Source organism: Onychomys torridus, chromosome 8 (assembly GCF_903995425.1).
Source record: "Onychomys torridus chromosome 8, mOncTor1.1, whole genome shotgun sequence".
Lineage (NCBI taxonomy): Eukaryota > Metazoa > Chordata > Mammalia > Rodentia > Cricetidae > Onychomys > Onychomys torridus.
The window spans coordinates 90,393,811-90,463,002 of record NC_050450.1 but is presented as its reverse complement, the minus strand read 5'-3'; the positions used below and the strand labels follow the sequence as shown (position 1 = coordinate 90,463,002).

At 50.0% G+C, this 69,192-nt stretch overlaps 4 protein-coding genes across 9 annotated transcripts in view; 3 read left to right on the top strand and 1 right to left on the bottom strand.

Moving 5' to 3' along the window:
• Gpatch8 (G-patch domain containing 8) overlaps positions 1–20,710 on the top strand; it is a 71,150-nt gene extending 50,440 nt beyond the window's left edge. For 4 of the 5 annotated variants that reach the window (XM_036194901.1, XM_036194900.1, XM_036194899.1 and 1 more), the window contains 2 exons: positions 9,438–9,568; positions 14,530–20,709. In XM_036194901.1, the coding sequence (XP_036050794.1) occupies positions 9,438–9,568; positions 14,530–18,430 (4,032 nt within the window). In that variant the 3' untranslated portion in view covers positions 18,431–20,709. Of the gene's footprint in view, positions 1–9,437; positions 9,569–14,529 lie in introns of all 5 variants that reach the window. The other variant, XM_036194898.1, reaches the window with a different exon arrangement.
• A 7,197-nt stretch (positions 20,711–27,907) lies between these two features.
• On the top strand, positions 27,908–44,685 carry Itga2b (integrin subunit alpha 2b). Its single transcript, XM_036198242.1, has 30 exons — positions 27,908–28,252; positions 30,090–30,211; positions 30,299–30,396; positions 30,501–30,663; positions 30,897–30,946; positions 31,435–31,480; positions 31,576–31,704; positions 32,011–32,058; positions 32,192–32,235; positions 32,394–32,447; positions 32,592–32,644; positions 32,797–33,008; positions 36,137–36,319; positions 36,547–36,592; positions 36,681–36,785; positions 36,869–36,924; positions 37,018–37,169; positions 37,300–37,425; positions 37,714–37,781; positions 37,903–38,050; positions 40,029–40,121; positions 40,333–40,412; positions 40,688–40,768; positions 40,971–41,070; positions 41,172–41,324; positions 41,439–41,561; positions 42,092–42,208; positions 42,429–42,530; positions 42,732–42,848; positions 44,458–44,685. Exons 1-30 carry the CDS (start codon positions 28,065–28,067, stop codon positions 44,509–44,511), a joined length of 3,111 nt encoding a protein of 1,036 aa, XP_036054135.1. The 5' UTR covers positions 27,908–28,064; the 3' UTR covers positions 44,512–44,685.
• A 3,816-nt stretch (positions 44,686–48,501) lies between these two features.
• On the top strand, positions 48,502–58,572 carry Fam171a2 (family with sequence similarity 171 member A2). Of its 2 annotated transcripts, none has more exons than XM_036196829.1 (8): positions 48,502–48,781; positions 51,991–52,218; positions 52,442–52,534; positions 55,243–55,401; positions 55,485–55,664; positions 55,773–55,889; positions 56,007–56,133; positions 56,648–58,572. In XM_036196829.1, the coding sequence occupies exons 1-8, from the start codon at positions 48,664–48,666 to the stop codon at positions 58,095–58,097; spliced, it is 2,472 nt and encodes an 823-aa protein (XP_036052722.1). In that variant the 5' UTR covers positions 48,502–48,663; the 3' UTR covers positions 58,098–58,572. The 2 variants fall into 2 exon arrangements, with proteins under 2 accessions (XP_036052722.1, XP_036052723.1); XM_036196830.1 differs by having other exon boundaries at positions 56,028–56,133; positions 56,648–58,173.
• A 73-nt stretch (positions 58,573–58,645) lies between these two features.
• On the bottom strand, positions 58,646–65,000 carry Grn (granulin precursor). The gene is given in 14 exon segments (XM_036198113.1): positions 58,646–59,106; positions 59,194–59,418; positions 59,499–59,732; positions 59,935–60,180; positions 60,270–60,367; positions 60,511–60,634; positions 60,823–60,858; positions 60,860–60,933; positions 61,055–61,190; positions 61,291–61,400; positions 61,801–61,885; positions 62,003–62,128; positions 62,240–62,384; positions 64,849–65,000. Coding segments are annotated over 14 exon segments (1,812 nt in total). The 5' UTR covers positions 64,881–65,000; the 3' UTR covers positions 58,646–58,965.
• Between the last annotated feature and the right edge of the window lie 4,192 nt (positions 65,001–69,192).

Genomic DNA, 69,192 nt, shown 5'->3' with positions numbered 1-69,192 from the left:
GGTGGTACTTCTTGGGATCAAGTTGAGTGGAATTCAAAGATACTGTTAAATATCCTACAGTGCACAACACCTTAAAATAAAGACTTACCTGGCCCACAATTGCAATCACTGGTGCTGAGGTTAGTTATTGAAAACCTTCAAATATATGATTATTATTTCACACTCGCTTAGCACAAATTATAATCATTTTACATTTCTGGTTATCATACACATTTACAAAGAGCTCATCTCAATCCAAAGTGTTTACTTATAATTGTTTTTAGATCAAAATAAAAATATCAAATTAAGAATTTGGGGATCTGGGGGGAGATGGTTCAGATGGTAAGGCACTTGCTGTGCAAGCATGAGGGCTGGATTGGATCTCTTACATCCATGTAAAAGGCAGGTGGGTGTAGTAGCACATGTGTAATCCCAGGAGACAGGGAGTCCCATGAGCAAGTTGACTAGCCAGACTAGCCAAAATGGTGAGACCCCTGCCTAAGCATGTAAGATGGGGAGTGACTAAAGAAGACATCCTCCATCAACCTGGAGTCTCCACATGTGTACATACACCATAGACACATAACACTCCTCCCAATTTTTTTATCCTGAGGATTGGCAGATTGTTCATCGTAAGTGCTGATAGCACAAGCATGATACTATGGATTCCGATCCTTAGCACCCATGTACAAAGTAGGCATGGCAGCCTGCACCTATAATTTCTGTGCTGAAGAGGCAGACAAGTTTGTTTTGCTTTTTCCTTTTTTTTTTGTTTTTTTGTTTTTGTTTTGTTTTTTGAGACAGGGTTTCTCTGTGTAGCTTTGTGCCTTTCCTGGAGCTCACTTGGTAGCCCAGGCTGGCCTCGAACTCACAGAGATCCACCTGCCTCTGCCTCCTGAGTGCTGGGATTAAAGGCATGCGCCACTACCACCCGGCTTGTTTTGTTTTTTAATAAGATGTATTTATTTATTATGTATACAATGTTCTGTTTCCATGTATCCTCGCAGGCCAGGAGAGGGAGCCAGATCTCATTACAGATGGTTGTGAGCCACCATGTGGGTGCTGGGAATTGAACTCAGGACCTCTGGAAGAACAGCCAGTGTTCTTAACTTCTGAGCCATCTCTCTAGCCCAGAGGCAGACAGTTTTATCCCAGGGTTCCAACCAGCCTCACTAATTAGCAGGTTCAATGGGAGATCATGTCTCAAAAAATAAGGTAGGAGGTGATAAAGACAACTTATATTAACCTCTAGTATCCATATGTGCTTACATATACATACATGTATAATACATAAGATTATGAATTTCTTACAGAGAATTCATTAATACTGTCCACTAATATATAATATGTTTGAGAGCCCTGATTTGGAAAGATCTTTAGCTGTGTGACTCACAAATGCATATTAGTTCATTCCTTCACCTAAATTAGAAGTACACTTTACATATTAAAAGTACCTAGGCATCATGCCATGGGCCTGAGACCTCAGTTTTCAGTAGGTGAAGGCAGGAACATTTTTAATTTGAAGCCAGCCTGGGCTACATAGGAAGAAATTTCTGTCTCTAAATATAAAGCAAAACAAAAGAACAGTTGTAGTATATATGACTTTGATTTTTTTTGTTGTTTTATTTTTATTAGAATGTTACTCATTTTGCTGAAAAGTAGACCATGTCATCTTTCTTCATATTCTTGTCTTTCTACAAATTGTAAAATCTCAAAAGAGCATATTATATAACAACAAAAAAGTCTTAAATTTTTGTTTTATAATTCTGGCTGTTCTCTACTCAAATCCTTCCTTCCTTCTATCCATCCACCCATCCATCCATCCATTCTATCTATTTTCTCTTTTTGAGAGAGGGTGTTAACTGTGTAAAACAATGCTGGCCTTGAACTTGTGATCCTCTTGTTTCAGCCTCTAGAGTGCTATGGTTAAAGGCTTATCTTGCCTTTCCTGACCTGCATTTAAAGTTTGTAAAGAATTATTAGTTGACTTTGGTACAGCCCAGCTAAATAACACCTGATAGGAAGGAGATAGGATCATGTATTCTGTTCCTCCTCAGTGGGCATAAGCTTACAACTGGGCCTGTGTTTTTCCAAATTGGTGCTCTAAAATTATAAAGGCACGCCGTGCTGCCTTCCAGCAAGACACAGGATTATTATAACTGAGGTCAAAGGTAAGTACTTTACTCCATATTAATTATTCCTAGCTTGTATCTCCCATCAAATTTTCACCATTAAAACTTTGGAGAAAAGCTTTATTAGTGGTAAACTAAAATAGGAAGGTCCTGGGAAATACTTTTACCTTTCTTAAGGTCCAATTTTTAAAAGAAGAAACAGCATGATTACTCTCATTTGTGAACCTTTTTAAGGAATGGGAGAGGAAGGTGTTAAATGCCTCTGTTGTTGGCTAGCTCTTCTCAAATTTTCTAAGATTTTGTGATGTACATAAATGTTGAGACTCTGCTTGAAATTTCTACATGTAAAAGTTAGGCATTGTGATTCTAATTCTTGTGCTCTGTTTTATCACCTTTGAAATCTTCAGTGATGAAGCCAGCCATCCTTGAAGAAATAACCCAATGTATGATTACTTATTAAGTTATGACATGTGGGGCTGGAGAGATGGCTCAGAGATTAAGAGCACTGGCTGCTCTTCCAGAGGTCCTGAGTTCAATTCCCAGAAACCACGTGATGGCTCACAACCATCTGTAATGAGATCTGGCACTCTCTGTGTCGTGCAGGCATACATGCAGAACACTGTATATATAATAAATAAGTCGTCTTTAAAAAATACAACAACAACAACAAAAACGGCCGGGCAGTGGTGGCGCACGCCTGTAATCCCAGCACTCGGGAGGCAGAGGCAGGTGGATCTCTGTCAGTTCAAGGCCAGCCTGGTCTACAGAGCTAGTCCAGGACAGGCTCCAAAGCTACAGAGAAACCCTGTCTCGAAAAACAAAAACAAAATCAAAAAAGAGGAGGAGGAGAAGAAAAGAAAAAAAAAAGTTCTGACATGCCTGAGTGCTCAATAAACATCCACACTGATCATGTCTGAGCCTCTATGGTTTGGTTGCAAGCTACAGTTAAATTCAAAATAGAGGTTTTTCTAGCCCCCCTTCCTTGCCATTTTAATTATTTTATATATCTTTTAAAAATCTTTGTCTGCTATAGATATGAACCTCAGATTCAGACTGCAAGGGATCTTCTTCCCAGAGTGAGTCTGTAGCAGCGCCTTACTAGTGATCAATGGGGTGGAGGGGCAGCCCAGTGTTGTGTCCAGAACCCTCTCTTTGCTCTTCGGTACTGCCAACAAACAACAAAAGTAAAGTCTTTCACTGTGACACGTTTATCCTTAACCTGCTTGGGACTCCCCCCCCCCCCCATCTTACCCTTTGTTTGTGTCACCAGGGTGCCTTATAATACAGTGAACTTATCTCAACAGATCTGTGTGGTTTAGTCTTCCTGGTGTAGGTTTTTCTCAACTAAAGAAAGTCTGAGTCATGTGCACACCCATGTAGTTACTGATGCATAAACTTGGGGCCAGCTGGCAGTGAGGCCTCTTCCAGGTTTCTGTTTGACTTGTTGATAATTAGTTGTTCTGTTGTTGGTGTTATTTAATTAGACAGAGTTCTGGCTATATAGTTGAACTTCTGATCCATCTGCTGGGATTACAGATGTGAACCCACCATGCTTTAAAAGCCCACCTTTAAACAAAATACCTAGAACTGCTCAGTCAGTCAACCTTTGGCTTGTCTTGGACTATCTGATGACATTGGGTTTATATTTCAACAAACCTTGATTACAGCCAAGTAGCTGTAGTTGGTGTCTCTTGCTCACTCTCCAGTAGCTGAGGGCTCCACATCATCTTTTACAGTCTGTGAGTCATGTTACTCAGACTCCTTGAAACACTTGAGATTGTGACTCAGGCCTCTTCGCTTCCTTCCTATGTTCCCAGTTCTGACTGACACCAGGCACACTGAAGCAGCAGCCTCCATACCTTCAGACAGAATAGGGTTTTCTCTGAAGCTTCTTTGTAAGGACTATAATTGCTTTTTCATTAGAAAAAAATCTTTTATCCAGAGAACTACAGTTAATTTAGTTGGTCTTCAGCTACTAGCTCATCATTGAGGGCTTCCCTGCACAGATGTTTTGGGAAGTTTAAGGGAAAGGCCAGCCATGTAATAGTCAACAGAAAATGTCTCTTATGTTCTGTACTATGCTGCTAATGCACACCTTGAAAAATTACTACCAGTGTTTTAGGAAAACAAGGTCTTCAAATCATCCTTCCCTCCCTCCCTTCTTCCTTCTTCCTGTCTCCTTCCCCTTCCCTACTTTCTTTCCCTCATTTTGTTCATTTTCTTACTCTTGCTGAATTCTAAAGATCTGGGGCTGTAGACACATACCACTCATTGTACATGAACCTTTAGTTTTAAGAACTAATGTAACATTCAGTTGTTGGGGTTTTTTTCCCCTTTCATTCAATTAAAATATTTTTCACTAAATAAGGAATGGGGCTTGAATTTCTATGAATATTAGTAGTTCAGCAAAATAAGCTACCTTATTTTCAGTTCTTCAGAAGATATACTTTGTAATTTTGAGAGGTAAATCATGTTTTTGAGTCAGTTTAAATGATCCAGTATATCCATGTGGGTTACACTGTATTTCCCAGCTGGGAGTTTATATTGGATTTCTGTAAAGCGTAGACTTTGAACAGTCCTTGACAGAGTTTTGCAGTGAAGGCCTATCTGCAGTTTCTTGGTTTTCTCACAAAACCTCTTGGTTGTGGTTTTTCCCCTGAGTTTCTGGTGTGTTGCTCCTTTATTTTTTTGTAAAATTGTGCTCCTCCTAGAATTTAAGGGAAAGGAACAAATACAGTTCACAAAGAGAATTTCATATGAGCAAGCAGTGGCAAGTGAGCCAAGCCTGAGCATCTATTGCGTAATACCTGAGTTTTGGAAAACCTGACTGATGAAGGCCTGCATCTTTATCAAAATTACTATTTTGCCAGACTTGGTAGCATGGTAGAAGCAGTAGATCTCTGTAAGTACAAGGCCAGCCTGTTCTTCGTAGTGTGTTCCAGGCTGGCCAAAACTACATAGTGAGACCCTGTTTTGAGGGGGTGCGGGGGTGGGGAATGAAGCTGGAGAGATGATGGTTCAGTTGAGAGCACTGGCTGCTCTCCCAGAGGACCCAGGTTCAATTCCCTGTCCCCACATGACAGCTCACAACCATCTGTAACTCCAGTTTCAGGGGACTCAACACCCTCATATAGACATTCATGCAGGAAAGAAAAAAAGAAAGAAAATTACTGCCTTGTTTGAGACAGTATCTTATTTTATAGCCCAGACTGGCCTCAAACTCAGAACAACCTTGCCTTGATCTCCCAAATGCTGAGATTATAGGTGCTAGCTACCATGACTGGCTCTAAAAAAATTACCCTTTCAGGAGCTGAAGAGGTGGCTCGGTGGTTAAGAATGCTTGCTGCTCACAACCGCGTGTGTTTGTTTTTCCCAGAGCTGAGGACTGAACCTAGGGCCTTAAGCACTGTACACTGAGCTAAATCCCCAGCCCCCAAAAGACCCAATACTAACCCACATTATTCAGCAGACCCTTTCTACAGTACACTGCCAAATTTACTATGACAGTAAACAAGGAGCTCCAGACAGCCCAGTGCCTAAAAGCACCTGCTGCTTTTACATAGGACCCAGGTTTGCTTTCTAGCACCTGCATCAGGCAGTTTACAACCACACATAACTCCAATTTTAGGGGACCCTGAGTCCTCATCTGGCCTCCAAGTTTCCACTGCACATACACAGGCAAAAACACATACATATAAAATAGAAGAATAAATAATTGTTTTTTTTTTTAAAGGTAAGCAGAAGAGAAGCAGTACAAACAGTTGTGTCCTACTAGATGCTTCTTTGTGACTGACAAAGTAGTGAGTAAATTCAAAGCCAGCCTGGTTTTGATCCTCTCTCAAAAAGCAAAAAGAAGGCTGCAGACACAACTCAGTTGTAGAGCACTTACCCATCATGAGTGAAGCCTTAAGGTTCAAATACTGAAAGGGAAAAGGTTATTTTGGCATTTAATTTCATAAATCTGTTGATACATCATTCTCATTTTATAATGAGGACAGCTGAGGCTGTGAGATAGAAACTCAGTCGACTAGTGATAAGTGGATTGACCTAGGTTCTCCTGACTGGAGTTTTACACTGGCACCTTTCTGAAAGACAGGAACAGCTGTATTGAGAACAGCATCAGACAGTCGTAGACGAGAACTAGGGCAAGGTGCTGACAGTGGAGAGTGCTATTCTGGGTTCTCAGGAGGAGGGGGTGCCAGCAGAGACTTTGGGAAAGGAATTCTTTGACTTCAAGTGGGGAAGAGAGTCTTTGAATCAGGTAAGGAAAATATGAGTTTTAGCCTACGTCTTGGAGCCAGTGAGGTGACTCAGAGCAGATAAGGGGCCACTGCCCAACCTTATGACACAGTCAGTCCCTGGGACCCCATAGGAGGAAGGGAAGAGGCAAGTCATGCCAAGGTATATTAAATAAATACATAAATAAATGTTTGTTTCAAAGAAAAAAAGGCCATGCTTTTCCGTTTCCATCAGAATGTCACCATCTGAAAGGTAGCTCTGTGTTCTAGGTTTGGGGTGGTTATACAGTGTCTCTCAGGTGTGTCTAGACTTGTGAAGGTCTAATTTCTACCCCGAGACTCCAGGCTTGACTGAAGTTTGTAAGAGTATGAAGGAATGTTTGCTGGACTTTATAAGAGTACCCAGGTAGGTGTTACGTAGAAGGAAGCTTGCAATTTAGATTTGTTTCCTTGACATTTTGTTTTGTCTCTCTCTGTCTTTATACCTGTGGCGAGACTTTTGAGTAGACTGTGTTGAGAATGCTGTAGGCTTGGTTCTGTTCCTCATCTTCCAAAAATGAACAGAGCCAAGCGTATTGGCCCACTCCTTTAATCCCAGTGCTCAAGAGGCAGAGGCAGAGGCAGTGGATCTCTTAGTTCTAGGCCAGCCAAGGCTACATAATGATACTTTGTTTCAAAAAACAACAAAAGAAAGAGGAGGGGGAAGAAAACCTAATCCTTATTTGAGGCAGTGTGAAGGTCCAGGCTTTGATTAAAAATGATCCTTTTGAACAGTGTTCTGTAGTTCAACAGATGTCTTCTAAAAGTGATGAAATGTTTATAAGAAGTAGAGAGATGATTGTGTATAGAAGAACTTAATGAGGTATATAGGGAAAAGATGGCAGATTTGGGGGAAAAATCACATTCTTTTTAGATTTGGCAAGAAACCCTATTTAGAAAGAAACAAGACTTATCCATTAAAAATGGTGTAATAGTCATAGTGGATCCTTTCTGCCCACTTCCTCTCAAAAGGAAAAAGTTGGAATTTATATTTGCTTAAAATAGTTGATCCTCACTGAGCCTGGTGGTGCAGGCATGTAATACTATTTGGAAGGCTGCAGCAGGAGTTCAAGGCTTGCTTGGGCCACAGACTAAGGTGAGTCCAGGCAGGTTACTGAAAATAGAAGAGGGTTGGGATATACAGATAGCTTAGTGGTATAGCACCAATTTGCCTTTTGTGAGACCCTAAGTTCAAGCTATAAAGAAAAGTTTAATACCAAAGAGAGAATTTATAAAAATCTTTTTTTTTTTTAAGGTTTTGTCTTATAGAGCCAGGCTTTTTTTTTTTTTTTTAAGATTTTTATTTATTATGTATACAGCATGTATGACTGCAGGACAGAAGAGGACACCAGATCTCATTACAGATGGTTGTGAGTCACCATGTGGTTGCTGGGAATTGAACTCAGGACCTCTGGAAGAGCAGTCAGTGCTCTTAACCTCTGAGCCATCTCTCCAGCCCCCCTATAAAAATCTTAATGTGTGAAGGACCTACACCAGTAATAGCGTCGTTAGCTGCTGATTAATTGAAGTTCTCCAAAGTAAAGATAACTGAGCACGAACCCTACTTTTAGGCCGTGCAGTCGTCCCGAAGTTCTGCGATCATTTCTCTTGAGGAAATGGAAATGATTACAGAAAAACAGAAGGATGACTTCATTTATCGAGAAGTGATTACTATGTTTGTCTGTGTGTGTACACACGTGTGTTTTCAGGCTCTTTGCTTCTCCCCAGCCCTTGTAGAGTGTATGGTTTTGTCCCTGATTGTTCAGTATAACCGTTTGTAGATTCACTGAGAGCTTATGTAGTAATGCTTGCCTTATTTTTTTTTCTCTTCCACTCTTGTTTATTTTTTACTTTTTTTTTCCTCTTTGTGATGTGACATTTTCAGCTGATGTTTTGAAAGCAAATCCTTCTAATTTGGGAGCCCAGATCACAAGAGTGAGTTTTTCTATAGTGTCTTTAGCTGTCTATCTTTTTTGTGTGTATGTCTTTCTTCCCTTCCCCTCCCAATTCTAAAAGTTTTGAAATACATTTCATAAATATTAGGTAAAAAAAATTCCTGTCTGTTGAACACCATGCCTTTCTAAAGCAATGTCCACTTTATATTGGGTCAACTCCCTTTTCCTAAACTGTTGGAAAAGCATAGGCTAATGGGTAGGCCTTGCTTCACTTTTTATATTATTATATTGCACTGTCTTCATTGCAGATGGGTATGTCTGGACTCTGTCACCAGCCTGTCTCATGACAAGCCTTTCTTTAGCGTTCCTTTCTTTTGTTTTGAGGAAAATTACACAGTAGCATCTGGAAACAAAAGACCTATTCTGTTACTTGAAGTTTAAGTAACAAAATCTTTCTTCCTGTATTCTCCTTCTTCATCCCTGGTGTTTCTCTCAGGGCTGTGAAGGAATGAAATTCATTTGAGCAGACTGGCTGGGTGAAAGTGGTCAGGCTGAGTTCTGAGCATGCTGTGGTCGGAAACCTCCCTTGGCTTTAAGAGTTACAGGAAACCTCTGTTAGTGCTGAAACCAAACAAAACCCACACCTTTTATTTTATGGTGGGGGGAAAAAGCATTTATTTTGTTCTGATTTTTATTTACTCCCCTCCCCCCATGTAAGCTGTACATTGCTTTTTAAAATCTTACACCTTGGGTGATTTTCTGTATCAGCCTAACCCCTTTCTGGTCTCTTCGGCCTGTGTTGCTACAATGTATCTCACATTTGTTTGTCTGGTTTTGCATCCTGGAAGAGCAGGTGATCGGTCTCTCTTCTTTCTTCCCAATACTCTAAAATTTGCCTGTTGCTTTTGAAATCATTTTGTTTTGTACAATAAGACAAATGCCATGCTATATATCCTAATTACAAATGCCCATGTCCAAGTGTCATACTCAAAGTAATTAGCCATTGTGTTTCTGGGTACCATATAAATATAATAGTGTATTCCACGCTAGCATTATAACATTAGTTGAGGGTAAATATTTTAAAGGCATTGCCTTCACATCTGTATGCCATTTAAAATTACTCACCCTCTGTTTCTTCCTTTCTGTTAACTCAGAGATTAAAAGATCTCAAGCAGAGAGAGTTTGCTCGAAATGTCTCTTCAAGATCCCGCAAAGATGAAAAGAAGCAAGAAAAAGCCCTTCGGAGGCTCCACGAGTTGGCAGAGCAAAGAAAACAAGCTGAATGGTAGGGGAAGTTTCATATTGAGTATTTTGTGGCTAAATAGAATCCGTAGGCCAGGTGGTGGTGGTGGTGGCGGCGGCGCACGCCTTTGATCCCAGTATCCGGGAAGCAGAGGCAGGCGGATCTCTGTGAGTTTGAGGCCAGCCTGGTCTACAGAGTGAGATCCAGGACAGCCAGGACTGTTACACAGAAACCCTACCTGGAAAATCCAGAAAAACAACAATAATAAAATATCCTTAAGATTTAAATTTATAGATTTAAAATTATAATTCAAACACTGGATGTGGTAGCTCATGCCTGTAATCCTAGCACCTGGGAGCCCGAGGCAAGAGAATTGCTGTAAGATGGAAACCAACTTGAACTACAGTGTGAGACTCTATCTAAGAAATGTTTAAGTTGGGGGCACTTGCTGCTCTTGCAGAGGTCTCAAGTTCAGTTCCCAGGACTCATGTCAGGTGGCTCACAACCATCTGTAACTCCAGGGGACCCAGTGTCCTTATCAGGCCTCCAGGGGCACTGGCACTCACATGGCATACACACAGAGACACACAGATTAAAAAAAATCTTTAAAACAGTTTTTAGATTGGACTTGGTATGTACCTCAATGCTTACCTAAGGATGTATAAAGCTCTAGGTTTGATTCCCCAATACCATATAAGCATGTTAATACATAGCTATAATCCTAGCACTCAGGAAATACAGGGCTAATACAGGGCTATCCTTGGTTGAGTAATGAGTCTGAAGTCAGCCTGGTACAACTGAGAACTTGTCTAAAAAGAAAAAGGAGGAGGTTGGGGATTTAGCTCAGTGGTAGAGCGCTTGCTAGGCCCTGGGTTCTGTCCTCAGCTCTGGCAAAAGAAAAGAAAAAGGAGAACCAGGCAGTGGTGGCACATACCTATAATCTCCGTGAATTCAAAGACAGCCAGTACTATAGAGAAACCCTTTCCCAAAACATCAGAAAAGAAAAGAAAGTGAGAGAGGACAGAGCCTTGGCTTCTGAATGTCCACTCTTCCCTTCAGAGGTGTGCCAGCCCTGGCAGAGGAGATATGTGTGCACCTGAGTGGTCACTCCCCAGAGGAGAGGACAGTTGCTTTTGCCATCCGGCCCCCATACACCCTCGCTTTGCTGTTATCCTAGACTTGAAATTTCTACTTTGTGTTTATTTTGTTTGGCTTTTGTTTTTATGTACTGAAAAGGAGCTAAAAATAAGTGGGAATTGGGAAAGAAAAAAGCACTTAACCCATGAGCTCTAATGTTGAATTCAACTACCTATAAAATGATTGAAATTCCTTATCTGACAGAGTTTTAAATTTTATTTGCTGTGTGAATGCACATGCTGTGATATGGAAGACGGGGGACAGTTCTGTAGGGTCTGTTCTCTTAATCCTCCTTTACATGGGTTCCAGGAATTAAACTCAGATCATTAGGCTTGCAAGGCAAACCTTTACCCACTGAACCATCTCACCAACCCAGTTTGCAACTCTTCATGTAGTAAACATCTCTCTCTTGGGCATGTTCCAAGAATATCTCCCTAGAAGATATACATCAGGCTACTTTCTGTTTCAGGACATATTATAATAACATCTTTTTCTTCAGAAGCATCTTTTAGTTATCTTTTTTTTTTTTTTTTTTTTTTTTGAGCTGAGTATCAAACCCAGGGCCTTGCGCTTGGTAGGCAAGCGCTGTACCACTGGTTATCATTTTATAAATTACCAGTTAAAAGATGACCAAGTAGGGATGATCGTCGTGTAGGGAACTGGTTTGGCACTCACCCTGACAAGCACCATCATTTGTTGTTAGTGTGAGGTAGACTGACACAATAGAGATATGTTTTACTCTCCATATCTGTTTGGATTCTGTCTTTGAACAGCAACAGCATGCACAGCAAAATCTAGATACCATGGTATCTGGGTTTTTTGACTCCAAGTTCATAACAGCTTATAGCTAGTGAATATCTAATTGTCTTTAGGTATTGAGTTCAGAATTTAAGAAGTGCCATACACTGAAAAATGCTGGCAAAGCTATGTAGTAAACACTGGCTTCAAAGCTCTGCTGTAGTCCTGTTGTGGGAGCTGGAAGTTTGCTTGTCACAGGTATTGTTCTGGGTACCCAGAAAGTACAATAGTTCCTGTGTGTTTATTTTCTGTGCCTTCACTTACCCAGTTATCTGTGATATGAAATATTAAAAGGGGACCAGAGGGTGCCTCAGCAGAGTCCCCAGAACCTACACAGTAGAAGGAGAGAACCAACTTCTACAGTTGTTCTCTGACTACCACACATGTACCTTGGCTTGTAAGTATACACACACACAGTAAAATGTAACAAGAAATACATTAAAAAGACAATTATAGTTGGGTGTGGTGGCGCATGCCTTTAATCCAGTCACTTGAGAGGCAGAAGCAGGTGGATCTCTGTGAGTTCGAGGCCGGCATGGTCTACAGAAAGAATTCTAGGATAGCCAGGCTACACAGAGAAACCCTCTCTTGAAAAAGAAAACAAACAAACAAAAAATTATAGGAGTAATTGGGGAGTTTTAAGTTGTGTGCTAGATGTGTGTTATAATGCCCGAAACATGAACCATCCCTTTATTTAGTATGTCCACACTCCCCATCCATTTTTAAGGGAAGAAGGAATAATACATTTTCCCATAACTTGCATTATAGTACATTGTCATAACTCCTCAGTTCTTGTGGTTAATCTCTTGGTGTGTCAGTTTATAAATTAAACTATCATAATGTGCCTGAGTGGGGGTGGTTCAGTACAGTCTACGATATCATGTATCCGCTTGTGGTCTACAAATATCTACCATGTGAATAAAGAAACAAAGCATGAATTTATTTAATTTCTAAGACAAATATACCCACAGAGTAATCTGAAGGGTATAAACGGTGGCGCTAGTGGCTGGTGCTAGAGGCTGGTGCTAGATGTTGCAGTGGCGGAAGAATCACAAGCCATGGTTACCTTTTAGAGCTTTATTAGGAGAAGGGGGGGGGGCGCCAAAGAGATGCAGAGAGAGGGAGAGCGCACGAGTGAGCATGTGTGAGAGGGCATGTCACAAGCTGATGACATAATAAGGACAGACAGGATCCTTATATAATCCAATATAGATTTCTGGCTGTGTTTAATTTAGAATATATACTGCTGCATATATTTGTAATACCAGCCTTCTGGAGGCCAAGGAAATAGGATTGTGATATAAGTTCAAGGCCAGCCTGGGCTATATAACTAGATTCTCAAAACAAACAAACCAATACATACATTTTTTTTTAAATGAAATTTGAGCTGAATATGGTAGTACACACCTTTAATCCTAACATTCAGGCAGATCTCTAAGTGGAAGGCCAGCCTGGTATGCATAATGAGTTCTAGGCCAGTGATGCTACATAGTGAGACCCTGCCTCAAAAAATAAAGTAAAAATAAATTTGGGACACTTGCCACCAACTCTACAGGGAAGGAAATAACCCACTCTCTCAGGTTCTAACTCCTACATACAATGAATACACGGCACAAGTAAACACACACATACATGGGTGCAGAAGAGAATTTTTTCCTGTAAATTTGAAAGTACAGAGGAAATGAAAGCTTTTTCCTTCTTTTTCTAAATTCACTTATTTTTTTATGTGCATTGGTGTTTTGTCTGCATGTATGTCTCTGTGAAGGTGTCAGATATTGCAGTTACAGACAGTTGTGAGCCACCATGTGAGTGCTGGGAATTGAACTCAGGTCCTCTGGAAGAACAGCTAGTGCTCTTAACTGATGAGCCATCTCTCCAGCCCTAAAGCTTTTTCTACAGCTAAATGAAATATAGTCCTTTTTTTTTCCTGTGGTGAGAGGTGAAACAAGGTCTTACTTCGTTTCCTCTTGTGGCCTTGAACTCCTTGAATAACTCAGGCCAACCTTGAATTCAGTAGTTAATTCTCCTGTCTCTGTCCCCTAAGTACTGTGCTTACAGGCTTAAGCCACCATGCCCTGTGGAATAACCTTTGGAATAGTTGTACATTCATATATTTGATTGTATGTCAGTTGGTAGGACGATACATTAAGAAATATACTTATAGTGATCCCAGCACTTGGGAGGCAGAGGCAGGCAGATCTCTGAGTTCCAAGACAGCCAGTGATAGACAGATCCTATCTAGGAGAAAGAAAGGGGCGGGGGGGTGTCCGGAAGGACCAGTGAGATGGCTCAATGGGTAGTTTGTTCAAGTTCAAACCCCAGAATCCACATGGTAGATAGAACCAGCTCTAACCTCTATTTACAGGCCATTGGCATGCACCCCCCCACACACACACACACAGTAAATAAATAATGGTAATCTTAAAAGTAGAGGGGTTAGAAAGGTTACTCAGTGGTTAAAAGCACTAGATGCTCTTCCATAGGACCTGGATTCAGTTTCCAGCTCCCATGTAATGGCTCATAATCTTCTATAACTCTAATCCCAGGACATTCTGATGCCCTCTTTTGACCTTCAAAGGCAATGTACACATATAGTTCACAGGCATACACATACATGCAAAGTATACACATAAAATAAAGTGAAAATTATAATTTAAAAAAAGGTTGGTGGCTTCAGTTCCCAGCACCCACATGGCAGTTCACAACTACCTATATCTCCAGTTCCAGAGGATGGAGCATCCTCACACAGACATACATGTAGGCAAAACACGAATGCACATGAAATTAAATTGTTTTAAAAAGCATTTGAGTTGAGATAAGCCTTTTTGTAGGGCAGATAGCTTAAGAGATGAAAACAACTAACTGGCCTTGGTAATTGAGTGTGATACTCGAATCAAATGAACTCTGCCTAGCTCTGCTCAACAAGTTCCATCCATCAGCACATTGGTAGGGACCAGCTACTCTGTATCTTTGAGACCTACCTATAATGAATGGAAGGACAAAGAAGATGAATATTTTGTAAGATATATCGTAACTCTTATTTTTTCACTTTCTGAACCACTGTATAGTGCACCAGGAAGCGGCCCCATGTTCAGACCGACCACAGTGGCCGTAGATGAAGATGGGGGAGATGAGGATAAAGATGAGTCATCAGCAAACACTGGTGCAAGTGCTGCCTCTTCCTGCGGCCCTGGGTCTGACTTCTCCACAGATAAAGGGGGCTCCTTCACTGCAGTACAGATCACCAATACCATTGGACTGGCACAGGCTCCTGGGTTAGCTTCCCAAGGCATCAGCTTTGGCATTAAGAATAATCTGGGCCCCCCCCTGCAGAAATTGGGAGTTTCGTTTTCCTTTGCCAAAAAGGCTCCCGTCAAACTTGAATCAATAGCGTCGGTTTTCAAGGACCATGCAGAGGAAGGGACCTCTGAAGATGGGGCAAAATCTGACGAGAAGAGTTCTGACCAAGGGGTGCAGAAGGTGGGAGACACTGATGGGAGTGGAAATCTTGATGGAAAGAAAGAAGATGAAGATCCTCCAGATGGAGGGTCTCTTGCCTCAACACTGTCCAAGTTAAAAAGGATGAAGCGGGAAGAAGGAACCGGAGCTACAGAGCCAGAATATTACCACTACATCCCCCCAGCACACTGCAAAGTCAAACCTAATTTTCCCTTCTTACTCTTTATGAGAGCCAGTGAACAAATGGAAGGTGATCATGGTATACACTCAAAGAATGTCGCAGACAACAAAAAAAGCAATTCTCCCAAGCCTAAAGGTTGCATTAAGGCCGCAGCAAGCCATGGAGCAGAAAAGACAGTTAGTGAAGTCTCTGAGCCACAGAAGGAAACCACTGTGGCTGAGCCTTCAGAACTTGGAGACAAGACTGAGACAAAGAAGGGCACAGGAGGGGGTACAGGTGAGCAAAGTGTGGAGAGTCAGGAGACTTCGGAGAGCCAGATGCATGAGTCCAATCCTAAAGAAGTTTCTCAGGCCACCTCTGCAGCAATAGCAGGCCAAGGACCCAAACATCCCACAGGTCCGTTCTTTCCTGTGTTGAGCAAGGATGAGAGTACTGCCCTCCAGTGGCCATCGGAACTATTGATTTTCACCAAAGCAGAACCCTCCATTTCCTACAGTTGTAACCCCTTATACTTTGACTTTAAACTTTCAAGAAACAGAGATGCCAGAGCTAAAGGGGCAGAAAAACCAAAAGATGATGTAGGCTCCTCAAAGGATCATCTCCAGGGCCTTGATCCTAGAGAGCCGAGTAAAAGCAAGGAGGGAGACCAGAATGTAGTGCACTCCTCAGAAAGCAGAGTGGATGAACCTGCTTCAGGGGCTGCCTGTAGCAGCCTGAACATGCAAGAGCCTAGTGGTAGCCATGGGTCAGAGGCTGAAGACACAGGAAGAAGCCGCCATCCTAGCAAGAAAGAACCGTCAGGCAAGTCCCACAGACACAAAAAGAAAAAGAAACACAAAAAATCCAGTAAACACAAACGGAAACACAAGGCCGACTTGGAAGAGAAAAGCTCTAAGGCAGAGTCTGGAGAGAAATCTAAGAAGCGCAAAAAACGAAAACGAAAGAAGAACAAGTCCTCAGCCCCGCCTGATTCTGAACGAGGACCCAAACCAGAACCCCCTGGGAGTGGTAGCCCTGCACCACCAAGAAGACGTCGCCGAGCCCAGGATGATTCCCAGCGAAGGTCCCTTCCTGCTGAAGAAGGAAGCAGTGGCAGGAAGGATGATGGGGGAGGTGGGAGCAGTTCCCAAGATCACAGTGGAAGGAAACACAAAAGTGAACCTCCAGCTTCGTCCTGCCATCGGAGAGCTGGCGCCAGACATAGCAGCCGCTCCAGCCGCCGGAGCCAGCCCAGTAGTGGGGACGAGGATAGTGATGACGCCTCTTCTCACAGGCTGCGCCAGCAGTCTCCATCCCAGTACAGTGAGGAGGAGGACGAGGAGGAGGAGGACGAGGAGGAGGAGGAGGACGACGACGAAGAGGACGAAGACGAAGACTCGGGCAGTGAGCGCTCTCGTAGCCGCTCCCGGTCTGGCCGTCGCCATTCCTCCCGGCGTTCCTCCCGGCGTTCATACTCGAGCAGCTCCGACGCTTCTTCCGAGCGGAGCTGCTCCAGTAGACCGCACAGTTCCTCCGACGCCAGCTACAGCGACTACAGTGACCGGCCACGAAGGCGCTCGAAGCGTTCTCACGACTCGGATGATTCCCACTACGCCAGCCCCAAACACAGGTCCAAACGACACAAATACTCGTCCTCCGATGACGACTACAGCCTCAGCTGCAGCCAGTCCCGAAGCCGATCTCGGAGTCACAGTAGGGAGCGCTCAAGATCCCGGGGCCGAAGCCGCAGCAGCAGCTGTAGCCGCAGTCGGAGCAAGAGGAGAAGTCGCAGCACCACAGCCCACAGCTGGCAGCGAAGCCGGAGCTATAGCCGGGACCGCAGCCGCAGCACCAGAAGTCCTTCCCAGAGGTCAGGCTCCAGAAAGGGGTCGTGGGGCCACGAGAGCCCAGAGGAGAGGCACTCTGGCCGACGGGATTTCATTCGCTCCAAGATCTACCGCTCTCAGTCTCCCCACTATTTCCGATCAGGTCGGGGAGAAGGTCCTGGGAAGAAAGCAGATGACAGCAAAGGAGCAGGCCTGCCCTCCCAGAATAGCAGTGCCGGCACAGGAAGTGACTGCAGTCCTGAAGATAAGAATTCTGTCACCGCCCGACTGCTGCTAGAGAAGATCCAGTCCAGGAAAGTGGAGAGGAAACCCAATATGTGTGAGGAGGTGCTGGCCACCCCTAATAAGGCTGGGCTCAAATACAAGAACCCCCCACAAGGCTACTTCGGGCCTAAGCTCCCCCCTTCTCTTGGTAATAAGCCTGTCCTTCCACTGATAGGGAAGCTTCCAGCTACCCGAAAGCCCAGTAAGAAATGTGAAGAGTCTGGCTTGGAAAGGGGTGAAGAACAGGAGCAGTCTGAGCCAGAAGAAGAGTCCCCAGGGAGTAGTGATGCTCCATTTGGACATCAGTTCTCCTCAGAGGCAACAGCTGGTCCCTTATCAGACCCTCCTCCAGAAGAGCCAAAGTCTGAAGAAGCTACTGCTGATCACACTGCGGCTCCACTAGGCACCCCAGCACACACTGACTGCTACCCTGGGGATCCAGCCATCTCCCACAGCTACCTCCCTGACCCCAGTGATGGGGATACCCTGGAGTCTCTGGATAGTGGCAGTCAACCAGGCCCTGTGGAATCCAGCTTGCTACCTATAGCCCCAGACCTTGAGCACTTCCCCAGTTACGCACCTCCCAGTGGAGAACCTAGTGTTGAGTCGACAGATGGGACTGAGGATGCTTCCTTGGCTCCTCTAGAGAGCCAGCCCATCACCTTCACCCCTGAGGAGATGGAGAAGTACAGCAAGCTCCAGCAGGCTGCCCAGCAGCACATCCAGCAGCAGCTTCTGGCCAAGCAAGTAAAGGCCTTTCCAACCTCAGCAGCCCTGGCCCCAGCCACACCAGCCCTGCAACCTATTCACATTCAGCAGCCAGCCACAGCCTCTGCCACCTCCATCACAACTGTTCAACATGCCATCCTACAGCATCATGCTGCGGCTGCTGCCGCTGCCATTGGCATTCACCCTCATCCTCACCCCCAGCCACTTGCCCAAGTGCATCATATTCCCCAGCCCCATCTGACCCCTATTTCCTTGTCCCATCTCACTCACTCAATCATCCCTGGCCACCCTGCCACCTTTCTTGCTAGCCACCCTATCCATATAATCCCTGCTTCAGCCATCCACCCCGGGCCCTTCACTTTCCACCCTGTCCCACACGCTGCCCTCTACCCTACCCTGCTTGCACCACGGCCTGCTGCAGCAGCTGCCACTGCCCTCCATCTTCACCCTCTTCTTCACCCCATCTTCTCAGGTCAGGACCTGCAGCATCCTCCCAGCCATGGTACTTGAGTTGGGATTTGTAAGCTTAAGGTGGGCTAGGGAAGGTGACCTATTCCTCCCTGGGGGTTGAGCCATTTATTCCAGCAAGTAAAAGCTGGAATGGGCAGTATCTTGACAGCCAAAGAAATGAGTTTTGGCTTGCAGGGATGGATTTAGATTTGAGGTTTGCTTTGGGTTTACTATCAGGGATATTTCCCCCTTTCTATTAGTTCCTCCCATGTTTCTACACTAGGGAACACCAGTAAGTGCTACCCACACTCCTCTGCAGCAGACTGTCAAGTATAGATACTTCCTGCCTCCCTCTACTTTCTAGTCCTCTGCTCTTTCCCCTCTGTAAGTTTAAAGCGTTTCCCTCCTCTAATGGGTTGTCACCAAAGCACCTGCCTGCCGTGGGCCCATCTGGCCTTGCCCTCCTCAGTGCCACGAGGAAAGCCAGGCTATCTCTTCAGCGGTGGAAACACCGCCACTTTGGGCAGTGTCTTTGAACAGCATTTGGTGACGTCATCCCAGGTGAGGTGGAAGAGGGAGTCTAACCTAGAACCAAAAGCAACTCAGGCTGCAATTTAATCACTTTCCTTACAAACGGAGCCGCGCATTGGGCACTACTGTCCTCATGCCCCTCGTCCCAGAAGAGGCATCTACATATCCCAGAAAAGAAGATCCTATCATGAGTAGAAGCTATGTGGAACAGAGAGTCACCATGTGCTTCCCAGGAAGGAGCTCATGTCCGGAGGGTATATTTTTCTCCTGTTATGTTGATGTTTTCTTCTTAATTTATAGGATTTTTAATGTAAAATTGCACTGAACTCTATAAACGTAAATGCTGCTTTTTGTAGCCCACATTAAGAAGGTTCTGTATTTGTAGTATACTGCAATAATATTTTTTACATCCAGCTCTTTAAGTGATCCTTGTTCTGGTGGCTTTCTGTAAATATGTTTGCCCTAGTTGAATTAAGAAACTTTAAAGGTTATAAAGTTAAAAAAAAAATAAAGTATTTGTTTTGTGCTAGATGCAAAAATGACTAAGCATGTATATTTTATCAAGCTCCTGTATTTTTTGAAGTTATGAACTATAAAAATGTTACACTTTTTTTTTTTTCTTTCTTTTTTTTTTTTTTTGCTGGGACAAAAGTTAAGTACTTTGCAGTAACTGGTTCATCCTGCACTGGGATTTTTTAGATAGTGGGCAGCAAGCAGCTGCAGGCAGCAGGAGGGTGCTCAGTTGCAGTGGTCCCCCTGGTGTGCTTTGTTATACAGAGAAACAGTGGACTCCATGGAGAAGGGGAAGACTGAGTCAACAGCTTTATTCTCTGGCAGCAGTAACACTCAGTGACTGTCTGGGAGAGGACCCCTGGTTCCCGGGGACCTCGTTCTGCACAGTCTGTTTGCCTTCCTAGTATTTAGCCCTCTCTGACAATTTTTTTAATGTGCCTTTTGGGTTGGCTAGAAACTAAAATAGAAGTAGACCAGAGGATAGTAGAGTTGGACAGTTTTCTCCGCTTTCTGTTGGGAGGTGAGCACGTTTACAGGGACTTGGAGGTCTTTGGCTTCACGGCTGTGTGCTGTCTGCCCAGCTCAGTTTCAGCAGTAGAGGCTCCTTTTCTTTTCTCCCGTGACACTGACCAGAAGTGCATCAGTCCCTCCTCCCTCTTGCCTTCACCCAGGCTCTCAGCCCTCGGTACCACTCTGACCCAAAGGTGCTTGCCATGCAGGACTCATCTCCGCTGTTGTTAGTGTTCTTCTTGTGTCTAGAACTGGGTAAGCAGTCAGCTGACAAGATAAACAACCCTACTTGCCTCGGCCAAGCTTCTCTGTTCATGCCTTCTAGAATCCCCAGAAGGGAGAAGTTTTGAGTTTATGAGAAGCAAGTGCTGGGCAAATGAGGCGCTTGGCTGGGAGCCTACCTGCTCAGTCCTCGTCTGATTCAGAAGTATCACTTTTTGGATAACTAGCCCTGGAAAAATGAAATCATCGATTTGAAGTGAAGGGACTCATTTTCCTTGCTTTCAGCCCATGTAAATATTTAAATAAACAATACAGTATTAACATTTTGTGCTGCTTCCCATTAGGTTGTAGATTGAGCTGCACTCTGGCCCCTCTCTGCCTTCCTGGAGGCAGCTCTCTTTAACTTCCAGAACAGTAGTTTTAAAACTTCAGAAAAAAGGAAAAACAAAATAACCTATCCTTACTTACAAGCATAACAGATTGTATTTAACTTTATCACATATGATAGAGATATATATGCTGTAAAATGAGGGAAGGAACTTTCTAATAAACCAATGCTTTGTGGAAACTTAGCAGAGTCCGTTGTCATTGTTCCCACTTCCACTCAGGCTGGCGTAGGTTGGAGATGTGGGCTATAAACAATGTCTTGTTGGAAGTAATTAAATAATAGATCCTTCTCAACTAGGTGGAGATACTTGGAATTGTTCTTCTGGGAGCTTGGGTTGCCTGAGGGTCTGGATAGTTTACCTCCAGGGGAAGATGTGTGTGTTCTGCCCAGTCTTAGCAAGGTGACTGCCCATGTGCACCGTTTGTTTGTTTGTTTTGGTTTTTTGAGACAGGGTTTCTCTGCAGCTTTGGAGCCTGTCCTGGACTAGCTCTGTAGACCAGGCTGGCCTCGGACTCACAGAGATCCACCTGCCTCTGCCTACAGAGTGCTGGGATTACAGGCGTGTGCTGCCGCCGCCGCCCGGCCCATGTGCACTTCTTTAAGAGCAACAGAATTACAAGATTCACCTGACCTTTGACTTCCAGCTGTAACTGAATTACCAGGCTTGAATTACTATCCTCAGCCCCTGACCACCTAACACCAGGAAATCACATCAGGAGAGCCTGGGAAGCTGGCATGGAAGGCGCATATGCGGCAGTGATAGTTTTCTTCTTCATCAGCCTTTCAGAGTTGGGTGATGGCTGTCTCCTTCCTTGCTTTTTTGATTTTTGGTTTTTTTGTTTTGTTTGTTTTGTTTTTCAGGACAGGGTTTCTCTGTGTAGTTTTATGCCTGTCCTGGAACTCACTTGGTAGCCCAGGCTGGCCTCGAACTCACAGAGATCCTTCTGCCTCTGCCTCCCGAGTGCTGGGATTAAAGGCGTGCACCACCGCCGCCCGGTTCACCTTCCTTCTTTTATGTAGTTGTGTGATCTCTACCACAGAAAAGCTGAGTACTCAGAACTGCTTGAAATAGTGAAGGTCTGTGTTCTAAGAAAGGATGTTTGAGAGTCAAAAGGGGCTGGAGAGTTGGCTCGGTGGTTAAGAGCACTTGTTGTTACAAAGGAACCGGCTTCAATTTCTAGCACCCACATGGAGGCTCACCACCTTCTCGGGCCTCAGGCATGCACCCATGTGGTACATGGACATTCGTGCTTACAAAAACGCTCATACACATAAAAATTGTAAATGTAAAATATTTTTTTTAATGAAGTGAATTTCTGAGAGCAAGGAAGGCAGCAAGCAGAAGAGACAGACCTGCATATCCTGTGCTGTGTGAAGTCTGCCTGCCTGGGTAGCCTGTGCTGTGTGAAGTCAATTGCTTTGTTCTGATAAGGGCTCAGCCATCTAGGCTTGAAACATAAAAGTTTCTTTTACACCCTGGATGACTAATCCAGACCTTCTCAACCATTTCTTTTCTTGTTGCCACAGAAAATTCCACCTCACCCATACCAACTCCTATCTGATTATTGCAGCATTTTCCTGGCTGACTTCCCTGACTAGGATCTAACTCCCTGCCCCAAGTACGTTTATCAGCTTTTCAGAACCTGAGTGCCATTCATTTTATATTCACTGTTTCCAGTATAATGGTCAGCTCTGAGAAGATAAGCTAATTCTTACAGCTCCTTTAGAACAAACAAAACGCCTTCAGGCATTCTGTTATCTTTCTCAATGCCAAACAAACCATGATAGAGCTTGATGGTTGCTGACTAAATGAAGCCGAAACAGAGCTAGGTTCATTGAGGGAATTTGGGACCTCAGACTGATGGAATAAGAAAGAGAATTTTACCAATGCTTGATCCACTTTCAGCAGGGAGATAACCCAGTTCTGACACCAAAGGAATGCAGTCCTCCCCCTGGCCCAAATCTCATCTTCCCTCCTCGGGTTTCTGCTTTTAATATCATATTCCACCAGCTAACTGGGGACCAAACCTTTGGATTACCTTTGGCCACTTCCAGCTCCTGATTCTGTCCTTAGCTGCTGTTTCTTTCTTGGTTTTTAGAGACAGCATGGCTGTGTAGCCTTGGATGGCCTTGGTGACTTGCTGTATGGCCCAGGCTAACCTCAGACTTGAGGTATCTGTCTTCCTACCTCATCCTGCTGGATTATAGTCCTGTGTCACTATGCCCATCTCTGCTGTCTCTTACCACCAGTACGTGGTTCAGGCATCGCCACCTTTAACTCAGAATGCTGCCCTACTCAGCTGGTCTTTCCACAATGTCCCTTCTCCAGTCTGTTGTAGCCACAGGCAGCCATGTCATATTCTAAATTGGAGCACAGTTCATCATTGAAGCTCTGTCAACTTGAGAAGGAATGAGGTTTTTTTAAGCTTAGACTTCCACATCACAGTTCATCATCAAAGGAAGTCAGCAGGGACCTCAAGGCAGGAGCTGATGCAGAGGCCGTGGATGGGTGCTGCTTACTGGCTTGCCCAACCTGCTTTCTTACAGAACCCAGGACCACAAGCTCAGGGATGGCACCACCCACAATGGGCTCATCAATCACTAATTAAGAAAATGCCTCACAGGCCTGCCTGCAACCTGATCTTATAGCTGCATATTCTTTTGTTTGTTTTTCAAGACGGTTTCTCCATATAGCCCTGGCTGTTCTGGGATTGGCTGTGTAAAACAGGCTGGACTCAAACTCAAGAGGTCTGCCTGGCTCTGCCTCCCCAGTGCTGGGATTAAAGGCGAGCACCACCACCCCCTGGTTTGGAGGCATTTTTCTTAGTTGAGGTCCCTCCTCTTACTTAGATGACTTTAGTCTATGTAAAGTTGACATAAAACTAGCCAGCACAATCTCCTCTTAATTTGTTTTGTGTTTGAATGTTAGCAAGCATGTGGAGGTCAGAGGAGTTGGTCTCTTATGACCTTGTACAAGGATGAAATGCACATCATTAAGCTCGAAAGCAGTTGCCCCTCCCCTGTGGAGCTAACTCGTTAAAACTGACGGTTTGGTCTCTTTCTAACTTTTAAAATCTTTAGACAGCTGGACATGTTGACAGACACCTGTAATCCTAGCACAAGGAGACAAAGGCAGGCAGATCTCTTGAATTCCAGACCAAACTGGTCTACATATCAGGACCCTGCCTCAAAACCAAAATAAAAAATCTTTAGGATTCTCCATCTCCGATTGGCCGAAGTTCAAATTCCTTTAGAGTGGCATTCAAGTACCCCCCAGTGATCTGAGTCCCTGCCTGACTTTCCTGCCCTCATGCCCACCTGCCCCTTTAAGCACCTTCACTAGGCACCCTTCACTTAGCCCTCTACATTCCTTTCCTCATTCCCGACCTCTCCTCTGCCCAGGTTGCTTGCTTTGTTACCAGCATCAGCAGGACAAGGGAACCTGGGTTTGAATCCTACTTTTTTTTTAAAAATTACTTTATTTTATTTACTAAGTATTCAGTATTCTGCCTGCATGTATGCCTGCAGGTCAGAAGAGGGCAGCAGATCTCATTACAGATGATTGTGAGCCACCATGTGGTTGCTGGGAATTGAACTCAGGACCTCTGGAAGAGCAGTCAGTGCTCTTAACCGCTGAGCCATCTCTCCAGTCCTGAATCCTATTTTTGTTGCCCGTTGACATTCTCCGTGTGGACTAAACCAGAGTTTACCCAGAACTCTTGCTAGTTTGTGCCCTTATGAAATAGCCCTAGTAGTATCCGTTCCATAGAGTTGCTTCCTAATTTCTGTTTCCCAAGGTTCACTTGCTGTCACCTAATGGCAGTCCTGAGTGTCTGGGGTTTTACTGTCTCTGGACTAAGTTGAGGATCCTTGACTGTTGTCTTTGTAGCTTCTAGACATCAAACAGGAAGCATTTAAACAAAACAAAACAAAAACTGTAGTGCTTGGGAGCTGGGTGTGGTGGCACACATCTTTAATCGAAGCACTCAGGAGGAAGAAGTAAGTGGGTCTCTTGGGAGTTTGAGGCCAGCCTGGTCTACAGAGCTATTTCCAGGACAGCCAGGGCTACATGGTGAGAAAAACAAAAACAAAAGGAAACTCCAGTGCATGGGACTGGAGAGACAGTTCAGCAGTTAAGAGCATTTACCGCTCTTGCGGAGGACTCAGATTCAGTTCCCCACACCCATGTCACAACTGCTTATAACTCCAGTTCCAGGGGTTCCAAAACCCTCTTGCTTCATGGACACTTGTACACACGATGCAGATAAGCACATACACATGAAGAACACATTTAACAAGAACAACAACAAAAAAAAAAAAAAAAAATCTTGGTGGTGCACATTTTTTTAATCCCAATCCCAGCACTTGGGAAGCAGAGGCTGGCAGATCTCTTGAGTTGAGGTTAACCTGGTCTACCCAGTAAATTTCAGGATAGTCAGGGTTACACAAAGAAATCCTGTCTTGAAAAACAAAACAGGCTGGAGAGATGGCTCAGAGGTTAAGAGCACTGGCTGCTCTTCCAGATGTCCTGAGTTCAATTCTAGCAACCACATGGTGGCTCACACCATCTATGATCTCAGTATGAGATCTGATGCCCTCTTCTGGCATGCAGGCAGAACACTATACATAATAAGTAAATCTTTTATTTTTTTTTTTTAAGTTTTTTTTAAAAAGCCGGGCAGTGGTGGCACACGCACTCGGGAGGCAGAGCCAGGCAGCTCTCTGAGTTCAAGACCAGCCTAGTCTACAGAGCAAGATCCAAGATAGGCACCAAAAACTACACAGAGAAACCCTGTCTTGAAGGGGAAAAAAAAAAAAAAACTATTCTAGCACATAAACTAGGGTTAATGATGGAATTACTGTTGTGTCAGCACTCTAGAGATGAGGGCAGGAGACCAGAAGTTTAAGGGCAGCCTGGGCTGAATGAGACCCTGATTTAAAGAGAAGCCCAAAAGGGATGTTGCTGGTGGAGAATAAGCCCAGTGAGAATGCTCAATGCACAAAGGCACTTGGTGCCAAACCTGATGCCTGGAGGTGAGTTCCTGAGCCCCACATGGTAGAAAAGTCCTACTACCTACCTCCATACTCATGCTTCAGCAAAAAGCCCCCCCCCCCCCCCCCCGCCCCACACACACTACAGATCTCAAACTGTGATGAAAAGGTTTTGAAGAAGAAAAAAGCAGGTGTAATGCAGGCCTTTAATCCCAGCACTCAGGAGGCAGAGGCAGCCAGACATCTGTGGGTTCAAAGCCAGCCTGGTCTACAGAGCAAACTCCAGGACAGCCAGGGCTACACAGAGAAACCCTGTCTAAAAAAAAACAAAGCAAAACAACTACCATGTGATGTGAGTTGATATAGTTAGGCTACCCAGAATACAGCAGCACCTCAGGGACTACTCAGCTGGGAACAGTGGGAAGGCAGAGCATAAGCAGAGGCCTTGTTAAGAATTCATTCTGATACATGCATTGCATACTTACCATGAATTTGGCACTGAGAACACACCAGTGAAGAAAGCCAAGCCCTGGGGCTGGAGAGATGGCTTAGGGGTTAAGAGCGCTAACTCTTCTTCCAGAGGACCCGAGTTCAATTCCCAGCATCCACGTGGCAGCTCACATCTGTCTGTAACTCCAGTTTCAGGGGACCCTGACACCCATGGCAAAACCACAAATGCACATAAAAATAAAATGCGTTTAAAAAAAAAAAAAAGAAAGAAAGAAAGAAAGCCAAGCCCTGAATAAAATCCAAGGAGCTTTTTGCTTAGTGAAGGATAAAATTTTTAGCTGTTTGCTGAGGTGATGAGAGGAAGAGGGGAATTAAAAGGACTTCAAAATGGGGTAGGGTAGCCAAGTAAGATAATGCAGTGATTAATTTAATCAGAAAAAAAAGATCAAGCCCGGTGTACATGGCTCAGTAATAGAGTACTTGTCTTATCTGCATGAGGCTATTCCTGGTACTGCAAGAGAGAGAGAGAGAGAGAGAGAGAGAGAGAGAGAGAGAGAGAGAGAGAGAGAGAGAGAGAATGAAAATACAGACTGAAGGCTATGATCTTTTATTCCTTTGCTTTGGGGCCAAGGCATGCAAGACCAACAGGGCGTGGTGCTCTTCTGCTTCCCTGGTCCACAGAAAAGGACCTTTCTACCAGAATCTGACCCTTCCCACTCTGTTGCTCTTCAGGAAGACTTCAGCCATTCACCACCACACACTGGGCCTCTGGCTAGGCCCTGGAACAGCAAAAAGGACCCTTGCTCTCAAAGGATTCAAATACCCAGTCCAGTAAAAGGATCATCACGGTCATCCAGTACTGTGTATGGCAAGATGCCAACCTGAGGGCGCCATCCAGAATCAATTCTTTTTTTGCTTGTCTGTTTTTGTTTTTCAAGACAGGGTTTCTCTGTGTAGCCCTGGCTGTCCTGGAACTCCCTCTGTAGACCAGGCTGGCCTGGAACTCACAGAGATCCATCTGTCTCTGCCTCCTGAGAGCTGGGACTAAAGGCATGTGCTGCCACCACTCAGCTCAGAATCAGATGTTTATGGTTAGATACCAACTGTCACCCAAGAAGGAATGAAGCTGTCCATTTGAACAGCTGGTTCTTAATTTTAGGGACTGTGAACAGTACACCCTGGAATGATGTCATTTTAGCCCCATCTCCTCCCTACTTAGGCCAAGATCCATTCACCACCCTTTCCCGGTATTGAAGGCATCAGTGTAGCCACACAAAGACTTGATTCAAGGTAAAGAAGTCGGGAACTGATGGGCCAATACTCAAGGCTCCAGGAGGAGGAAGTGGATAAATGCCATACTCAAAATGATGGCCGCCTGAGGTCTTATCAGGAAAGAGCAGCTTCCTCAATCCTTCCTCATCTCTGGCCAAGTCATAGTGTTCAAGAGCAGGACAGTCAGCTAAATAGGGGAGGAAAGAGCTGTTCAACTCTGGACCATGGTGAAGTAGAACAGGCCAGTTTACAGTTGCACTTTCCCAGGCAGAAAGGGACAGTGGCTGGCCTAGCATAATGACATGGAGACAGTGACAGAGGAGATGAAAAAGATTTTAATCCCAGCATTCTGGAGGCAGAGGCAGGAGGATCTCTGTGAGTTCGAGGCCCAGCCTGGTCTACAGAGCGAGTTCCAGAAAAGGTGCAAAGCTACACAGAGAAACCCTGTCTCGAAAAACCAAAAATAAATAAATAAATAAATAAATAAATAAATAAATAAATTTTTTAAAAAAGAAGAAGAAAAGAAAAAGGATTTCAAGGGACGCATCCATGAAGCAGACTTGGAGATGAGCTATCCTAGGGGAAAAAAAGGGTGAGCAATGACTTTCAGCACTAAGATTCGTCCCCAGAGCGGCCCCTCCCCCTTCCTGGTGATCCTGCAGACCATGTGATTTAGGGGGTTATTGCCCTCTGCCATGCCGCTGCTCAGCAGTTACTTTGAGTTCCAATTTGATAAGCTGAAACTTCCTGTGGTGGGAAGTTGAGGGAAGAGGAAAGAGCTGGCCCATTCCTGTTCAGGAGGCTTTGGGGGAGAGGATGGCCAGAGCTTCGTGGACATGGCATGCCCTGTGGCTCCTGCACTGGACACCACTGTTCTTGGGACCTTGGGCTGCTCCTCCAGCCTGGGCCTTGAACCTGGACCCTGTGACGCTCACCATCTATGCGGGTCCCAATGGCAGCCACTTTGGATTTTCTGTGGACTTTCACAAGGACAACCATGGGAGGTGAGTACCAGCGGGAAAACAGGTGTGGAGAGAAGACTGCCTCCGATCATTGCCTCTGTGGCCTCTCCTTCCCTAGTTGAGCAAGGTGGAGTCTAGTGTCTGTTTGGGTCCAGCTCCTGTCAGGAATGCTGGGGAGGGACATGTTCCAGTGAGGGTGCCCAGGAAGGCTACCAAGGGGAAGATGAACATTGAACAAAAAAGGTAAAAGCTTATGTCTTCTTCCCAAGGGTCAGTGTGGGACTCATTTACCCTCAGCCAGTCATCCAAAATTGACTGGCCAAGATACAAGTGCCCACCTACTGCGCCTTGCTTTTCTCCATTTTGAACCTCATCTCTTTCCAAATTATAGATATTTGAAAAGAAGTAATAAATTACTAACAGTCAGCATTGGTCAGGCTTTGCGATCAAACTGCTAAGATTCCTGGCTCATCTTCATAGCTGGGTTTAGCCTGAGTGACTTACTGTGATGGACACTGGAATGCCCAGTGTCTGGGGAACAGTAACGACTGGTCTCAAGGACGGGTATAAGGAATCATTTCCTCTGCCTAAAAGAGCCATTTCAACAAAAGCCAGGCCCCCTTCCCAAGATGGCTTACATCCAGAGACTGTCCATGAAGGGAAAGGGATCTGGGGTTGCCTCAACTCTGACGATCCTGTAGCTAAGTGTGGTGGCACATGCTTGTGAACCCAGGGAGGCTGAGGCAGGGGTGTTACCACAAGTTAAATAGCCAGGGACACATAACAAGAATCTGTCAAAGAAAGAAAGAAAAACTGCTGAGCTGAATGTGGTGGTGCAGGCCTTTATTCCCCTTTAGTGGGAGGCAGAGGCAGGCAGATCCCTGTGAGTTCAAGGCCAACCTCGTCTACATAGTGAGTTCCAGGACAGCCAGAGCTATATAGTGAGACCCCGTTTCAAAAAAACAAAAACAAAAACAACCAACCAAATAAACAAAAATCCCCTGTCTTCGGAGCTGCTGAGTGTTCACACAGGGCCTGACGCTCAGTTCAACTCCTTCCCCCAAGCATGGGTCCTATGAGCACAATTTAATAAGCATCCTGTTGTTTATTAACACGCACACTTTTACAAAAGCATGTGGCTGAGGGCATACTAAATACTTCTCATACATTTATTGTATCTCCTCTTCCAACAGCATAATTGCTTGATGCTAACCCTACTTTACAAACGGCGGAACTGACTTAAACTTAGGTCTCCTAGGGTCCTCGGCCCCGTCAGCATCACACATTCCCACTGAGCTTGCGGCATCCTTCACCATTCAGAACAGCTCTCACTAAGATGTCTATTAAGTTAGACAAGGCAAACGGCTTGTCCGGTTCTTGGGGGGGGGGGGGGGGGCGGGCGGGCATCAGTGTATGAAGCATAGCAGGTATTTTCAATAAGGATGTTGTTGTTGTTTTGTTTGTTTTTGTTTTGTTTTGTTTTTCGAGTCAGACTTTGTGTAGCTTTGGTGGCTGCCCTGGATCTCACTCTCTAGACCAGGCTGGCCTCGAACTCACAGGGATCCGCCTGCCTCTGCCTCCCGAGTGCTGGGATTAAAGTCGTGCGCCGCCACCACCACTCAGCTTCAGTAAAGATTATTAAACCCTTCCTGTCCAAACCAAACAAACTGGCTTAGTCCCAGGTGAATTTCCTAAGAGTACAGTTTCAGCTGCCCCTAAAATGAAGAGGTTGGCCTTAATGTAAGGGTATCTGTGAGGAAAGATGGACCATAGGAGACCTATGCCACACCTCTTTCCAGGTACTACTGGGGTGGCGGGTGGCTGGCACCGGGCAGGATAGAAAGACCCTGAGCCCTGCTCACCCAGCTTGCCTACACAGCGTGTCCATCGTGGTGGGCGCCCCCAGGGCCCTAAGCGCAAGTCAGGAGGAGACTGGTGGCGTGTTCCTGTGCCCCTGGAAGGCCAGTGGCGGCGAGTGCACCTCGCTGGCCTTCGACCTAAGTGAGTCTCCGGCATGGAGGGGAAAGGGGGAGCCAGGTGGAAGTGAATGGCAGGGCTCCAGAAAACCACCCTTTCTGTGTCCTCCAGGGGATGAGACCCGTCACGCAGGCGTCCAGTCTTTCCAAACCTTCAGGACCGGGCAAGGACTTGGGGCATCGGTCGTCAGCTGGAATGACGTCATCGTGGTAGGCACTGTGGTCAGGTCACAGGGAACAAATCCAGGCCAGCGGCACGAGGGGGGAAGCCGGAATATCGCGTCCTTCCCCATTCGCCTGTGACTCTGCTCTAGGCCTGCGCCCCCTGGCAGCACTGGAATGTCCTAGAAAGGAACGATGAGGCAGAGAAGACGCCAGTGGGGGGCTGCTTCGTGGCTCAACTACAAAACGGCGGCCGCGCAGAGTACTCGCCCTGCCGCACCAACTTCATGAGTTCGGCTTACGCAGAAATTTTTGGTAAGCGCTCTTCCGCCTCTGGCTCCGCCCTCTGATAGCTGCAAACCCCGCCCCGCCCCCAACCTCGCGCCCTGAGAGCCCGGCCCTCGGCTATGCCACGCCCCCTGGGGTCCGCCTCCAGCCCCCACCCCCCGCACCCGCCCCGCATAGTTTTGCTTGCCCACGCGGGATTCCTGGCTAAAGCGCGAGCTCGCGGAGCCGACCCTTGGCTGACCCCCACTTGCCTTTTGTAGGCGGAGACAAGAGATACTGTGAGGCCGGCTTCAGCTCTGCAGTGACCAAGGCAAGTCGCAGGCAAGAGCAATAGAGAGCTTTGCCTGGAGGCTGAGGCTGGGGGATCGCGAGTTTGAAGCCAGCCTCAGCTACAAAGTGAGACTCCTCTTAAAAGGAGACCGGGTGGCGGGGAAAATGAGAATGGATGAATATGAGACTATCAAGCAGCCCAGCAGGCGATGGTGGCGCACACCTTCAGTCCCAGCACTCAGAAGGCAGTCAGATGGATCTCTTGAGTTTGAGGCCAGTCTGGTCTACAGAGTGAGTTTCAGGCTACACAGAGAAACTGTGTCTCAAAAACAAACAAACAAACAACGGGGTTGGGGGTTTAGCTCGATGGTAGAGTGCTTGCCTAGCAAGCACGAGGCCCTGGGTTCAGTCCTCAGCTCCATTAAAAACAAAACAAAACAAAACAAAACAAAAAAACATCATGCAGCCAAAGTGATTTAGGTTGTTCCAGAATAGGGGGCTCTCTCACGACCAGAACTTCCCTTTCAGGATGGTGAGCTAGTGCTTGGGGCCCCTGGCGGCTACTATTTTTTAGGTACGTGCCCAGTAATCCAACCCACTTTCATCTCGTGATTTGGGGAGACTCAGGCATCTGGGGCCCCACACCTGCTGTCCCTGTGCCCTTCCCAGGTCTCCTGGTTCGGGTTCCAATTGCGAATATCATCTCTAGTTACCAACCGAACACCCTTTTGTGGCATGTTCCCAACCAGCGCTTCACCTTTGACTATGGCAGCTCAGTGTACTTCGACGGCTACCGGGGTAACCTTGGCATCCCAGAACCCTAAAAGTCAGGTCCCACCCCTGTCCGAGGTTTTTTGCCAATCTTAACTAGTCCCCAGCGCAAAAGCACCCCACCCCCGGGGTCCCGCCTCTTCCCCCACACCTGTCCAACTCCCATCCACATTGGCTGGCCCTTCTCTCCTTGGACTCAAGTAAGACCTCGAGCACACCTCAGTTTTCCCACCTGCACAATGTAGTTTGTACTGATAACCTCGGTACACATGACCCTCCTCTCCTGACCGAGGTCTTCTCCTTGCTTTAAACGCTAAACTGTGCTGTTTTCAGGGTACTCGGTGGCCTTGGGCGAGTTCGATGGGGATCTGAGCACTACAGGCAAGGAATGCAGTTAGGGGCGGGTGGGGAGCCCTGGGCAGGAGCACCTCCGCACAATTTCCCCTGGGTCCCTATGTGAGGATGGAGTAAGTGGTTTCTGAGGATCTGATTTGCTGAGCCTTGCTCTTCCCAGAGTACGTATTCGGTGCCCCCACTTGGAGCTGGACCTTGGGAGCGGTGAGTGACGGCTCTCCCACCGCTTGACATTCCGAACCCCCTGACAACAGAACTCTTGTTTACCCCACACATACACCAATGCCCTGCTGTTTCTCAATGAGCGTGGGAAGTCACAGAGGGAGCATGAATGACACACTTGGGGATGTTTCTCCATGCAGGTGGAAATTCTGGACACATACTACCAGAAGCTACACCGGCTTCTTGGAGAGCAGGTAAGAGGAGCGGTTGCCCCGTGGGAATGACCAAAGTCAGGGAATTAAGGCACACCCCTAAAATAGTTTGTAGGATCTGAGAGTGATGTCTAACAGAGGATGCTGAGCTCAGAAGCACAGACTAAAATTCTCTTCATCTTGTAGGTGGCTTCCTATTTTGGGCACTCGGTGGCAGTCACTGACGTCAACGGGGACGGGTGAGAAGAAGGAATGCCCCTTACCCAGTTGGGTCCTCAATTGCCAGCAGCAGGGGTTACCCTCATCTTGTCCCAAGGGTAGCCCAGAACTGCCCTCATTCCTAGTATCTTCCTAGCTCAACTGCACCTAACCTTGCCCATCTGGTCCACAGGAGGCACGACCTACTAGTGGGGGCTCCATTGTATATGGAACACAGGGCAGGTCGCAAGCTGGCCGAGGTGGGCCGTGTGTATTTGTTTCTGCAGCCCCAGGGCCCCTATATTCTGGGCACACCCACTCTCCTGCTGACTGGCACTCAGCTCTATGGGAGATTTGGATCTGCCATTGCACCCTTGGGTGACCTCAACCGGGATGGCTATAATGGTGAGTGGAAGAGCTGATGTGTTTGGCCTTAAGAGGGTCCATAGCCCTAACAAAAAGATGAATTTAAGGCAGACTACGTCTGTAGTCCCAGTACAAGACAGCCTGAGACCTTGGGCAGCAGGAGCCAGGGAAAGCTTGACTGCTGATTGGAAAGTGGGTACCAGGGTTCAAGGAATCCAATTAGGCCAGTTTGTCTAGGTCCCAACATGATGACCCCTGCATGCAGATTTGGAGAATGGAGTTAGAGATGCGGTGACTTCACAGATATTTAGGGCTTGGACTATTAAGGCTGCATGGGAAATGGAATATGGAGTCAGGATGAGAAGGGAGTTGAGTGGAAGTGGGGAGCAAGGAGGTCTGTGGTTCAGTTCTGGGTTAGCTGGTTTTGAAGGGCTTGGGAGTATTGGGTAGAAATATGTTGAGAACCAAGAACTGTCGCAATTGACTTTGCACACTTCCGCTAGAAAAGGCTGAGGGTGAGGTGGAGACCCGGAAGAGTGGATAGGCTCCGGAACCTGGGAGTTAAGAAGAGGCTCAGTGCAGAACCCTGGGAAGCGAAAGAGCATTCAGGGAACACCCAGAGAAGGTACTCTAGGAAACAGTGTTCAGACAGGTGGGAGAGAAATCAGGAGATTGGTGGCCCAAAACTCTGAGAGAGCACTTTAAGCAGGAGCGGGGGATGGGCCGAGCGGCCTCCTGAAAGGTGCAGTTGGATGGGACTGGGAAAACATCGTGGGCTTTAGCAAGGATGAGCTCAATGGTGCAGTGTCAAGGACCAACCCAGGCCAGTATGGTGTTGTGTACCAGTAAACCTAGCACCCAGGAAGTGGAGGCAGGATAGACAGAAGTCTGAGGTCACCCTCTGCTACCTAAGAGGCTGGAGAGCAGCTTGGGATACATAAAACTCTCTGTCAAAAACAAAAACAACAAACAAACAAACACACAAAAAAAACCACTCAAGAGGGGCACCTTAGGGCCACTGGGGCCGGGTCCAGGGCATGAATAGAGGCAAAGCACTCAGCAGGCAATACAGACAGCTCTCTCACCAATTTGGCTGTGGAAAGGGGAACCATCATGGACTGAGGATGGGGACCATGGCAAGATCATTTTATTTAGGAAGAATGGGGAGTGTAATGAATACAAAGGAAAAATAGTCATGTTGGGAACTGGAGGGGGTCAGCCAGATGAGGGTCACTATGATGCCTGGGTATGCAGACACTCCATCCAGAGGCAGGAGATACCAATTTGAAGGTCCCCTGGAGAAAGCAGGAAACAGGGCTGACAGCCTGGCAGACAGGAGACAGTCAGAAATAGGTGCTGTGGGGAAATCCACAAGATGGTTGAGAGGCCCTAAGGGTCCCAAGGAAGGCTGGGGATTCAGAGCACAGTGCCCTTCTGCTCTGTCTTCTGCAACCCTGAGCTGAATTAGCTCCAGATAGAACCTGGCCAGGCGGACCCAAAACTGCCCAAAGGGCAAGAAGGCTGCAAAAATTAACAGTGAATCAAATGGTCAGTAAGTCCATCAAGACCAAGACCAGGACAGAGACGGGGCCCTGGACTCCAGGACATCATTGTGGTCAGAGGCCTCTGTTTGCTTTTTGAGACAAAGTCTCACTGTGTAACCTTGGCTGGCCTGGAACTCTCCATGTAGATCAGGCTGGCCTCAAACTCACAGAGATCCACCTGCCTCTGTGACCTAAAGGCTGGGATTAAACAGTTTTATTTGAATTATGATTATGGTGATCAAGAAAAATCACAAAGATGTTCTGTAAACCAAATCAGAAGATAAAGGGAAGACAATTAAAACACACAGACATGTGATCTAAGTAAGTTATATATGAAAAGGCTCACAAAATAATGAGGCTGCTAGCTGATACACTCTCAAGGAGGGTCTTAAAGGCACTAGTGTTGATAAACTATGATGTGGCTGTGAGTTTGTTTGCACCTTGAAGGTGAAACAGAGTTACCATCTGGAAAACAGGTTTCAGCTAGTTTTTATTTGTTTTTCAGTTTGGTTTTGTGTTTTGAGACCAGGGTCTCACTATGTAGCCCTAGCTGGCCTGGAACTCAGTATGTACATCAAGCTGACCTTGAACTCAAAGAGATCTGCCTACCTCTGCCTCGTGAATGTTGATAAAAAGTGTGCACTGGGCCTACTTTGTTTTTTGTTTTTTGTTTTTTGGTTTTTTTTTTCTTCCCTTCCATTACTGGAAATTAAATCTAGGACCTCACACAAACTAAGAAGTTTGCTGGCCTGCCTGGCCTGGGCTCAGTTACTTTTTTTTTTTTTTAAAGTTGTATTTATTTATTATGTATACAGCATGTATGACTGCAGGTCAGAAGAGGGCACCAGATCTCATTACAGGTGGTTGTGAGCCATCATATGGTTGCTGGGAATTGAACTCAGGACCTCTGGAAGAGCAGCCAGTGCTCTTAGCCTCTGTGGGCTCAGTTACTTAGTCTTCTAAAATGGGAGCTAAGGGCAGGGCTGTAGCTGGGCTACTAACTTGCTTCACATGCTCAATGCCTCAACCCAGCATACACCAGGTGTGGTGGCACCGGCACTGGTACGGGTCCTCCTAGCAGGAAGGAGGTGGAGGCAGGAGGACCAGAAGTTCAAGGTCATCCTCAGCTAAGTGAATAATTAGAGGCCAGTTTGTGACACATACCACCTGTCTCACGGGTATGTTATGGAACACCTTTAATCCCAGCACAGTGGGGCAGAGGCAGGCAGATCTCTTTGAGAGATTTAAGGCCAACATGTCTTCATAGCAAGTTCCAGAACAGCCAGGGATACAAAGAGAGACCCCATCTCAGAAAAACCAAACCAAAACAAACAAACAAAAAATTTAACTGTCTCAAATTAACAATAATAATAGTGAACACAACACCTAATTGTCAGGAGTAAAAGGAATCTTGTCAGTGCCTTTCCTTGATGCAAGGACAGTGAGGACTGTTGGAGCTTTAATACCAGTTGTTAATACTTGACTGATCTCTCTCCTGCCTCCTCCATACAGACTTTGTACCCTTCTGGTCTCCCAGGGCCTCTCTAGAGAAGACTCAAGAGAGATTGGCAGCATCCCCTGGGGAGACGCAATCACAAACAGCCACACTTTCTCTCTTTCCAGATGTTGCCGTGGCTGCCCCCTATGGGGGTCCCAGTGGTCGGGGCCAAGTGCTGGTGTTCCTGGGTCAGAGCGAGGGGTTGAATCCACGCCCCTCCCAGGTCCTGGACAGCCCCTTCTCCACAGGCTCCGGCTTTGGTTTCTCCCTCCGTGGCGCCGTAGACATCGATGACAATGGATACCCAGGTGCCTGTGCATTGCATCCAGCCAGTCAAGACAGGCCTTTGAGCACTTGCTGGAGAGACCAACAGCTGGAACTTTGTGTCTGACCTGGCACCAGCTGTGGGCTCCAATTCGTCTGTGAAGCTGGGATGCTGGGGTTTAGGGGCAGAACCTCCAGGAGGGGGGCTGATGGTGTAGAGATGCCTGCTCTAACGGCCACTTCTGACCCTTCTTTCTCCCTGTGTCTATAGACCTGATAGTGGGAGCCTATGGGGCTAGCAAAATTGCTGTGTACAGGTGAGCACTGGCTAGGGGGAAGGGCCACATCAGAGGAGGAGGCTGGGTCAGGAGGGACACAGTGGTGAGCCTCCTCTGATCCCACCAGAGCTCAGGCTGTGGTGATGGCCACTGTCCAGCTGCTGGTTCAAGACTCCCTGAATCCCACCGTGAAGAACTGTGTCCTGGAACAGACCCAGACGCCAGTCAGCTGGTGAGGAGGTGGAAGTCACAGACTTGGCAAGGTTTGGGACCTTAGAGAGGCCCCAACCCCCAAACCCGCTCTCATCTTTACAGCTTCAACATCCAGATGTGTGTGGGCGCCACCGGGCACAACATTCCTCAGAAGCTGCGTGAGTGGCAGAGGAGGGAGTGTTGGAGGAAGGAAGGTCTGACTGTCCCCACTAGAGGGAGACCTGGATCCTTCCTGCTTGCCTGCCCTACAGATCTAAAGGTAGAGTTGCAGCTGGACCTGAAGAAGCCCCGCCAGGCCCGCCGAGTGCTGCTGCTGGCCTCTCAACAGGCGAGCCTCACCCTGAGCCTGGCCCTGGGTGGAAAAAACGGAACTGTCTGCCACACCACCATGGCCTTCCTTCGAGTATGCTCAGGCTAGAACGGGCGGCGCTGGGTGTGCAGGGTTCTCCCCCTAGGCAGTTCAAACAGTCCTAGGACTCAAGCAAAGGGTGTGGATGCAGGAGCAGGATAACTTGACTCTGGTCATCTGCTAGGATGAGGCCGACTTCCGGGACAAGCTGAGCCCCATTGTACTAAGCCTCAACGTGTCACTGCCCCCAGAAGAGACTGGAGCAGCCCCTGCTGTGGTGGTGTATGGAGAAACCTATGTCCAGGAGCAGGTAGGGTCAGTAGGACAAGCAAGAACAGGGCAAGATCCCTGGCAGGGGATTAAGACTAGGGAAGAGGTTGTAACCATGAGTCCCAAAATCCTGATGTAATTCTCCGAATCTCAGTGGCCCCCAAAACATTGTTGTAGATTCGTAAACCCTGCTTTCAGCATTGTCCCAAACCTTTATACACACTCCATCCCATACTTCCTAAAGTCTGAAGGGATCCCTGGAGCCACTGAGGTGACCCCTAAGCCCACAAACCCTCAGCTTACCCACACATCCTATTGTGTCCCCTAGACCCGGATCATCCTGGACTGTGGGGAAGATGACCTGTGTGTACCGCAGCTCCAGCTCACAGCTACTGTGTGAGAGGGTCTCCCACTCTACCTCCCGTCCCTCCATGCCCCAGGAGACCCACGCCTTACCTGAGTCCCCTCTCCTCCTCCTGGCCTCTAGTCCTAAACCAAGCACTCCCTCCACACACAGGGGGGACTCCCCACTTCTGATTGGTGCTGAGAATGTGTTGGAGCTGAAGATTGATGCAGCCAATGAGGGTGAGGGAGCCTATGAGGCAGAGCTGGCTGTGCACTTACCTCCGGGTGCCCACTACATGCGGGCTCTCAGCAACGTTGAGGTGAGGTGCTACCCCGGGGCATAGCCAGCAGCAGGCAGGAGATGTGAGAGCCTTGACTCCAGTCTCCCACCCAAATCTTCACTGCTCTTGTGCTCTACTATAAAGATGTTTTCAGCTTTTAGATGCAATGCGTGTAGGTGTGACGTGCATGTGAGAAATGCTGGCTAATGGAACAAATTTGAAGACCCTGTTTAAAAAAAACACCCGTTACAAAAGGCTCAGGAAGTCAGTGTTCATTAGAACCCCTTTAGCATCTACCGGGGAGCTGGGGTGACGGCTCAGCTGGGAAGGTTCCAGCCACCCAAGCAGAGAACCTGGGTTTGGATTCCCATGGGAAAGCCGGCTATGGCAGTGTGAGCCTGGAACCCTAGGGCTGGGGACTTAATGATGTGTGTAACCCTAAAGCTCATTGGCCAGGCAGGCTAGCCACATCCCTGAGACCCTGTCTCAGTAAATAAACATAGAGAACTACTGGGGGAAAATACCAATATCAAACTCCGGTTTCCTCATACACACACACACACACACACACACACACACACACACACAGTTTGCTGACTTAGTCTTTTCCCATAATGTTGGCAGGCACTTACATTGAAATTGTTAAATTCAAAGTTTGTGTGTGTAAGTGTGTGCACAGAGTATCTGAGATGTGTGTGCACGTGCCTGTGGAAACCAGAGGTCAGCCTTATGTGTCATTCACTTTGTTTTTGTTTGTTTGTTTGCTTGCTCTTTTTCTTTTCTTTCTTTTTTTTTTTTTTTTTTTTTTTTTTTTTTTTTTTTTTCGAGACAGGGTTTCTCTGTGTAGCTTTGCGCTTTTCCTGGATCTCACTCTATAGACCAGGCTGGCCTCGAACTCACAGAGATCCGCCTGTCTCTGCCTCCCGAGTACTGGGATTAAAGGCGTGCGCCACCACCGCCCGGCTGCTTGCTCATTTTTTGAGACAAGTCTCTCACTGTCTGAACCCCAAGAAGCTCCCAGATTTAGCTAGCCTGGCTGGTCAGGAGCCCAGGAACCTCCTCTCCACCTCCCTGGCGCTGAGATGACAGGCATGTGCCCCCACTCCCGCTCTTCCTGTGGGTTCTGAGGACCAGACTCGGGCCTGATTGCTCACGCAGCAGAGTCTCACTCTGAAGCCAGGACTGGCCTGGAACTCACTACTCAGTCCAGGACAGCCTTGAACTCTTGATACTTCTGCCTCAGCCTCCCAAGTATTGGAATTATAGGCATGAGCCACCACACACAAGTATGTATAATGTATATGTGTGTGTACTATGTATGTATGTATACATATACACTTATATATCATACATATACACATTATGTTCTCTGTGCGTGTGTGTGTGTGCACGCGCGTGTGTGTGTGTGCGTGCGTGTGTGTGCGCGTGTGTGTGCGCGTGTGCGCGCGTGTGTGTGCGTGTGTGTGCGTGTGCTCGTGTGTGTGTGCGTGCGTGTGTGCGTGTGTGTGTGTGCGTGTGCTCGTGTGTGTGTGTGTGCGTGTGTGTGTGCGCGCGTGTGCGTGCGTGTGTGTGTGTGTGTGTGCGTGTGTGCACGCGCGCGTGTGCACGCTTTCACCACGGCGAGCATGTAGAGGGCAGAGAACAACCCATGGGAATCAGTTGTCTTCTATCATGTAGGTTCCAGGAATCGAACTGAGGTTGTCAGGTTTGGTGGCAAGCCCCTTTAACCAACTGAGCCATCTTGACAGCCCTGAACAGATTTTTGTTTGATTTGGTTTGATTTGGTTTGTTTTGAGACAGGGTTCTCTGTGTAGTTCTGGCTGTCCTGGAACTTGCTCTGTAGACCAGGCTGGCCTCAAACTCAAGAGATCCACCTGCCTCTGCCACCCAAGTGGTGATGAAAGGCTATGTGTCACCATGCCTGGTTTTATTTTGTTAATGACATTTATAGCAGATATATTGGGCACCCCAGCCCCATGGCTACTCTTTTCCAACTGTCTGTGAATCTCTTCCCCAGGGCTTTGAGAGGCTCACCTGCACCCAGAAGAAGGAGAATGAAACCAGGGTAACATTGTGTGAGCTGGGCAACCCCATGAAGAAGGACACTCGGGTAAGGCCTCCATGATGTGGGCCTGGAGACAGCCTGGTGTGTGTGGGGGCTCTCAGGTGGGAGTTGGGAGGTTTTCCAACTCTAGCTACATCCTAGGGTAGGTGGGCTCCTGGGGGTGTGGAGGTGGAGGATAATAATGGTGGCTCTGGAGGGGGAGGACTGGACCCAGAGCGGACACTGGGGTAGTGACTTCAGTGTTTCCCTCTTCCAGATAGGAATCACCATGTTGGTGAGTGTGGAGAACCTGGAAGAGGCTGGACAGTATGTATCCTTCCAGCTCCAGATCAGGAGGTACTGAGCTGGGCAGCATGGCTGTCTACCACCCTTCCAGCTGACGCTTGTGCAGAAACCCTTCCAAATGGAAAGGCCTTCCCAAGTCTGTTCCCTTTCTCCCTCTGTGACTTGTTTCTGAGTCTTGCGGTCCTAGAGGACATTCTTTCTCGATCTAACTTCAGTATAGCATGCTGTTGGGGGTGGAATTAACTCCCCCTGAGCTGTCTAAAATTCTGGATCCACTTCAAAGGGCTGGTGTCCCTCAATTTCTTCTTCTCCCTTCTCCCCTCCAGCAAGAACAGCCAGAATCCCAACAGTCGGGCTCTGCTGCTGCCTGTGCCAGTCCAAGCAGAGGCCACCGTGGAGCTTCGAGGGTGAGAGACCATGCACGGGAAGGGGACAGGGCAGAGGGGGCGACATTGCTCCCAGGAGGAGGTGGGGTGTAGTTTATGGGTACAGTTCATGATTAGCACATGGAGGACCCTGGGTCCCATCCCTAGTATCTTGTAAAATAAAAGGGTAAAGTTTGAGAGGTCCTGGAGGATTACCCCACTCTGGGGGCTTGGGCACTTGCAGGAATTCCTTCCCTGCCACCCTGGTGGTGGCAGCAGACGAAGGTGACAGGGAGCAGGATGGCTTGGAGAGCTGGATCCTCAGGGTGGAACACACCTATGAGGTAAGGAGGAGCCTCTGGGCAAGAGTGGAATGAGGGAGATCCTGGTAGCTGCAGGCTGGCTGCTGAGCCACCAGCACCCCACTGTGTCCACACACCCCCAGCTCCACAACAACGGCCCCAGCGCTGTGGATGGCCTCCGACTCGTCATCCACTTTCCCAGCCAGTCCCAGCCCTCGGACCTGCTCTACATCCAGGATGTGCAGCCCCAAGGTGGTCTCCTTTGCTCCTCACAGCCGACCCCAAAGCCCCTTAAGGTGAGGCTTTGGGCAAGGGAAGTAGCTGTGAGGGGAACAGACCAACATCCAGAGCAGGGTGTGGGTGTGGGTGCAGACCCGGGAAGCGAATTCACTGCGCCCCTGTCCCCCCAGCTGGACTGGACGCTACGCACTCCCAGCCCTTCCCCCATTCGCCTGGTCCATCACAAGCGCGAGCGTAGACAGGCGTTCCTGCAGGGACCCAACCCGCTGGGGCAGCAGGACCCAGTTCTGGTGGTGAGAAGACTCAGAGGGCACCAGCTGGGGCCCTCGGGAACCAGAGGAGGTGGGAGGCAGGGGGAGTGGGTGTGATGCTGGACTGCTTGGCAGAATGGGCTAGGGGACACGTGAGTGTTTGTTTGTTTTAAGTTTTCTTCTAAAGAAATGCCAAAGCAAGCCAGGCCGGATGCGTGCTTTTAATCCCAGCAGAGGCAGGAGGATCTCTTTGAGTTCGAGGCCAGCCTGGTCTACAGAGCGAGTTCCAAGACAGCCAGGGATGTTACCCAGAGAAACCCTGTCTAGGAGGGGAAAAAAAACCAAAGCAATATCACAAAAATACTGAATACTGCAGGTTATGGGTGACCCCTGCTTTCGGGCCTCGCCTAAGTATCCCTGGGAATGTTGAGCAAACAGTATGTAGAGAAACTATCTGAAGCTCGGCCGGAGACCGGCGCTCCCTGAACGCCCTGGCTCGCTGTGTTGGGTCCTTGATTGATGGCGGATGATTGACAGGAGGGGCCTGGGGACTTACCACCCGTCTCCCTCAGAGCTGCAACGACTCAGCGCCCTGTACGGTGGTGGAATGTGAGCTGCGGGAGATGGTGCGCGGGCAACGAGCCATGGTCACAGTGCGGGCCACGCTGGGGCTGCCCAGCCTCCGCCAGGTGGGGGCTGGACGCTGGCGGGCGGGGCCGTGGGCGGGGCCGTGGGCGGGGCCGGAGTTTGCCCTGGGCTTCAGCAGGTTCACACTGGCCTTTTTCCTCCGGGCGGGGCGGGGCGGGGCAAAACCCGGGCACCTCAGAAGCTGGGAGTCCCCGGCTTGGACTGCGGCCACCTCCTGGCCTGGAGTGGCTGCGGTAAGCGTCTGTCACCCCGCCCCTACAGAGGCCGCTGGAGCAGTTTGTGCTGCAGTCGCATGCCTGGTTCAACGTCTCCTCCCTCCCCTACTCGGCGCCCGTGCTCAGCTTGCCCAGCGGACAAGCTCTGGTGAGCGACCCTAGTTCTCTCGTTGTCCGCTACCAGCCAGCGTGGGGCGAGGCCTCTCCAGGGCTGAGCGGCGAGAAGTCTGTCTGAGGTTGAGGGGCGGGCTCTCGGTAGGACTGAAGTATGGTGACTAGGAGATGGCTTGGCTGGGCATCCTCCTGCCTGGTCACAGCCCCCCAGAAGTGACACCCAGTTTGCTCTCAGGTGCAGACACTGCTACTTCGGGCCTTGGAGGACAGGGCCATTCCTATCTGGTGGGTGCTGGTGGGAGTCCTGGGCGGTCTGCTGCTGCTCACCCTGCTGGTTTTGGCCATGTGGAAGGTGAGGCTGGAATCGGGGCTCAGCGTTCCTAGGTGGTCACAAGCTAGGAGACCAGGGATGCAGGACCTGTCTCATCTACATGTCTATTACTAGAATGTCATTTTTCCGAGGACTTGTGCTGGGCACGTACCATCCATCCCGTGCCCACAAGCAGGACGCCTGAAATCCTCAGGTCTTCAGACCCCTCTCCCACTGTCAGGGAGTCAGAGGAAACAGACCTGCCCTCAGAATCGGAGCTCCCTGACTGCTATGGGCCGGTCCCCTAGCTGGGTTTCTGTTGCAGTGATAACAACACCATGACCAAAAGAAACTTGGGGAGGAAAGGGTTTATTCATATCACAGTCAGCGAGAGAAGCCGAGGCAGGAAGTGAAGTCAAGACCTTGAAGGACAGCTGCTTACAGGCTTACTTCCTTGCCTACTACCTTTCTTGGCCCAACTGCCCAGACATGGCACCACCCACCGGTGGCTGGGTCCCTACATCAATTAGCAATTAAGAAAATGTCTCACAGGGGCAATAAGGATGAGTACTGGCTTCTCTTCCAGAGGACCAGTGTGCGGTTCCAGCACCCACATGGTGGCCACAACCCTGTGTAGCTCCAGTTCCAGGGGATCTGACAGCTTCTTCATGTTTCTTTAGTGTCCGGCATGCATGTAGTGCACAGACACACATGCAGGCAAAATCAAAATGCCATACACATAAAATAAAGATAATTTTTTATTTTTATTTCTTTTTTAAATTTTTAATTGCACTCATGACATTCATTAATTACACTCGTGATGTTACATTTGTGGTATACATTGATTACAGTATTCACTCAATAACTATATTTATGGTATTCCTTAATTACATTAATTGTATTGATTTATTACATTCATTATGCCCTGATACTATGGTCCATTTGTGGGTCTTTTCCATCACACAAAACAGAGATTCTGTACTTAGGAAATCATTGCTCTATGTTCCTTTCTTCTCCATCTTGAGAACTAATTTTTTTAAAAAGGAAAATGCTTCAGAGGCATGGCTACAGGCCAATCTGACCTGGGTAATTTGTTTGTTTGTTTTTTGAGGCAGGATTTCTCTGTGTAGTCCTGGGTGTTCTGGAACTAGCTCTGTAGGCTAGTCTCAGACTTAGAGATCAGCCTGCCTCTGCCTTCAGAGAGCTGGGTTTAAAGGCATGTGCCACCAGGCCCAGCTGACCTGTGACATTTTTCAATTAAGGAGATCTTATCTTAAAAAAAAAAACCAAAAAACAAAAACAAAAACAAAAAACAGAGGCTGCTGAGACAGCTCAGGGGATAAAGATACTTGCCACCAAGCCACCAAGTTCTAACCTTGGGACCCATACAGTAGAAGGAGCAAACGAATTCTTGAAAGTTACTCTTGCCCCCCAAAGATACACACACATCAATAAATAAAATGTGGTTATTTTTTTTTTTTATTTATGGGGGAAACATCTCCCAATTTTAAAAAATCCCCATTCTCATGTTGGGGCTGTAGCTCCATTGCACGGTTTTTGAGGCGGCTGGTTTCTAGCAGACGTCCTCAGTGGTTGTCTGGGTGTGTCACCAGTCTCTGTGCCTGACTCCAGCTCCTGTGCCCTCCCCCAGGCTGGCTTCTTCAAGCGGAATCGACCACCTCTGGAGGAAGATGACCAGGAGTGAGGACACCAGTGCTCAGTCATGGGGGGAAGCTGGGTGCCTGCTTCACCTCCTGTTTCCAACCGCTTGGCCCTGCTCAGAACTCCATGGGTTCAAACTCTTCCATGGGGTCTTCCCTTCCCAGCAGAGTGGGCACATCCCCTTTCCTACTGCCTAATAAAGAGTTCGATATCAGTAGCCACCATGCTGCCTTGGGTCTGAGGATAAAGAGGGGAGTGAAGGGATGTTTGTGGGGACTGAGAGTTGGAGCAGAATGAGTCTCTACCAACAAGGTAGCAAATGGCTGCCAAGGAGTAGAGAGTAGGTTGGCAGGTGGAGGGAGCCCGGGAGGAATGACGGAATGGCGGAATGACGGAATGACGGAAGAGCCTCCCATGAGACTCAGTGGGCAGCGAGATGGAGGTAGGAGCTCCAGAGAAGAAAGGCTGGGATCCTGGTAGGAAGTTTTGTATCTCTTTCGTTTTGTTTTGAAACAGAATCTCACTGTGTAGCCCTGGCTTGTCTGGAGCTCACTGTGTAGACCAGGCTGGCCTCGAACCCGAAGAGATCAATCTATTTCAACTTCTCAGGTGTCGGGATTAAAGACACGAGCCATCATGCCCGGCTCCCTGGTGGGCAGCTGTAATCTGTGCGTTTTTGCATTACTTTGGAGGAACAAACCTCGAAATAGTCCAAGACTTGGGGCATGAGGTTCCTATCTTCCCTTCCCCAACAAAGACCTTTAAAGTGGTGTTCTGGAGGAAGAGGGCCAGCAGAGAACTGGCTGAGCTCAGCTTGAGGAGAGCAGTGTCTCACCAGAGGGGACAGTAGATGTTGTCCCCTGCAGTCACCCTGACGCCATTCCTCCTGAGGAAAGAGGTCTTCTGCTAGGAAAGGAGATGAGGAGTAGAAGGCACTGTAGGGACTGGAGTTGGGGACAGAGGCCAGGCTATCCTCTAGGGGTTTGTTGATTCACATATTCCAGAAATGTTTTAGGGTTTTACTTTGTTTTGTTTTTTAAGACAGAGTTTCTCTGTGTAGCTCTGGCTGTCCTGGAACTCGCTCTGTAGCCCAGGCTGGCCTCGAACTCACAGAGATCTGTCTGGCTCTGCCTCCCGAGTGCTGGGATTAAAGGCGTGCGCCACTGCCTGGCCAGAAATTATTTCTGAGCAAATAACAGAACTGTTCCAAAGTGGGCTGAGGGCTGAGCAGTAAACAAAGCTAGTCTCTCTCCCACGGGACTTATAGTCAAGAGGATGAATGAACTAAACCAAGAAATAAAAGAGTAGTCGTTGATGTCCATGGCTGTGAATGAAAATAGAAGGAAGGGGCCAGGCTTGTAATCCCAGCTGTTCCGAGGTAGAGACAGGAGGGTCACAAGTTCACAGCCCGCCTGGGCAACTTATTTGGAGATGATGTCTCAAAAAGTAATAATAGTTGGCAGGCAGAGGCAAGTGGGTCTCTGTGAGTTCAAAGCCAGCCTGATCTACAGAAATAGTTCCAGGATAGGCACCAAAACTACACAGAGAAAAATCCTGTCTGGAAAAACAAAAACAAGTAATAATATTATTACATATTATTAAATATTATTTATTTATTATTATATGGCTAGAGATGCAGCTCTGTGCGCAAGGTGTTAGCTAGCGGACAGGAAGCCCTGGTCAGGTTCAGTCCATGGCTCTGTGTATAGCAAGAGTGGTAGCGCATGCATGGTATACCAGAACTCATGAGGTGGAGACGGGAGGATCGGAAGTGTGAGGTCATCTTCAACTACCGGGTGGGTTTGAGAGTTTGAGGCCAGCCCGGGTTACATTAGACTCTGTCTCAAAAGAGAGGCTTTGAGTGTTTGCCTTTTCATGGGTTACTACCCTGTTCACATCTCTTTCCTCCTTTTCTTTTGTTTCATGTGCATTGGTGTTTTACCTGCCATGTGTGCCTTGAACATGAATGTTTTCAAGTGTCCAGGGAAGCCATAGGTGAATAGATTGACCTCACAATTGTACCCAGAGGGGTAAATGGTAAATTCTGAAAACAATGAGTTGACATCCATGCATGTCGAGTTCCAGAACAGGTTTCTAGGTGGGTGACTGTGACTATTTAAGTAAAGATTAAGCTGTGATCATTGAATGCCAGCCAAATTGCCTCTCAAGTCAATCATTGCAACTGACTGGTCCAGACCACCTATCTTGATCCAGCATAGTGTTTGACATTTGTTCCTTACAAACAAGAGAAACGTGAGCTGGATTGTAGTGGCTGGGATTTGGGCCTGACTGGGGGTGGGGTCCTCTCGGGACGTCTCAGCTCCATCTCAACCCTGGGCAGCCTGCAGATGTCAGGAGTTCCTTGAATGGAGGTGGCCGAAGCCTCTCTGCTCCACAGATGGCTCCTGGCTGCTGACAGATTGTAAAGTTGGGTTGAGACCAACAAGATGAAACTCACACTAAAGCCTGTGTCAGGCTCCAAAAAAAATTGGTTACATAAGCACAGAACCGGGGAATATGGTTAGATGGAAATGTCTATTAAAAAGGAGGAGATGTGTGCAATCCCATCTACTCCTGGCTAGCTACTCCAGTCTGAAGTGGGAGGGTTGTGAGTTCAAGGACAGCTTAGGCTGCATGTGAGACAGTACCAAAAAAGGAGGAGGAAGATAGAAACGGATGGAAGAGGGGAGGGGGGAAGGAAAGAAGGAGGAGAGGAAGGAGGGAGGGAGGGGAAGACCTGGTGGCTTTTGTCCCCTTAAGTAGAGAGACCTACAGAGGGAAGCCTGCTGGGTCCTCTGGGGGTGGCCTTCCTTGTCCTAGGTCCCCTCGAGGGTAGTAGGTTGTACTGAAGATCTAACAGGGCAGAGGGGGGCGTGTGTGGTTAGATGAAAACCTGCCTACACAGAACAGAAGTGGAGTGATGATAACAACCAGAAATAATGAGAGAAAGCTTGTTTGGGGCAAGTCTTCAAATGTGGGGTTCGGTGACTGAGAAAGATCCAGTTTGCCGTTCATGGAGTGGGAACCAATGGGATGCTCTGTGGGAGAGAGATTTGCTTCCACGGTCCAAGACCTCTCTGGCCAGGTGACTCCTCCCAAAGAAGGGTCTGTTACTCCTCCCCCGACCAACAGCAGCCCATTTACTACACCTATGCTCCTGTCAGGCATGTGTTAGAGTTCCAGGAGCTGGCTGTGGAGACCAAGGTAGCTTTGAACTCACAGAGACGAGTGCTGTAATTAAAGGTTCTTGGCACCCCTGGCATCTCAACCACTCTACTAGGAAGAGATTATTATAATTGTCATTTTCTTTTATTTTATATTTATTTATTTAGGTTTTTCGAGACAGGGTTTCTCTGTGTAGCTTTGCGCCTTTCCTGGAACTCACTTGGTAGACCAGGCTGGCCTCGAACTCACAGAGATCTGCCTGCCTCTGCCTCCTGAGTGCTGGGATTAAAGGCGTGCGCCACCACCACCCCCCGGCTATAATTGTCATTTTAAAGGATAAGTGAGGTTGACCATGGCGGTTCACATATGAAATCCCAGCACTCAGGAAACCAAGGCGGGAAGATCGCCATGAGTTCGAGGCCAGTCTGGGCTACCTACTGAGTTGCAGACCACCCTGTTTTAAAAAACACAGTGAGGACCTGAAGGCTGTAAGGGACATACATGTCTTGCCTAGCTTGTCTCTGAATGGGAGACATGAGAGAGAGAGGCCAGACACGACCACAGGTCAACTTCTCAGTGCTGTCCCTGTGGGAGAAGGGGATTCTCACCCTTTAGAACCAAACCACACGCAGCCCTTAGGAGTAAGCGATAGCCATTCTCCAAACCCCGCCTCCCATTTGACACTACATCTCAAGAGCGCTCGAACCTCAACCCGGGTAATTGCCCCCCAATTGCCGCGCTCCCTTGCTGTTTGGAGTCTTGGGTTGCTGGGTGGGGGGCTGTCGGGTGGGCTGCAGGCAGAGCCGGGCCACGAGGGGGCGGTGCCCGCAGGCCCGCCGTGCCGGGCGCCGACTGCAGGGGGCGCTGGCGGCCGCTCCGGGCGGAGACAATCGAGCCGAGCGGGCGCCGCAGCCGGAGCGGGAGCCCAAGCCCGAGCTGCACAGAGCGGTGCAGAGCTGGGGCTGAGCGGGGCCGGCCGAGCGGGGCCGGGAGGCAGCGATGGACCGCTAGGGCCCGGCCGAGCCCCGCGATGCCGCCGCCGAGTGGCCCCGGCGTCCTCGCGCGGCTGCTGCCGCTGCTAGGGCTGCTGCTCGGCGGCGCCTCCCGGGCTCCCGGCAAGTCTCCGCCGGAGCCCCCCAGCCCTCAGGGTGAGTCTCGGCCGCGAGGGGGAGGCGATCGTGGGCCTGCGCCGGGTGATCGGCTACCACCGCTGGCCCCCTCTTCACGGTGCTAGTGACTTGGGGTGCATTCTGCTCCCAGGATGGGGGGGAAGGCGACCCGAGATCGGTGCTTCTGGGAGAGAGAACGGGGGACTGTTTGCTGCGGGGGTCTTGGGGAGACACAATGGGGAGGGCGAGGGTCTCCAGGCTCCGCGCCACCGCCTCCTCCGACTTGTTTTTCTCCCTCCTGGTCCGCGAGGCGCTGCAGCCCGAGCTATTGTCTGCGGAAGACACCCGCCCAGGGGCGGGCTGGGGCGGGCGCCCGCTCCGCAGCCCCCCGCGGGTCCCTAGCCGCGACCCAGGCTGGGTGGGGGCGCAGGCATCGGCTGCCACCCTGGGCCGGACGGGGGCTGGGAGCTTAGAGCTGGGCTGCAAGGGAGGAGGGGAGAGGGGGAGTGGGTGAGGCTGTGGGCGGGATTGACTGCTCGAATGAGGTTTTCACCCGGGAACCTGACAGCTTCCAGCCAGCCCCCCACCCCAGGTTTAGAATTTGGGGTGCATCAAATAAACACTGATCAGCTCATACTGGAGGGAGGGACTGCAGTGGTGGGGGACTGAGGGAAGGGTAATGGTGATTCCCAGCTTGAGGCGCGTGGCAAGGCTGTGGCCGCGGAGCCATGCTGAGCTGGCTGGCTGGCTGTAGGCAGCACCAGCTGAGCGGGCAGGTGTCTGGGTCCTTGTCCAGCCCGTCTCTTGCTACTACTCTCCTCTGCCAGCTTCCAGATCTTCCCCTCTTCATTTCGCTTCTCTCCCCCAAAGGAGGAGATCCTGACCCTCCTCAAGCCTAACCTGGCTCAGATAGGTGTGTGAGGTGGGGGTAGGGCTGGCCTCTGCGGTGAGAGCTGGACACCCTGACTCCACAGCTCACTCCTGGATGCTCTGGACCCCCATCCCTGCTTCCGTCTCCCACATTTCAGGTTCCTGCGCCACCACCCCACTACTGCTGTCCCTTTCCCTGCCTGTGGCTCCATCCTGAAACAGTGTTCGTTCCTTACACAGCCACTCTCCCCCCCCCAACCCCCCCCCCCCCCCCCGCAACACACACACCAGAAGCTAGCAGGAAAGGCGGCGGCGGGAGGGGGGGGGGAGTCTGGTTGAGGGAAGTAGGGTCCGGATGAAGGGAGGAGGTCGGATTTCCTCCTGGAATGAGGCAGGGCTAAAGTGGAGAGACCCAGCTTCTGCATGGAATGTCAAGGCTTGAGGGTAGGGAGAGATTTCCCTGTGCCTCAGTCTCCCCTGATTTCCCAGAGAAGAGGCCCAAGCTTCTTAGGAAGCTCCGCCCACAAGACTCTGCACCCCAGGGGAGGGAGGGCCCAGGGAATTAGCTGGAATAGAGCCAGGATGGGGGCTCTCTCAGGCAGCTGGCTGGGAGCCCAGGCTGTGGGGAAGAGAGAAATTGCTAGACACCCAGCCCACCTCCCGGCTTGGCACCGCTGCGCCTCCGGCCTTACCTGCCCACCTCTGTATTGTTTCCCCAGGCCCCTCCCTCTTCTGAGCCTTTGGCCCTTGAGCCCAAAGGCTTCCCTCAAGTGACGAAATTTCAGACTCCTGGACCCCCTCTTCCCAGCTGCTCTCTCCAGCTGTTCCTAGCCTAGGATAGGGCTGGGAGCAGTCAGGCCCTTTTAGCTTCTCAGAATTCCTACTGGGGCAGGAGGCTGCCACTCCTTGGAGAACCAGAGTGGAAGTGGGCAGAGTGGGTGCCCCACCCTGAAGAGCTAGACTCTGGCCTAGCCTGGAGAGGGAGGTGGGCTCTGGGAACAGCTGGATGGGATGCCAGGGGCAGGCGTGGTATCCTGCATTGGAAGCCTGAGATGAGACACCTGTCACTGTTGAGTGACGGGCTCCATAAAAGGTCTTCTTGGGGTTCTGTGACTGCCCACACCTCCTCCCCTTGCCCCAGCTGCCCTCAGCTCCAGAGTCCTTCTCTACCTGGGATTTTCACCGAGCACCCAGTGTATCCCCCACTTGCCTCCTGTGTCTGAACCTCTCCATCTATGACATTCAGTGGGAAGGCAGGGGTGGGGCATGGTCTGGAGGGAGAAGTTGGTGCTGAGTGGAAACGGTTAGGTGGCGGAGGCCGCCTGAGGAAATCCATGAGAGTAACTCAAGGCCTCATTACCCCATCCAAACCCAGAGCACCTCATTTCCAGGGCCAATATGACCGGCTTATCCTGGAGGCGGGGATCACAGATAGCCTGGGAATCTGGAAGCTTTATGCTTCCTTCCCAATCCCCTCCACAGTATTGTCCCGTGGGCCTGGGTCTGCTTCCCATGCAGCCCTTCCTCACCAGGGCCCCAGCTCCCTTGCCTGATCTCCTGGGAGGAATGAGGGCGTTGCCATGGTGACTGACTGTCGCTGACCAGCTAATAGACTCCAGGGGAGGGATCAAGATACTTGTTTGGGCTTAGGAGCTGGGGCAGGTCCCTAAATTTGAAGGGAAACAGATTTTTGGAGGGATTCCGGACAGAGAATGAGTAGGTAGGAATGACCTAAGATAGCTTAGCATCTTAAGTTTTTCTTTCTTTCTTGAGAACGCAAATGAGGACCCAGATCCCATCCTCCCTCCAACTTACCTGATCTTGACCTTCTCCCTCTTCACCTGAAGCTCCTCATTCCCCGCTGACTCATTCTTGGCCTTTCTTCTCCTCCCCATAGACATTGGTCTCTTAGGGTCAAGTGGCCAAATATTTATATTCTAGAAGTAGACTGTTAGGCCTGAAGCTCCGATTTCTCACTTAACTGTAGTGCAAGAACTTACACTTTCTGAGCCTTGCTGTCTTTATCTGTAAAATGGGCTGAGGGCATATTTTGGCAAACAGAGCATTTTCTTTGGCTGTAAGATGTATTCTTATTTTGGAAACCAGTAAGAATGGGGGAAATGCTGTCAAAGTGTAATGATGACATCATTCATCATAGACACCACCTGAGCTCAGAAACCTGAAAGTGTGCATGGGCTAGAGCTGGTGAAACGGCCTGAGCTCGGACTGCTGGCTTTGGCAGAGAGCATCGCTCACTGATTGAACTCGGTGCTGAGAGCCTGGATTTGATACCTAGCACTGTGCTGGAGTCAGCCCCCAAACTTCTCCCCACTATTCCCCCTTTTCATCCTCACTCCCTTCACCCCATCTTCCCACAGAGATCCTGATCAAGGTACAGGTATATGTGAGCGGGGAGCTGGTGCCCCTGGCCCGGGCCTCAGTAGACGTGTTTGGGAACCGCACTCTGCTGGCTGCTGGTACCACGGACTCAGAGGGCGTGGCCACACTACCCCTCAGTTACCGCCTGGGCACCTGGGTGTTGGTCACTGCTGCCCGCCCCGGTTTCCTCACCAACTCCGTGCCATGGCGTGTTGACAAGCTGCCGTGTGAGTGCAGGGGCAGGTGGAGGGGGTGGGGCCAGAACAGCAGCTGACCCACCATCAGCCCCTTCCCAAAATAGTCCTTGGGGGTGGAGGGGGCAGCTTCCCAGCAGCAGCTGCCTGGGCTGGGGCATACAGAAGGGGCTGGGGAGGATGAAGCCACTAGGATGCAGATGAAGTGCATCTAGGGAGTGCTTCTTCTAGAGCTGACAGGCCATCCTTCTTGCAGTATACGCATCCGTCAGCCTCTACCTGCTCCCAGAGCGCCCAGCCACCCTCATCCTCTATGAGGACCTTGTACACATCCTCCTAGGCTCTCCAGGTAAGCTATATACCCTGCTGTTCAGTCCATAGCTCCTCTCCCTTCCCTGACCTGTATGCAGAGACCCTCTGCTTCTTCACACAGTAGCTGGGTGTCCTTGGGCAAGTCACTCACCCTTTCTGAGCAGTACTTGATGTATGTATAAGATGTGGAAAGATAATACATCATCAAATTAAGGTTTAAAAAATTGCATCAGATGTGCTAAGAGAAAAAAAAAACAGGTGTTCAATAAATATTTATAGTTTATTTGGGGCTTTCTGTACTTTCTATTCTTCTCCAAGTCCCACCTCCCTGACCTGTTTATCTCCAGTGGATCTTCATGTATCTGTCATGCACTTACCTGGTGCCTGGCTGTTCTGAGGCCGTGAGGGCCTTCCACAGCAGCTCAACATCTATCAGTGGTCTGGAGCAATCCTTAGTGTTCCTTGTCTCTATGCACAGGCCTTCGGTCTCAGCTCATATTCTGCTCTGTGCCATGCGGATGGCTGGTGTCGGGACACAGGGGTGAGGGAAAACACACCCACAGCCCACCTCATGGTCATAGGCAAATGGGAAGACAGACGAACGCCCCTGCAAATCCTGGGAGAGTGTACAGAGCGGGCAGACAGTGGCAGAAACATCCCTCACCTTTGGGGGAAACCCAGTGGGGCTAATAAAAGGGGCGGAGGGCTGTGTGGCCTGGGGGTGGCAGGCGAGGCGAGGCACCTGGCTGGAGAGAGTTAGGTGACTTGGCAGGCAAAGGGGCAGTGGGGGCTCAGTGTGCTTTCTGGCCAGTACTGCAGACCTATACTACAGTGGGTTCGGCCCCTCCCCAGTTTAAATTCTTACGGAATCCTTATTGACAAATTGCTAGTTTGCCATCTTGGGCTCACTGACGCCGTATCAGAGGCCTCCAATGCTGCCAAGGATTCCAAAATGCCAAATGGATCTTTATCCCAGTACTTCTGCCCTCTCATGACTTCCACAGCTCAGGGTGAAGTGCAGAGCTCTTCAGAGCTGACAGTATCCTGCAGGACCAGCAACCACTACCCCCTTGTAGCCTGTGACCTCTGGGCCTTTCTCCTGCATGTCTCCAAGCAAGCCCACTCCCTTTCTCCCTTACCTACAAAACTCCAGAGGGTGGGCCAGGCTCCCAACATTTAGTTGGGATGGGCTTGTGTGGAGAGATGTGGGGTGACAAGGCCAGGCTCCAGGACGATGGTCCTGATATGGTGTTTGAAGTTCTGGCTCCATTTCTGCATCTATAAAATGGAGTTGATACCTCAGGGGCTGCTAGGCTAATTAAGGGAGTTACTATACATAGCCTGCTTAGGACAGTATCCAGAATATCTTGAAGTTTAATAAATGTTACCTATGACCACACTGGATTGGAATTCTGTTTATATGTCTGCTCCCTCGGCCCCAACACACACACACACACACACACACACACACACACACACACACACACACATGCACGCACACCACTGTAAGCTAATGTGTGTCTATCTAAATGGAAATGATCTGGGGCTGAAGAGATGGCTCACTGCTGAAGAACCCTTGTTGCTCTTCCAAGTACTAGAGTCCTATTGGATTCCAAGTACCAGCATGGTGCCACACAAACTACCTTGTCCCAGGAAATCTGACGCCCTCTTCTGGCCTCTGAGAGCACTGCACACATGTGGTGCACAGACATACATACAAACAAAATACACATAAAAACAAAGGAAAAATATATACTTCTTTTGTCTGTTTGTTTTTCAAGACAGGTTTCTTTGTATAGGCTTGGTTGTCCTGGAACTCACTCTGTAGACCAAGCTGGCCTCAAACTCAGAGATCTGCCTGCCTCTGCCTCCTCAGCGCTGGGATTAAAGGCATACACCACCATCACCCGGCCGGGAAATTTTAAAAAGATCAAATTCCCCCGTTCCTCAGCCACACACTTTGGCCACTTTTTTTGAGACAGTAGCTCAGAACTCTAGTTCAGTCTGGCCTAATACTTCTGCTGTAGACGCCCGAGTGCTGACATTATACATGTGTGCCACCGGGTCAGGCTCACCAGCCATGTGTATCCAGTGGGCACTAAATGGGCAGCATCCTAGCAGAAAATTCTAGAGAAACTGTAAAGAACAGCACATACTATACTGTGAGAATGAAGACAGGGGATCTTCTAGTCAGCTCAGTATCCCAGGACCTAACTCAAATGCCTGCCACTCAGAAGACGCTGTTAGCCCAGGACATGGTTGTCGTGTGTGTGTGTGTGTGTGTGTGTGTGTGTGTGTGTGTGTGTGTGTGTATTTCTACACACCATGTGCATTCAAGAGCCTATGGAGGTCAGAAGAGGGTGTTGGGTTCCCTGGAACCAGAGTCACAGATGGTTGTGAGCTGCCGTGTAGGTGATGGGAATAGAACTCAGGGCCTTTGCGGGAGCAGTCAACTCTCTAAGCCATTGTGCCTCCTCTTCAGCCCCACGACCCTCATCCTTTTATAAGTTCACAGGGAAACTTAAGAGAAAGCAAGACATTTGTGGAAGGTCACACACACAGTCACCAGACATGGAGGTTTCAGTACCACATCCCTTCAAATTAACAATCCATGATTACCCATTTCTCTCTATCACCACCCTGGCCTTTTCAGTTGGCCTAACCCAGTGGTTCCCCTTTTTTTTTGGATGTTTGCATTCTGCTTTGGTCGGGGCCAGGCTACCATAGTGCCTGCTTTCCATCCAGGTGCCCGCTCCCAGCCCTGGGTGCAGTTCCAGCGCAGAGCTGCTCGCCTGCCTGTCAGCTCTACCTACAGCCAGCTTTGGGCTTCGCTCACACCTGCCAGCACCCAGCAGGAAATGCGGGCTTTCCCCGCCTTCCTGGGCACCGAGGCCTCCAGCTCAGGTAGGCCATGTCCTGAATGTAGAGGGGAGACTCCGTCCTTCCCTAGGGACTTAGCCATTAGTGCCAGTGTCCTCTTCCCTCAGGCAATGGCTCCTGGCTGGAGCTGATACCCCTGGCTGCTGTGAGTGTACACCTGCTAACGGGCAATGGGACAGAGGTGCCGCTCTCAGGCCCCATTCACCTTTCCCTGCCAGTGCCCTCAGAGCCTCGTGCCTTGGCTGTGGGCACCAGCATTCCAGCCTGGAGATTTGACCCTAAGAGTGGTAAGTGTTAGGGGCAGGGCTGCAGGAGGTTGGGGAAGGAATGTGGGGCTTAGGTTAGAGGTGACGGAACATTGACTTTGATAAACAAACTCCTCTGGCCTCTTTCAGGGCTGTGGGTACGAAACGGCACCGGTGTGATTCGGAAGGAAGGCCGACAGGTCTACTGGACTTTTGTCTCCCCACAGCTGGGGTACTGGGCAGCCGCTATGGCTTCCCCTACGTCTGGTGAGATTGGTGGGGTAGTGGGGCAGTAGGCAGTGGGGCAGTGGTGGGAGGAGAGGCCGGGAGAGCTCAGGCCCTGTGAAAGGCAGGAAGGGCATCCTAAGCCCTTGCCTGGCACAGGGCTGGTTACCATCACCTCAGGCATTCAGGACATTGGCACCTACCACACCATCTTCCTGCTGACCATCCTGGCCGCTCTAACACTGCTGGTTCTCATTCTGCTGTGTCTACTGATATACTACTGCCGGTGAGTGCTCCCGAGACCCACCCGCCTTATCTCCCAGGATCCCTGCACTGGGGTCCCAAAGATGCAGAAAACACAATTCTGATCCTCAACGGGCTTCCAGGAAGAAACAGAAATACAAGAGCTAAGACCGGAGAGGCTGGTGGCTTTACAGGGAGGGGTGACAGATGGCAGGACCCGCGGGCCTTGCCCCTTGCAGAAACTGTCCAGCTGCTCCAACCAACCCAACTCTCACTCCCAGGGGACCCCCCCCCCCCAGAGCAGGCACTCCAGCTGGTTTACATGCCAAAGCGTTACCGAGTTTACCCCATGAAGTTGAATGGATGAAGCTCCTGGATGTGTTTCTACAAAAAGCTTCCAGGCATCATCCAGCGTCCCTCCCTCCCCACATCTATCTCGAAAATTCCAAGCATCATCCACTATCTATCCACTATTCATCCCTTGTGTTGGCAAACCGTGGGGGTTAAGGAGACCTTTGCTTTCAGCATTCCTGAGGTCTTGTCTTCCTCCTCTCCAGGAGACGCTGCTTGAAGCCACGACAACAGCACCGCAAGCTGCAGCTCTCTGGCCCCTCGGACAACAAACGAGATCAGGCCACCTCGATGTCTCAACTCCATCTCATCTGCGGGGGACCCCTGGAGCCTACATCTTCGGGAGACCCCGAGGCCCCGCCCCCAGGCTCTCTACACTCGGCCTTCTCCAGCTCCCGGGACTTAGCATCCTCCCGAGATGATTTCTTCCGTGCCAAACCGCGCTCCGCCAGCCGTCCGGCCGCCGAGCCTCCTGGTACGCGCAGCGGCGACGGTGCCGGGCTCAAGAGCGCCCGCTCCGTCGAGGGTCCCGGAGGGCTGGAGCCCAGCCTGGACGAGTACCGGCGGGGTCCCGCGGGGGCCGCGGCCTTCCTGCACGAGCCTCCCTCGCCGCCGCCGTCCTTCGACCACTATCTAGGCCACAAGGGGGCGACCGAGAGCAAGACCCCTGACTTTCTGCTGTCGCAGTCGGTGGACCAGCTGGCACGGCCGCCGTCCCTCAGCCAGCCGGGCCAGCTCATCTTCTGCGGCTCCATCGACCACCTCAAGGACAACGTGTACCGCAACGTCATGCCCACCCTGGTGATCCCCGCACACTACGTGCGCCTGGGCGGCGAGGCGGGCGCCGTGGGAGTGGGCGACGAGGCCACCCCCCCGGAAGGCTCGGCCGCCGGCCCCGCGCGTCCTTTCCCTCAACCCGACCCCCAGCGCCCGCTGATGCAGGGCCACGCGGGTGCGGGGGGAGACGGCGGCGGCGGCGAGGGCTGGGGCGGCGGGCGCTCCGCACCGGTCAGCGGCTCGGTCACCATCCCCGTGCTGTTCAACGAGTCCACCATGGCGCAGCTCAACGGCGAGCTGCAGGCTCTGACCGAGAAGAAGCTGCTGGAACTGGGCGTGAAGCCTCACCCGCGCGCCTGGTTCGTGTCCCTGGACGGGCGTTCCAACTCGCAAGTGCGCCACTCCTACATCGACCTGCAGGCGGGCGGCGGTGGCCGCAGCACCGACGCCAGCCTGGACTCGGGCGTCGACGTGCACGAGGCTCGGCCGGCGCGTCGCCGGCCCCCACGGGAGGAACGAGAGCGCGCGCCGCCGCCCGCGCCGCCGCCGCCGCCCGCGCCCCCGCGCCTGGCGCTCAGCGAGGACACGGAGCCCAGCAGCAGCGAGAGCCGTACGGGCCTCTGCTCGCCCGAGGACAACTCGCTAACGCCCCTACTGGACGAGGTGGTGGCGCCCGAGGGTCGGGCGGCCACGGTACCCCGGGGTCGGGGCCGCAGCCGTGGGGACAGTTCCCGCAGCAGCGCCAGCGAGCTACGGCGCGACTCGCTCACCAGTCCGGAGGACGAGCTGGGGGCGGAGGTGGGCGACGAGGCTGGCGACAAGAAGAGCCCGTGGCAGCGGCGGGAGGAGCGGCCGCTAATGGTGTTCAACGTCAAGTAGCGCGGCCCGGGGATCGGCCGCCGCCCCTGCCGCCAGGGCAGGTCCCCAGAGTGCGCGCCCCGGGGTGCTGCGGGGGCACGCGCTCTTAGCCGGGAGAAGGGTTCTGAGCCCGTCTGTGGTATGTGCTGGGGGAGTGTCTTGGGAAGGGACCCTGGATCGCCTCTGAGCAGAGGGAGGTGGGAGGGGCCCGGTCCCCCATGGGAGGGGCTGGGGAGGAGGGCTGGGGTGGGGAGCAGTGCCTGTATAAACGTGGCTGTACATAGAAAGATCTATTATGGGCGAGCAGGAGGGGCGACCCAGCTTCAGCTGCTAGGGTGAGGGCTGGGAAGGGAGGGTCAATCTCTGTGGACCCTTGGGAGGGAAGGGGTGCTGCTTGGATGTCACAGGGCTGGTGGCTGGGGTGGTCCTGGGGACTAAGGGGTAATGTGATGGTGACGCTCTAGACACAAAAATACAAAGCTGGTGAGGTTAAAGATGTTATGTGTGAGTGTTTCTGTGGGGGATGTTGACACCGGAGGACCCCAGAGCACCAAATCAGACACCGCTAAGAAAGTGTATAAACTTTATTGGAGCAAACACACGCACACGTGCGTACATACACACAAGCAAGCTCACACAATACCTGTGGATCGGGAAGAGCACCTGGCCACAAGGTCCACAGAAATCTGAAGAAATGGCAGTTTGAAATGGGGCTTTTTCCACAGCCTTCTTTGCATAAAAGGTCTTAGTTTGAGGCCCCATCTCCCATGGTGATGGGGTGACTCAGAATGGGTAGGTCTAGAGGAAGAGGTGCTAGGGAGGCCTGAGTGGTGGATACCCTCTGATCAGGGTCCCAGGGCTGTGGAGTTCCTTAGTCTTTAGCCCCTTCTTATAGCAGCGGTCTTGGGGCTGGATTCTTCAAAAACATGTCCCAGCGAAAGGTCTTCTTTTGCAGCAAACACTTGGTTCCCTTGGTTGAACAGTGGAAGCCAATAGGGCAACAGTGACGCCCATCTACACAGCAGGTGCCCTGGATGGTCAAGGGAGAGTGAGTACTGGACAAGGCAGAACCCAGCCCATGGCCATACCCAGCCCCAGGTTCAAGGATGGCACTGACCTTTAGGTAGGGACAGCAGGCCCACTCTCCTAGGTGGTCTCTACAACAGGTCTGGTCATCGTGGCAGAAATGCCCTTCCCCACACTCCACACTCCCAATGTGAGGGCCAATGGTCAGGTGGGCAGCAGGCTGGATGGACTCCACCTCCTTCTCACAGGTTCTGGCCTTCACATTGCAGGTATATCCAGCCGGGCAGCAATGCTGATGATCTTCACAGCACACAGCCTGGGAGCAGTGGAATGGCATCACACTGCTTAGCCCAAGAACACAGCTCCCTTCTCCCAGGGCAGTGGGCGGAAACTCACATGGGGTAACTGGCAGCAGGCCCAGCCTTCCCTCAGGCTAGGGCAGCAGGTCTGCCCTATTGGACAGCTGATGTGCTGGTCACAACCGTTGTCCTCACTTAAGGACAGAGATGTGTGGTGGGCGGGCATCTTCTCCAGGCTAGCCACTATTCTGTCTCCATCTTGACAGTACCCCTCAGTTGTACATGTGAAACCATGTGGGCAGCAATGCTCGTGGTCTAAGCAGCAGACAGCCTAGGGGTGGGCAGAGAAGAGGGTTCTACCAAGGGCCTATGGGAGGCCTGCCCACAGCTCCTCCAGCTGGGGACAGATCACAGCACAGGGTACCACCCTGGACTAGGCGGAATGTAGACAAATAAAGCAACAGGACTCCTGCCACCCACCTGCCAAGGTCAGGATGCCCCCCCCCCACGCTGCTGACCCCCTATCCTTGTACCTCTGGGGCAGGACAACAGCCCCAGTCCCCAGAACTGAGTCTGCAGCAGGTATTCCCAGGAGGACAGGTGGTGAAGTCATCACAAGGGACATCACTCGTGTAGGCTTTTGGGTGTGGCAGGTTGAGAAAAGCTGTGATCTTCTTCATCCAGGGTACGTGGAGGGCTCCCATTTCACAGGTTCCTGTCTCTGTGTGACACTCAAACCCTGTCGGGCAGCAGTGTATGTGGTCGTCACAGCACACAGCCTACGGTGGACAGAGAAAGGCCGAAAAGCACTGGAGCCAAGCTAGCCGCCCCCTCTGCTTGGACCCATATGCCCACTGCTCCCCGGTACCTTGGTAAAAGGACAGCAGCCCCAGGCCCCAGTGGTGAGGTGGCAGCAAGTGTATCCATCTGGGCAGCTCACCTCCATGTCACACTTCACCTCCATCACTGTAGGCAGAAGACACACACGTCATCACACTTGCCCGGTCCCTCCACGCAACCATCGACACCCACCCCCACACCTGTTTCTGGACCTGAGCCGAGCCCCCCTTTATTGAGCAGATGAAATGGAGTCCAGCCTGCCCCTGTACCTGGATATCCATGCAGCCTGGTCAGGAGGTCCGAGGTGTAGTCCTTGGCTAGGCACTTACTCTGGATCAGGTCACATACCGTGTCGTGAGGACAGCAGTGCAGATGGTCGGAACAGCAGATGGCCTAGGTCGGGACAAATAGGGGTCTCTGAATTCCAGTCTTTAGTGAGCAAGCCAGGCTGATGACTGATACTGCCCCAATCTCCCACGAGGGGGCAGCATGGGCCTTGAGGCGCCCAGCAATCAGCCCAGCTCCTGGAGCCCCCTTGTAAGGATATGTGCAGGCCCAACTAGCTCCAGCCCTTTACTCACGTTGGGCATGGGACAGCAGCCATACTTTCCAGTAGGGCAGCTCGCAGCAGGTAGAATCATCAGGACACTGGGTCTGTGCATCCGGACACACCACAGAATCATGCCAATCCACTGAAAGGAATAAGGCGTGAGGCAGGAGAAGCTGCCAGGATGGAGGGGAACTTCTTTCCAGCCAAGAGTTAAATGTGGCTTCACCCCCAAGTGCTAGCTGGATGGTCTGCCACCTCCTCACCTGCCCTGTTGGTCCTTTGTGCAGGGAATTTCCTTAATAGCTCGTAGGTGCCCACAGAACTAATGCACCGTGTATGAGCCAGGTCACAGGTGGACCCTTGGGGACAGCAATGTACTCTGTCTTCACAGCAAGAGGCCTGAGAAGAGATAGATGGTCCATAATCCATCTTCTTCGGCTCCAGCTCCCAGCTCTACCCCCACTACCCATGAGTCACCCCCACTTCCCCACACCTGTACCTGGGGAATGGGGCAGCATCCCCAGGAACCGTCAATCATAATGCAGCAGGTAGAAGAGTCAGGGCATTCGAATTTGCTATCCGGGCACTGGATAGCACCCACGGGGTTACCTGCAGATGGGAGAATCCGGGATTCCATCAATCCAGTCAGGAAAGGTCACTCCTCATCACTAAAGTTCCCAGCATCATCACTAAAGGAACTGCAGGCTCAGCCACAGGAGGTCTAACAGCTGGGACCAGGACTTAGGTGACCGCCTAAGATCCCAAGCCACCCTCCCCACAAGCTAGACCCCACTTTGGAGAGATGATAGAGGCATCCAGTGAAAGTGGGCAGCGGGTGGGGAATCACCCCAGCATGGCCTCTCCAGGTCCCACAACACCTGCCTGTCCCCCTGTGCTCTCAGAACTGCCCCTCTGTTCAGAGCAGAACAGGAATCAGGACCGCCCAGGCAGCTGGGCTCCTGGGCATTTCGGGTACCACACAATGCCCCCATCCCGTGCCCTACAGCACCTGATTTTCGGAAGCAGGTTGTCCCATTGGTGCTACAGTGGAAGCCCGGGGGGCAGCAGTTGTAGCCATCACCACAAGATACACCCTGCGGGACAGAGAAGCCTGTGTGAGCAAGACCCTTTTGCCTGGGGCTAGCAGAGTGAAGGAAAGTGGTCAATGCAGATCTTAAGCACCGCCCCCCTCGGGCCAATAGCACCCTCACCTGAGGGAAGGGGCAGCAACTGGACGTCCCTGACACAGTGAGGAGACACGAGTAGCCAGAAGGGCAGTGGCTATGGCTTTGACAGGAGCCACTTAGAGGATGGCTCATTACTACCGGCAATGTTTCCTGGAAAGAAGAGATGACATAAACCAGAGTATCTGCGGCAATCCTCTTCTGGCCAACCCAAGGTAGCCCTTCAGAAGGCTCAGGCTGCCAGCTGGGGCGTGAGACACTCACCAGAAGAGGGTTGCAGCAGCTGTATTTGGCTCCTTCCGGGTCCGGGCAGCAGGCAATAGAGCAGAGCTGACCATCTGGACACTGTGTTCCAGCCACCAGCCCTGCCACTAAGGCCAGCCAGCTTACCAGGATCCACATGATCTGCCTGCAAATGCCAAGGGAAGTCTGGCAGCCATCTTAAGCCTATGCCACCTTCTATTCTGAGGCCATGCACTTCCCTGTGCCCAGGCCAAGGCATGACATGCATTGGATTTATTGAATCCTCTCAACAAGTGAACAGGAAGGCAAGTCGATGCGCTGCCGGAGTCAGCGTGTCCCACCCTGCATGCACACACTTGCACCAGCTCGCACACACTGTGAGCATGAATGCTGGCATGAACACAAGTGTTGATTCATGTCCTCACACACGGCCTATCACCTGACACTATGGGTGAGTGGAGAGGAGCGGAGTTGTGCCGGTCAGGAAGGCATGTGGCTTTGATCTGAGACTATCAGCTAACTGGGAGGCACAGGAGACTTCCGTGGCCACAGGAGGACAGCCAGCCTCACCTTCCTGCCTAGTGCGAACTCCCACATGTGCCTTCCAAAGGCCTTTGGGGAAACAGTTGTCACATGATCATATGGGAAACCAAGGGAGTGAGAAAGTTGTGCAAACGGAAGTACAGTGGCCAGAGGTGTCTGGGCTGCCGTCCCACAGGCCAGCCACTGCCTGCCCACAACTGTCTCCTCCCCTCCCAGGGGAAGGGCACACAGAGGCTGGGTTAGCCTCAAAGCTAGCTTCATAATGACCCCTCCCCAGCATTAATAGCCTCTCCCCCCAAAAGGGGCCATCACCAGGGCCCCTTTAGACTCCTCCAACATCCCACCTATCTCTTCCTACTCAGAAATCGAAACTCAGCTGCAAGTGCCCCTGTGCCTCAGCAGGAGGAACTGAGCCTCTCACTTCCCTAATAAGCCTTTTCCCAGCTCAGCTAGCCTACCTCCAACCCAGAGTAAGGCTACCCTGCCTCAGACAGCAAAACCAGCAATATTCAAAGACCCTCTGGGGAGCCGCTCTCTTCCCCTGCTGTGTTTCTCTGCAACAACTGTCTGTGCAAAGCAGTAATCATAATATTACTTTCACTTTCCAGATCCATGCCCAAGTATCAAGTCAGAGAAAACAGACTGAGGATACTGGACCTGCGTCTATATGTCAACTGACATCCCTGGACATTGCCAGGGAATGGACACTAAGTTTCAGTGGCCAGAGGTATAAACAGAGGGAAGGGGCAGAGTATCTATGTCCCAGACAGGTGACCTATGCAGGATAGAAATAGGCTGGGTACAGGGGGGAGGGGGTGACACACGCCTTTAATCCCAGCACTCAGGAGGCGGAGGCAGGCGAGTCTCTGTGAGTTCAAGGCCAGCCTGGGCTACAGAGTGAGTTCCAGGACAGCCAGGGCTACACAGAGGGATCCTGTCTCAAAAAAAAAAAAAAAAAGAAAGAAAGAAAAGAAAAAAATAGGGTGGGTATAGGAACCGTGTAGAATTTGCACTTGTACTAGTCCTGGAAGTGACAGTGATTGATTGCTGAGGGCCTCAGAAACTGTTCCCTGTGTCTCAGTTCATCAATCTCTGTGTGAACACTGGTGGCCATAGAAGGTGAGAAATCCCTACCGCCCAGACCTCAAAGCTTCCGCCAGGCACATTAGGCTGTCTTGAGAGGCTGAGGTGGGCAGATTGCAAGTTCCGGACCAACTTGGGCTACAGGGTGAAAGTGAGGCCAGCCTGGGCTACATAGATCTGTTCGCCGCAGCCCCCTTCCCCCCCATTTCCTTCTCTAGTTTTCAAATCCCTCTCCCCTAACTCAAAGAATATCCCAGAGGTCGTCGCCTGGCCAGATTAGAATGGGGTAGGGGAGTCCTAATTCTCCTCATTAGGATTTGGGGGTGGTGACCCCCTGGCCACCTCTACACCACTAACCAAAGGACAGGAGCCTTTCAAGGCCCTATCTTCGAAATCTTCCACTAGGTGGCACCCCCCAACTCCGAGTGTCAAGGGGAGATGAATTTCCCAAAAGGTGGGCCAATCGAGCTGCGGAGCAGGGAAAAGTGGCAGGGAGAGGCGGAAGTTAGCTCTCTCACCCTCCAGAAAGGAAGTACGGTAGACACAAGCCAGGGATTCGGCCACCACGCCCAAGTCCTGCTCCCAATCCCTCTGAGCTCTGGGACCAAGGGCGGGAGATCCCCACCCACCACAGGCCACCGCGGAGACCACTCGCCGCACCAGCAGGAGAAAGAGCCGGGATCCGGAGACAGAGGTGGGAGGCACAGACAGAGTAAAGCTGGCCCAAGAGGGGTGGTTCCTGCTCTGGAGAAAGGCCTTCGGCCTTCTGACATGCTGGGCAAGGGGAGCCTTTCATTGGGGGTGTCTACAACTGCTCCCACCCCTCCCAAATGGAAAAGAAAGAAAGAAACCCTCGTTAGTGCATCAGAAAACCCTAGGAGATTTTCAAGAGGCAGGTCTTCTCTTGTCTCTGAGCTGAGACGCCAGGGGAGACTCAATTGTATAGCAGCCTGGCCAGGCCTCTGGACAGTAGCCGGGGCGATGTCTGCAACGGGTCCTCCTACCTGCTTCGGGGTCCGCGCTCCCTGGGAGGCATCTGGCGGTCAGCTCCTGGACTAGGGTTTGGCCGCGCGATGGCCCGCCCACCTCAGTTTCCATTAGCCGAGGGTCGGGGATCCGGGGCTTCCATTGGTTACTTGTCTACATAGAGGCGGGACTCTCCAGGAATGCTGTGTTTCTTTTCTACTCAATTCTCAGTCCTCCTCCCTTTCCTCTCTCTCCCCACACCCCATTTCTAGGGATCATGTGACTAGACAATCATATGACACTAGAGCCCGCCTCCCCCAGAGTAGCGCTGGCTGGTCCGGTTGCTTCCCACCTCCACCCCCCGGGTCCTGGCGGCGCCTGGCGGGGTGTTCTGGAGATGGAGCTTCACGTGCCTAAGGCCACCGACAGTTAAGAGGGCTGCCTCCAGGGCGCGTGTTCAAGGTCGTTTACAGAATAGCGTCCGCTTCTGGATCGGGACAGTTGCACATTCACTGTCTTTTCACGCTAGGCAGCCGGGACTCGGCACAAGCTAAAAGATGGTTATGAGGGTGAAGATAAACAGTCCCTGCGTTTGGTTGAGAGACTAGCTTACACTAAATCTAATACACGTTCAAGGGCGAGTACCAGGCGCTATAGATGTGTGTAGGGAGGAGGCAGGCGATTGGCTCAAGGTGGGGGAAGAAGAGATGTAGATCCACGTTTGAACTATCCAAGAGATAGCGCCACATAGAGCTGAATCTGAAAGAATTTTAAGAGGCTGGTTAGGCGGGCCCCAGGGACTTAGGAAGAGGCTAGGAGACTAGGTAGGAAGTACCCCACCTCTAGCAAGGGTTGAAAGCCACATTCAAGGTAAGGGCATTGGGCTAAGTATGTGGCGTGGGCTGGTGGAACAGGCTGGTGACTGTCAGGGGGAAGAGGCTACCTAGTTTCAGCTGCTCCCACCTTCTAGGAATTGCCATGGTGGGTAAATAGATTTTAACAGTAGAACAGACTAGCCACAAACCAGAGCCAGGCTGCTGAGTGCTAAAGGGCCTGGGCCAGCCAGAGACGCCTGAAGCGGCGTCTGACCTGGAAGAGGACAGGCCCGAGGAAAGGCAGTGTGTGTGTGAAAGACAGGTCCTCTATGTGGAGCAAAGAGCTTGACTGGGAGGCCACTCAAGGGCATGGGGACAGCCATACAAATAAATTCAGGACGGTGAGTCTTGCATAGAGCAGAGCAGAAGAGTCGTGGGATTCTGTGGCGGACTTCTTGGGCTAGAGCTACAGGAGTCCCCGAAAGTGGAGACCAATGTGGAGAATCTAGGGTAATTCGTATAGGCGTCCCTTCTTGTATCACCAGACTATAGCTTACATATAGTGAGACATACCCACGCTCAGGCAGGGGAGTTGCTTAACCAGGGCTTGGAAGCCAGTCCCAGCAACATTGCAGCTCTGAGTCAGGGTCTCCTGTGTTCCAGACTAGCCTCCAACTTGATATGTAGCTGAGGATGATCCAGAACCATCTCATTTCTCTCCCCTACCTTCCAAGAGCTGGGACTGCTTCCAAGGCAGCCATGCTTAGTTTCAGTGGTGCTGGGATCAAACCCAGGGCCTTGTGCATGCTAGGCAAACACTATCAACTGAGCTGCATCCCAGGCCCAGGACTGCCTCATAAGAAAGTGGGAAAAGGAAAATTATATTCTGGGGCTACCTTTTTGTTTGTTTGTTTTTTGAGACAAGGTTTCGCTGCGTAGTTTTGGGGCCTGTCCTGGATCTCCCTCTGTAGACCAGGCTGGCCTCGAATTTACAGAGATCCTCCTGCCTCTGCCTCCCAAGTGCTGGGATTAAAGGCGTGTGCCACCATCACCCAGTGAATATTCATTTTTTTTTGTGTGTATCGTGTTTGCATTCCTCTTACATGGTGAAATTTTGAGAAGATTCTCATTCTCCCCATCCTCATCAACTCTTTTTTTTTAAGATAGGGTCTCAGCTGGGCGGTGGTGGCACACGCCTTTAATCCCAGCACTCGGGAGGCAGAGGCAGGTGGACCTCTGTGAGTTCGAGGCCAGCCTGGGCTACCAAGTGAGTTCCAGGAAAGGCGCAAAGCTACACAGAGAAACCCTGTCTTGAAAAACCTAAATAAATAAATAAATATCAAATAAATAAATAAAATAAAAAGATAGGGTCTCACTGTGTAGTCCTAGCTAGCCTTGAATTTACTTAATTAGCCCAGTCTGGCCTTTAATTCACATAGATCCATCCACCGCCTGCTCCTCACAAGAGTTAGGATTAAAGGCACGTGGCACTATGTTTAGCTCTACCTAATCTTTTGAGATGTCACCCACAGAACCAGTAGGCAGTCATTGCAGCCAGATGGGCTGCTGGGACTCCTCCGGCTTCACTGCTTCCGATGTGCACAGCTACACCTTAGGGGCTCACACTTACAGGGCGAGGACTTGACCCACTGAGCCATCTTCTTAGCCTTTGAGTTTTATGTTTTTGGAGTGAGTGATGGGGGAATACCAGGTAAGTGCTCTATCTCGGAGCCTCATCTCCAGTCCCTGTCTTCAGTCTTTAGAGTAGAGTCTGGGAAGTTCAAGATGCAGGAAAGCAGATGGTAAAATCAAGTCCAGGCCATCTTTTTGTTTTTGTTTTTCAGAGACAGGGCTTCTCTGTGTAGCCCTAGCTGTCCTGGAACTCTCTCTGTAGAGCAGGCTGGCCTCGAACTCACAGAGAGCTGCTTGCCTCAGCCTCCCAAGTGCTGGGATTAAAGGTGTGTGCCACCACCGCCCGGCCAGGCCATCTTTTTGAATGATTCAGGCCTTTCACTGTTGGGTGAGCTCCACTTGCAATCTAGTGTACCCAGAAATCACTGGCCTAAATCTGTTTCCTACATTTTCTGTTGTACTATACTATGAATGTGCTTATATATACTGGATATTACATAGTTTGCAGACATTCCCTCCCAGCCTGTTACTTGTGTTTTGTGCTGTTACATCATCTGAAATCTATTGCTTAATCTTTCTTTTCTGCTTTTTTTTTTTTTTTTTTTGTCTTTCCCTTTCCTGGTCATAATTTATACATGAGACTGGGTGTTTCCGTATCAAGTGCGTACAAGGTCCTGATTCTGTCAGTATTAACACATCCTGTAAGTTTCCAGCCTGATGTCCAGTGCCAGACCTATGCTGAAGTGAGGCTGAGCAAGTGACAGGCCGTGCTGTGTTGTGACGGAAGTGTAGATGTCCCCAGTAAAGCCACACCTCACACTGCCCTGCTTTCTGCGGGCCAGCCCAGAGCCGCTTGGTTGGGTAAGGGATGTGGGGCTCTCCCGCCTGTGACCCTCCCCTTCCCCCCAGCCTGTCCCTGGTTTTTCAAAAGTCCCTTCAGGGTTTTCCCGAAATCTCAGTGACTGCTGTGTTCGGAAGGGCCATGACTATACCAGCATGGGAGCGCCTCCAATCCGCAGGACCTTGACATGCCAGATAAAATACGGAATGCCCAGTTAATTGAATTCCAGGTTTATTTGTTTGTATACACAGGGTCTCACTGTGTAGCCTTAACTGGCCCAGAACTTGCTCTGGAGTCCAAACTGGCCCCAAACTCACAGAGATCCACCTGCCTCTGCCTTCTGAGTGCCGGGATCAAAGGCGTGCGCCAGCCACCACCCCAGACTCTAAAGGTGAATTTCCTTTAGTGTAGGTCTGTCTCATGCACAAAAATAAAAATAATGACAATAACAAAGCATGTCCCATGCAGCATTTGAGACACACTTGAAATTATTCACTGTGCAACCGAAAACTGAAATGTCACTGGTGGTTTTGTGTTTTCATTTGCTCTGCCTGCTTCGCCATGGAAGACCAAGGCTGGAGAGCACAAAAGCAACTTCCCATCCCCCATCTTGCCTGAGTCAGCCCGTCACAAGCAGTCGACTGCCCTCCTTGTGGGTCGCCCGAACAGCCACCTTCCAGCTGTGGTCCCAGGACACACAGGGTGGGATGAGTCACAGCCCAAAGGACTAACTTGATGTGTGTGTGTGTGTGGGGGGGTGCACGCCCTGTAGGAGCTGACTCATTCGGTCACCTGTCTTCCATAGTCAGGGTGGTGATGGGCAAAGGAGACTAAGATTCTGGAAAAGTCATCCTGGAAAGAAGACCGGTGCCCAGGGCTCTCCAGACGTCACAGAGGAGGAAATGGAGCCTCAGAGAGGCTCAGGCCAAGGCCTGGTGAGCTCAGGAGATGTATAGTATCCATTCCAAGTTCTGGGTTGAGGCGGGGCCACCTGCACAGGAAATGACCAGAGCCTGGGATGAGAAGGCTGTGAGTTTGGTTGATTTTCTCCTATAGACATCTTTTTTGGGGCAGGGGGAAAGAGGGGGGTCAGA

Excerpts from the sequence above, each read along its gene's own strand:
- Itga2b (XM_036198242.1), top strand. The coding sequence starts at position 28,065 with ATGGCCAGAGCTTCGTGGACATGGCATGCCCTGTGGCTCCTGCACTGG. Across the intron at positions 30,664-30,896 it reads GGCTTACGCAGAAATTTTTG|GCGGAGACAAGAGATACTGT; the intron begins GTAAGCGCTCTT and ends TGCCTTTTGTAG. Across the intron at positions 37,426-37,713 it reads AAACCTATGTCCAGGAGCAG|ACCCGGATCATCCTGGACTG; the intron begins GTAGGGTCAGTA and ends TGTGTCCCCTAG.
- Fam171a2 (XM_036196829.1), top strand. The coding sequence starts at position 48,664 with ATGCCGCCGCCGAGTGGCCCCGGCGTCCTCGCGCGGCTGCTGCCGCTG. Across the intron at positions 52,535-55,242 it reads CATCCTCCTAGGCTCTCCAG|GTGCCCGCTCCCAGCCCTGG; the intron begins GTAAGCTATATA and ends CTTTCCATCCAG. Across the intron at positions 55,665-55,772 it reads GAGATTTGACCCTAAGAGTG|GGCTGTGGGTACGAAACGGC; the intron begins GTAAGTGTTAGG and ends GGCCTCTTTCAG.